The following is a 72089-nucleotide window of genomic DNA, read 5'->3' as shown; positions in this document are numbered from 1 at the left end:
TCACCATCCTTTATAAGATCACTCTAGCAGACCAAATAGAGTTAGAGATAGTGGATTCTAATATTATTTTAGGTATGGATTGGCTTCATTCATGCTATGTAGAAATAGATTGTCGCACCCTATGGTGAAGTTTCAGTTTCCTAGTGAGGCAGTTTTTAAGTGGGAGGGTAGTTCTGTGTCTCGTTAAGGTTGTTTCATCTCTTATCTTAAGGCCAGAAAGTTGATATCAAAATAATGCATCTACCATTTAGTTCGAGTCAAAGATACTAAGTTTGAAGCCCCAATAATTTAATTAGTCTGTGTAGTCAATGCGTTCCTGAAGGTTTTTCCCAAAGATCTACAAGGGGTACCTCCAGAAAGAGATATAGAAGTCGGTATTGATATTCTTCCTGATATTCAACACATCTCTCTTTCTCCATATCGTATGGCTCCAACCAAACTTAAAGAGTTAAAAGAGAAACTTAAGGACCTCTTAGATAAAGGTTTCATCATACCCAGTGTCTCTTTATGGGGCACCCCCGGTCCTTTTTGTGCATAAGAAAGATGGAACTCTCAGAATGTGTATAGACTACAGATAGCTAAACAAGGTTACCATCAAGAACAAATATCTTATTCCTAGAATCAATGATTTTTTCAATCAGCTTTAGGGTTCTTGATAGTTTTCCAAGATTGTCCTTAGGTCTATATATCATCAGTTAAATGTTAGGGAGCATGACGTTCTAAAACTAGCTTTTTGAACAAGGTACGACCATTTTGAGTTTGTGGTTAAGTCGTTTGGACTAACAAATACCTGGAAGCCTTTATGGATTTGATGAATAGGGTCTTCAAGCAGTACTTGGATATGTTTGTCATTGTCTTTATAGATGACATACTGGTGTATTCCAGGGGTGAGGAGGAGCATGCAATCCATTTGATAATAGTGTTACAAACCCTCAAGGACCGTCAATATATGCGAAGTTTGGTAAATCTGAATTATGGTTGGAATTTGTTACCTTCTTAGGGCATGTCTTTTCAGAGGCTGGTATTCATGTAGATCCTCAGAAGACTAATGCAGTGAAGCACTGTACTAGACCCATCAATCCATTCGATATCAGGAGCTTTATAGGTTTGGATAAGTATTATAAAAGATTTGTCGAAGGGTTCTCCTCGATAGCCGCACCATTAACTAAGTTAACCCAAAAGAATGTGAAGTTTATATGGTTAGATAAGTATGAGAAGAGTTTTCAAGAGTTGAAGGATAGGTTTACTTCAGCACTAGTGTTAGCTGTGTCGGAGGGGTTAGATAGATTTGTAGTGTATTATCATACTACTAGAGTTGGGTTAGGTTGCATGTTGATGCAGAATAGAAGAGTGATAGCTTATGCCTCTAGGCAACTTATGGATCACAAATAATATTACCCAACTCAAGATTTTGAGTTAGATGCCATGGTTTTTGACTTGAAAATTTAGAGGCACTACCTATACGACGTGTATGTTGATGTATTTACTGACCATAACAGTCTTCAATATGTATTTTCTTAGTGGGAGCTGAATCTTTGTCAGGGAAGGAGGTTAGAGTTGTTGAAAGATTACGACATGTGTATTCTCTATCATTTGGGTAAGGCAACGTAGTTACTGATGCACTGAGTAGGTTGTCCATAGGTAGTATGGCTCATATGAAAAAGGAAAGGCGAGAATTGGCCAAAGAGGTACATAGATTAGCGTGTTTGGGAGTACGTTTGCTCGACACTGATGATGGTGGAGTAGTAGCTCAAAATGGTTCAAAATCATCTTTAGTAGTAGAAGTAAAGGAGAAATAGTGTAATGATCCCATACTTAGCAAAATATTGGAAGAAGTCCAGCAATAGAAGGTTGAGATTTTCTCCCAAAGGGGAGATGGTGTACTTTGCTATCAAGGAAGACCTTGTGTTCCAAATGTAGATGGGTTGAAGGAAAGCATATTAGATGAAGCTCATAGTTTGAGGTATTCTATTTATCTGAGTTCTACCAAGATATACTGCGACTTATGAGAAATTTATTGGTCGAATGGTATTAAAAGGGACATAGTCGAGTTTGTAGCCAAGTGTCCAAATTGTTAGAAAGTTAAGGTTGAACACCAAAGACCAGGAGGTATGGCCAAAGAGGTGTATAAATTAGCCCATTTGGGAGTACGTTTGCTTGACACTGATGATGGGGGAGTAGTAGTTTAGAACAGTTTGAAATCATCTTTAGTAGTAGAAGTGAAGGAGAAATAGTGCAATGATCCCATACTTAGCCAAATATTGGAAGAAGTCCAGCAATAGAAGGTTGAAATTTTCTCCTAAGGGGGAGATGGTGTACTTTTCTATCAAAAAAGACTTTGTGTTCCAAATGTACATGGGTTGAAGGAAAGGATATTAGATGAAGCTCATGGTTTGAGGCATTCCATTTATCCGAGTGCTACCAAGATGTATTGAGACTTACGAGAAATTTATTGGTCAAATGATATTAAGAGGGACATAGTCGAGTTTGTAGCCAACTGTCCAAATTGTTAGAAAGTTAAGGTTGAACACCAAAGACCAGGAGGTATATTGTAGGAGATTAGTATCCCTACTTGGAAGTGGGAAGTAGTAAATATGGATTTCATCATATAGTTTCCTCATACAAGACGTCGGCATAATTAAATTTGTGTTATAGTTGATCAATGACTAAATCAACACATTTTCTACCTATCAAGACTTCAGATACCGCGGAGGATTTTGCCAAAATGTATTTCTGTTAGTTAGTAAGACTTTATAGATAACCTTGTCCATCATTTTAGACAGAGGCACACAGTTCACTTTCTAGTTGTGTCAATCTTTTTAGAAGGTCCTTGGTAAAAAGTTTAAGCTTAGTACTGCCTTTCATCCGTCAACTGATGGTCAGGTTGAGCGTATAATTCAGACATTAGAATACATGATGAGGGTGTGTGTTTTAGATTTTAAAGGAAGTTGGTATGACCACCTACCTTTGATTGAGTTCACTTACAATAATAGTTATCATTCTTGCATTCAGATGGCTTCTTTTGAAGTGTTATATGGGCATAGGTACAGATCACTAGTAGGATGGTTTGAGGTTGGTGAAATGACTTTGATTGGGCTAGACTCTATTCTTGAAGCTATGGCAAAGGTTCAGTTGATTCTTAATAGATTGTAAACTGCTCAGAGCCATTAGAAGTCGTATTTGATGTAATAAGAAAAAGAGCTCAAGTTTGAAATAGGTGATTGGGAATTCTTGAAGGTGTCACCTATGAAGGGAATAATGAGATTTGGAAAAGGGGAAAGTTGAGTCCATGATTTTTTATTCCCTTTGAGATAGTGAAGCGTATAGAAGAGGTGGCTTATAAATTGAACCTTTCATCGGAGTCTATTGCAGTTCATCCAGTGTTTCATATTTTGATGCTCAAGAAGTGCATTGAAATTCCGTCCTTAGTAGTTCCCCTAGAGAGTATTATGGTCAAACATAACTTGACGCATGAGGAGAATCCTATGGAGATACTTGATAGGTAGGTTCGAAGGCTAAGGAATAAGGAAGTAGCATCAGTAAAAGTTCTTTTGAGAAACCAACTAGTTAAAGGGGCCACTTGGAAAGCTGTGGCAGACATGATGACCAAGTTAAAATAACCTAGGTTTCTGGCCTTAAGAATTTCCTGGATTTCTGGTCTCTGGACAGGATATGACAAGGGAAATAACAAATATACTGGGATACGAGTGGTATGGGTTTGTCATATGCTGATCAGTGATGGTTGGTAGATTGGATTTGGTTTTTGGAATAGATATGACTTGGGTGGTATGTGTTGTATTGGTGGATACGGGTTGTTTGGTTACTTCACTTAATCTTAAACTTTGTAGAGTAAGTTGGATCTGAGTACAAGTGGCTCACTATGAGCCATAAGATAGGATACGAGTCGTACCATGGACTCATATGATGGGCAGTGTTCAATCTTCTTTATATTCTATTTTTCCAGGTGTATGGAACATGGGTGCCAGTCTTATGCATGGATACGATCTAGGTGAGGGTGAGTTGTACCTTGGATAGTGTTGGCTCAAGGGAAATGGCCTTGGGTACAAGTGGTGGGTACCACTCATATTGGAGGGTATGACTGGTATGGATAGTCGTATCCCACTAACGGGATTTTGGTGCAGTTTAAGTAAGGGTAATCTAGACATTTCCCCACTCAACCTAATAAGGCCTTATGACTTTTAACTCACTTGGGAGGTTATTTTTCCTATTATTCTATTCATTAACACTTAGAAAAACACTATAAATTTTTTACTAACTTTAAAAAGGAAAGTTGGTTTTTTAAAAGAAATCGATTAAGGAAAAAAATTAAAGATTTGTGCAAAACAAATTTTAACAACTTAGCAGGAATTTTAACTAAGTCTAAAAAGTAATAACAACTAACATATAAAGGGAAAAAAGGGGGAAACTAAAAGACTATGATCAATAGGCCAAAATTTATAAATCCTATCCTAAACTAATTTGGGCTTTTCACCCTCCTGCACCTATCCTAATCTAATCATTTGGGCTTTTGACCCACATGCACCTATCCTAAACTAATTCTTTTGGGCTTTTGGGCCATCTTCACATGTCCTAAACTAGTTTTCGGACCTCGAAGGCAAAAAATCTGCATACCTATATTAAAATTACAACATTGGCTTTGAGGACCAAATGAATGAATGAATAAATAAATAAATAAAAATAAAGCAATAACAAAAATCAAAACTTTCAAGTATCTTTGTGACTTCATCAATGGGGTTACGACCCATTTATTCTTTTTCCATCTTCTTGCACCCATACACCATATGATCGCCTTTGGACTTAAACTTTGAAGAGATGGGCCTTATTGGCCCATTCAAAAATGCAATGGGAGGGAGTCTATTGTGGACTCCAAAACAGTTTACATGTAAAAAAGAATAAAGAAGGATAAGAGTGTAATTGATACTCAGATCACTACTTTATACAAATCAAACAAAAGAAGACAACTTTTATTCTATCTATGATTAATAAAAAGCAAATCAAGTTAGGACTCTATCTAAACGATAACACGACTAAAACATAATATCTAATTATCTTTGGGAAAAACTTTGATTCATTAAACTAAATGGCATACAACCGGTTAGAGAAAATTTTTAATGCACATAAAAATCACTAATGATAATCCAATCATGGAATGTAAACGAAAGGAAAAAACTTCACATTTTTAAAGGTAACATATTGTTCACAATCATCGTATACGAAACTAAATGAATTCACCTAGATATAAAGATTTGATATTGAACAAAATACGCATGGGTTTTTGTTGATGTTAATCACCCTACTCCTCTCCCCGAATAGTTCAAAAGGAACTCTATGTATAAAAGGGTCATAGATGGATTCTCAATAAAATATTGCTCATTTTGAACTTACTCCAGTAGTCTCAATGATATTGCCAAACCATAGAAATCCAAGAGAAGTTCTAATATATTAAAAGCAAGCAAGAGCATCCAAATAACTATCAAGACGACAATAAAAGGGATGGAATCAAGATTGTGAATCTAAAAATTTGATGAATAGAATCTTAACTAGAATAATAGGATTGAAGAGATAGAAACTAAGGGGAGCTTTTAATCAGACAGCAAGTTCAGCGATAAGCTAAGGCCAACATATATCCAATTGATACAAAAACTGTAAATCAAATACCATTCAAATCAAAGAAAACTACAGGAAGCATAACAAGTTAACATGAAAGATTTTGAACTCAAAATAAATGACGATAATGCTAAAATTAAACACACGGAGAGAATTGTTTGATAACAGACATAACAACTCTCTTATAAGAAAAATAAAATCAAAGTCATAAATTCTTAAGCATGCGGCCAAAATAGTGAACTACACATGGCCAGAATATTATAACAAATGACAAACATAATCATCGTCAATCTATGACAAACAACCCCCAGTATACAACACTATCAAAAGAGTAAAACACTACTATGACTATACAACGATGAAAAAAAGAAACAAAACTGAAACTAAAAATGATGGAGTATTACCTACTTTGGAGTAGCAAATCGGGACTTGAGCTATCGTCAGAATCCTTACCAACAACAAAAATCTTCATTGTCACTCCGAGGATTTCGAGTAGTTGATGACTTTTCAAAAATTTTTCTTTCACTAAAAATTTGAACTTTTTGCTCAACGCTTTTCTCAAACTTTTATAACTTGGCATTTTCAGAACGCAATAAGCTTTATAAAGAAAGAATTTGAGGAATTAAAATCCACTCCTATCGATGTGAGAGAAAAGGGAAACTGAGGGTAATTTGGGGATTTTCAAAGGTGAATTTTTCAAATAGGGATAAGGAGGGGAGTTGTAAATCATACTATATAGTACAAATTTCTTGAAATTCAAATTTGAAAAGAGGATAAGGTTAGGTATTAGAGGGAAATCATACTAATTGTGTAAAATTAGAACTTTGAACAATTTGGAACATTGGCTGAGCTAGACGCGATTTGCTGTTGGATTTGGAATCAAGTTCGGGTTGTTAAACAAGTTTCCTATGTTGAAATTGTTGTTGTTCCTTGATAATGTTGAGTTGTTTAGATTACTTTTGTTGTCATTTGGTTGCTGTCGTTGTTTCACTTGTGTTGTACACATACTGCTCGTGTTTTGAAAGCCGGGATTGTTCGTTGCAGTGGGTTGGGTCGGTGGTGAAAAATTGGGTAGGTATGGTTGTTATGTTTGGCTATGTTGCTAGGTCAGGCAGTTGGCTATGGGATGGGTACAAGGGTTTTGGGGTTATTTAAAAATTAACCCCAATCAATTTAGGATTTAGCCATCTAATTTAAATTTTAACCAAATCGATAACAAATTAGCCAATTGTATTGCAATTATGGCCAATTTAATTTCAATTATGACTAAATTGAATAAGTTGGCTAAATTAAATTGTAATTAGACATGAATTAATACCCAAATTATTTTTGAGTTTCTTGATTTAATAAAATCAAATAAATATTTCTCCAAATAAATTATTTTGGAACAAATCATGTTTAAATCAAGACTTTGCTTATTTGAATTAACTTTCGAGATAATACTTGATTTAAATTCAATTTTACTTACAAAATAATTATATAATTAATGAAATTATACAATCTCGTATACACGAACATCAGAATGTAGAGTCTTTACTTAAAATGACAAGTTGTGGAGGGCAAAAATTAGGTGTTCCTCTTCCCTTTGGATAGGGTGAATACAAGTAACCCTAGACAAAGGGAGCTTGACGTTCCTAATTTTTTTCGACCACAAATTTATTTTCCTGAAAAAGGTTGGTTTTCTCACAAGTTTCATGGATTTATGGCTGGACCCTGGTATTTAGATTCATTCATATTTCAGGTTACATGAAAATTCAAGCGACTTATATTTCATAAGTTATTCTGATTTTTGAATTTTAGTGAAATTAGAAAGCTGGGGAATAAGTGGATTGGGGGGAGGTTGGAATGCAATCGATTTTTAAACATATATCCCAGCCTATATATCCTAAAGACTTAGGGAATCAGACTGCTTGTAGTTCGACTCAATCGGTAGAAAAGATAGTTTTTAATTTTAAACTATCTTTGGCTCGAGATGAGTGACAAGTTGATTGAGTTTTGGAAAAGAGACTTGTAACCTCTTAACAATGAATGTGGGATCCTTTACATCCATAGAAAAAAACTCACCTGGACATAATTTCCAAAGCTCTAAGTACGCTGTCACTTGGATTTGAAGAAAAGAGAAGGTGACCCTCGGTATTAGTTTAGAAATATCCCAAAAGTAAAGCTGAAACTGAAATTTCCCAATGTACCCACATGTCTTCTAATAAGGGTGTGGTTTGATGGTGGTGACAACCATCCTTTAGCTCATGTCCAAAGAGTATGACGTTCCTCTCTAGACTATGTCCCGATTTGCTGCTAAGAAAAAGTTTCATGTTGTGCTGCGTCTTTTTTAGAGTCATCCACACCTGTGGTTTTGATTCAAGATTTTCATACTCTTAGATTCTGTTAAATTTATCTCAAATAAAAATTATTAGTAATAACTTTAATTTATGAAAGAAGTATATAGTCTATTTACCATATCTCCACGTGAGTTGTTTATTTGAAAAGTGAAGTCATCCTCTCATGTACCTGTTTGGAGGAAAATATCTTCAAATAACAAACGCAACAACCCTATTGGTTATTGAATAAAATATATTTTTTTTATTTAATATGTTTAAAGTGGGGTGGCCTTCTTGGACACTGACGACACTTTGTGTAGAATGGTCCTTGTGACCGCTTAATCTTACGTTGATGCAGTAACCCTTTTGGCCACCTATAATGCTTATTGTACATGCAATAATAACCTCTATTGAAAAGGATCTTTTTCATGTGACCTCGGGTAAGTCTTGTGCATCTTTCATATCGATACGACTTATAGATTTCCCTTGAGTTGTCAATCTTTCGGTAATCTTTCATATTATTTGATGTTGGATATGAGGCGACTTATAGATACTCTTTGAGTTGGTAGATTTTGGGTAATTCTGCACATTACTAAACCTTGGATAAGATATGACTTACAGATATGCCTCAAATTGCTTGATCTTAGGTATTCCTTCATATCACCTTGGATACAATATGACTTATAAATATTTCTTAAAATTCTAGTCTTTAGGTAATCCTGTGCATAATCGATCTTGGATAAGGCATGGCTTATAGAAAACCCTCAGATATATCAATTTGGTTATCTCACATATTCTCTGATAAGGATTTAGTTGTGACTCATGGATAAGCTTCGGACTATCGATTCTTGGGTAACCTTGCACACTATCCAGTTAGGATGTTGCTGCTTCTTGTATGAAAAATGGGCTATCAACTCATAGGTAATCTCTCACACTATCCTATTTTAAATGATGTGACTTATAGATGACCCTTAGATTGTCAATTTCTAGGAAATCTCATATGTCATACGCTTTCAGATAGTAACTTAAAGACGTCTCTTTAAATTATGTTTTTCAACTTGATATGTTAATGCATGCTAATCCATAAATGCTGAAATATCCTCAACGCAGGGCTACATCTCCTTTTGTGTGGTCAACACGTACAAAATGATGAGATATCCTTGATGCTATAGTCATGTGGTCAACGAATATTAGTGCTCTAAAGCATCTTGTAGGTACAGACCTTATTTTCTTGCATGGCGAGCAATTATGGAGACTTAGTTGAATGGCATGATGGCCCTTTTAGTGGTGAAATAAAATGGACCTCTTGGCATTCGCATAAAATGAAATGGCCCTCTTATCAATGGAATAGGATAAAATATCCCTCTCGACATGACCCTCTTGGTAATGGAATGAAATAGCCCTCTCGACAATAGCATGGAATGGCCTTCTTTGTGATGAAATGATATGAAATGGCTCTTTTGGAGATTTGAAAACATTTTCACCTGAGTTCATCTATCTATATTTTTGCTTTCTACATGTACCTGTATTCAAGGTAGAGAGTTAGTATACACAATGTTGCTCTCACCAATGACCACATCAAAGCTTTATGATAGTTTAATGAAAAATACTCAGAATCATAAGATGAATGACTTAGTCTACTATTAATATTCTTTTTTTAAAAATGTCTAAATAGCAGATCCATCGGATGCAAGTCAATGTGGTAAAATTCTTATATGGGGATTACTCAAATACCGTTTGTTTCACTTCAAGGAAAATTTTGAGGATGACTTTCTGTTCTTCCTCCTATTGAGTGATTCTTTTGATTGTTGTACTTGTTATGCCAACTCCTTTGAATACACCTGCGCTCAAAGTAAGTATTTAGTAGACACAAAGTTGCTTTTGCTAGCGACTATTTTTTAGAAAATTTCTAAATAAAATATTCATAAAGAGGATTATATGCCTTTGTTCATCATCCATGGTCTCATTAAATGAGATAGACAATTCAAAAGGTCCTTGATAAAAGGGTGTTAAACCCGTCTTTTGGCGCTATACAAAAATACCATTCTTAAGCATTACATGCTTTGGTGCAGTTCCCAATTTGCTTGGGGGTTTATTTTGAAGAGGATCCTTATTTTTTGACACTGATCCCTGCATCCATAGAAACATTGTTAGTTTTAAGTGAAATTACATTGTGTTGACCTCCTCCGATCTTTGATTTTTGCTTTACGATCTTTCGGGTGCACTGTTATATTTGGACTTCCTCCCTAACTCCCCATTTTAATAGATTTTTAGGCAAAACCTAAGTAAGAATATGTGTATTGATTTTCAAAATAGTCCAGACTTTGGAAAGTTAGTTTCAAAAACTTGTGTAAAAGCTTTTAGAAAATCTTTGTCAATTATGTCATGTACTAGCTCAACGAACATATTCCTCATGAGGCTCGTATATGTTTGACCTTCTAATGGAGGATTTCTAGGAGCTTATCATAGTTGCTAGGGGGAGTGGGGGTTCTACCAGAAGTACTGTCATAGCTTGCTATTTGGTCTATCCAGACTTTGTCACAGCTAGTGATTGACTTTGACTTTCTAGTGCTGGGGAATTTATTCATCCTAGTGTTTAGGGGAAATTTTGAAAACCTCCTCAAAAAATTTTCCCCAGTTTAATATTTCTTAAGATGATCTTGGCTTAAGAGGACCTCGATACCTTCTCCCAAAGTCTTTGTTGGTCTTCAATCTCTTTAAATAATGAGTTTCTTATTTTGAATTTTTGAGGTTCCTTCTCAAAAATTCTACCTCAATTTCCATTTCCTGGGTAATATGACCAAGTCGTTAAGGCACCTACATATCCCTTGAATCAAGAATTAGGTTAAAAATAGTTTAAGACTATGCTAGGGATATATATATAAGAATCTAATGGGTTGACTGAAGTCAGCATAGGCCGCCTACATATCTCATTTTTAGAATGCAGGTCAAATGTAGTTTGTACATACAAAAAAGGGTTTTAAGGCAACTACACATTATAAAAATAAATACTTTCATAAAGTGTGATTGCAAACAAATAAAGGAAACAGAAATGAAAAACAACCTTCAAACATAGTATCTTTTTACTGCACCAAAATTGATTGGTTTGGTCTACTCTTGACCACCCATCTCAGGTAGGATCAGAGATCCTCCATATATTAGCTTTCTAACTACATATGAACCTTGCCAATTAAGAGAAAACTTGCCTTTGTACTCTTCTACATGAGGAAATGTGTGCTTAAGAACTAATTTCCCAACTTTAAATGTTCAAACTCTTACTTTCCTTTTGAAGGCACGGATAATTCTGTGTTGGTACAACTGTCCATGAAATAGGGAAAATATCCTCTTCTTATCAATGAACATGAGTTGTTCATAGCAAGCACAAACCCATTCTTCATTACTTAATCTGATTTCTTGAATAATTTTTAAGGAAGGCATTTCAACCTCAGCAAGTATTATGGATTTATTTCATAAACCAGTAGAGAAAGAGTTGCCCTAGTTAAGGTTTGAACTGTTGTGCATACCCTAGTAGAGTGTAAGGCAACATCTCATGCCATGATCTATCATTTTGGACCATTTTCCTCAAGATCTTTTTTATATTTATATTGGCAGTTTAAACAGCTCCATTCATCTGTGGACGATATTCAATCGAGTCGCAATGAACAATCTTGAATTGATTACAAATATCATTCATCAAGTGATAATTCAAGTTAGCTCCATTTTCAGTAATAATTGATTTTGGCACTCCAAATCGAAAAATTAGGTTAGTCTTGACAAAATTTGAAACTACCTTCTTGGTTACGGCTCTATATGAGGCATCTTCCCCCCACTTGGTGAAGAATTAATAGCAACTAAAAGGAATCTATGTCCATTTGATGTTGGTGTCTCTATTGGTCCATTTTTGGACTTTTCAAGATATGTTCCAGATTCTAAATACCTCTTAGTATCAAAGTACCACGGCTTTCCATCAGCTTTCTCTTCGATATGTGCATAATGTGCGGGTTGTTCCTTCAAGTTTATTTTTAAAGGATCTATGTAACTGTGATATGGGTGTTGGATCTTAGATTTTATAGTATCCAAATCATCAGCAAACTCATTTAGAATCCTTGGGATATGACTGAAGTCAACTTCCTTGAATCTTCCACACAAAGCTGGTACCAGTTTCTCATAAGGGGTAATATTAGAGTTCTTTATGGACCATTCTCCCCTTACCTAGTGAATTAGCAAATTAGAGTCTCTAATGACTCACAATTCTCAAATACACATGTCAAGTGCTAAATTGAATCCTAGGATGCAAGCCTATTATTCAGCCATGTTATCGGTTTATGGGAAGTGTAATTTAGTGATTCTGGATAATCTTGTCCTATTTCTGACACCAAAACTACTCTAATTCCTGAACCCTTGAAGTTAACCGCTCTATCAAAGAAAGCATTCTCCATCTGTGGTATGTTTCTACAATGTCTTCTTCCACGAATAAAATTTACTCATCTGGAAAGTAAGTTTGAAGTGGCTCATATTCAATATCGAGTGGATTCTCAACTAAATGATTCGCTAATTCAAGTTTTAATTTCTCAATTGATTGAAGAACTTTTCCAGGTGTGTTAAATGATCTGAACTCTTGCAAGATTTTATGATTACATCATCCACGTACACGTCAATTTCTTTATGAATTATATCATGAAAGATCATTGTCATAGCCCTCATAATTGTCGAACCAACATTCTTGAGACCAAACTACATTTCCCTATAGTGATAAATACCCTAGGGCATAATAAAATCCATTTTTTCTGCATCTTCTTCATCCATTAATATCTGATGATGCCTAGAGAAACAATCCACGAAAGACTACATTTTATGCTTTGCACAAATATCGATGAGGAAGTGGATGTTGGGTAGTAGAGAATTATCTTTAGGACTAAACCTATTCAAATTCATGTAGTCAACACAAATTCGGATCTTGCCATCCTTTTCAGCACAGAAACAATATTGGTTAGCCATGTTGGGTATTTTGTGACCTCTATAATTCTAGATTGAATTTGCTTCGTAACTTCTTCCTTGATATTCAAACTTAAGTTTGGATTGAATTTCCATATTTTATGCTTAGCTAGATAAAACTCGGGATTGATTGGTAACTTATGCAACATGATGTTGGTGCTTAAACTGGCGTATCATTGTAGGACCAAGAGAATATGTCAATGTATTCCCATAGCAAGTGGATGAATTCTCTTTTCTATGATTCTATTAAGTGAACACTAACCCTTGTCTCCTTAACTTAATTGTGGTCTCCCAGGTTGGCTATTTCTGATTCCTCTAGGTTGGGCTTTTCCCGATTTTCAAATTCTTCTATATGTTCTACTTACCACTCCTCATCATAGTCTTTCCATTCATCATCTTTCACCTTGCTTTGTTTGTTTAGCACTTGATATGACATGGCATTGGTAGGTTTTAAATTACTGTTAGAGATTTTGACCGGGTGAAGTAAAGATGTTCAACCAACTTATTCCAACAAGAAGTAGTTTTCTATTATCTGCAAAGTAAATAACTTAAAGGACGACATGTTAGATCCCGTACATAACAAATAACACAAGATATTCAACAAGAAGTAAACATATAGAGTTATTTTCATCATAGGCAAGTTGATCCACATGAGTATGGTGGATGAATTTGCCTTTGATTCGAACAAATGCACATAGAGTATGGTGGATGAATTTGCCTTTGATTTGAACAAATGCACATAGACACATAAGAAAGCTATATCACACAACAACATTATAGTAAGTGCATATCCTAATTGAGTGACCCTTTTTAGCCAAGGGTTTGCCTAATGTATTTTAAGAAAGTACATGCTTTTTAAAATCAATCCATTATCCCACAAAATTCTCTCTCTGTCTTTCTCTCTCTCTCTCTCTATATATATATATATACATATATAAAAAGGGCAAAAATTCCTACAAAAGTTGCAATAAAAGGGATACAATCTTTAGGAAGAAAAAATAACATGAAAAAAAAGAACAAGGTCACATTCAGGGGATAGAAAAATTAGCTCCTAAATGTTCTTTCATCAGCCTTTACCTTTTTAGCTTTATTCACCTCTTGCCATATAAGATATCTACTGGTGATCAGGTGACTCCCACATAACTTTGCTTTACTCTCGTAGGTCATTTTTACTATGGTATCAATATAGGAAACCATGCAACCATCCAAATCAATCAAACACCGCCTAACATCGTCAACCTCTTGCCCAGCTCACTTTAATTCTTCTCTCAATCGGTATATGGTTGAGGCATCCTTACAAGAAAGCAAACCTTCCCTCGACCCCAAAAGATAATGGATTAGATTAAATAATATATATTTCTTCAACACATAAATATGATTCATCTGTAATTTGGTCGTGGCCAATAGATACAAGGCGGGTTTTCTAGTGGACCCAATACCCCCTCAGGTATTGGATCATCCTAGGCTCATACCTAAAAGAGGGTTTTAGATTTTCTCTATACTAGGTGTCTAGAGTGGGTTTGAACCAGGTTTCCAAGCGAAAAACATGAGTTTGAAAATAAAAACAGTCATCGAACGCCTCATGTGCCAATAAACAGTCGTATTTCCAATACTTAATATGAAATTGAACAATATGGACCGAGACATCCAAGAAACCCCAAACAATTTATATATTTCAAATGGGGAAGTATTCCATGAAATGAAACAATATAATTTCGAAAAAATTTAAACACATAAGCATATAAACAGTTTAAATATTGCAAACCCAAAGAGTTAGTCAAAGAAGCTAATTTAAAATTTTGGTTAGAACCTAGTTAAAGTCCCCAGCAGAGTCATCAATTCGGTTTTGGGAAGAAAAAAAATGACTTTTACATTTTTTACGAATTCAAATACTTTCGAAAAAGTTTTCAAACTCAACTTTTCAAAAGCACAGTCCCCACTTAATTTATTTAGGAAAATCAAGAAAATCTTTAAAAACACTTATATGATTCAAAACAGAAAAAATCCTTCAAGTTTGAAAATTAGAAGTAAGGGATTCTTATTAATACTCTAGGAAAATTGTTAAGGCACCAAGAGTATTTTCTAGCTTGCAGTTATTCGGACTATTTGAAAATAACTTTTTAACTAACTTTAAAAAGGAAAGTAGGTTTTTGAAAAAAAATCGATTAAGGAAAAAAATTGTTTTCAAGATTGTGTAAAACAAGTTTTATAACTTAGCTGAAATTTTAGCTAAGTTTAAGAAAATTAATAACAACTAGCATATAAAGGGGAAAGGGAAAAACTAAAAGACTTAGACCATTAGACCCGAATCCATAAATCCTGTCCTAAACTGATTTGGGTTTTTTGACCCGCCTACACCTGTCCTAATCTAATCATTTGCGCTTTTGACCCATTTGTACCTATCCTAAACTACTTCTTTTGGATTTTTGGGTTATTTTCACTTGTCTTACACTAGGTTTTGGACCTTGAAGTCCCAAATATTTTCTTCACCTATATTAAATTACACCTTTGTCTTAGAGGCCCAAATGAATGAATGAATGAATAAACAGATAAATAAATAAAGAAAAATAAAGCAATAACAAATATTGAAACTTTTCAAGTCTCTTAGAGACTTCATCAATAGGTTTTCGACCCATTTCTTTTTCTTCCATATTTTTGCACCCGTACGCCATATGATCACCTTTGGACTTAAACTTCGAGGAGATGGGCCTTATTGGCCCCTTCAAAAATACAATGGGAGGGAGTCCATAGTGGACGCCAAAATAGTTTACATTCAAAAAGAAGAAAGAAGGATTAGAGTGTAATTAAAATTCAGATCACTGGCTTTACACAAATCAAACAAAAGAAGACAAATTTTATTCTATCCATGATTAATCTAAAGCAAACCAAGTTAGGCCTCTATCCAAAGAGTAACAAAGCTAAAACATAAAATCAAGTTTTATCTTTGGGGAAAACTTGATTCATTAAACTAATTGGGATACGACCAGTTAGAGATAAAAAAAATTTAATGGTCATGAAAATCATTAACCATAAGCCAATCATGATTGTAAATCAGAGGAAAAAACTGAGCATTCGTAAAGGTAACATAGTGCTCACAATCATAGCATACGAAACTAAATGAATTCACCTAGAGATAAAGATTTGATCTTGAACAAAATATGCATGGGTTTGTGTCGACGTTAATCACCCTACTGCACTCCCCAACTATTTCACGAAGAACTTTATGCATAAAAGGGTTATAGAGGGATCCTTGAATAACATACTGCTTGTTTACAAACTTACTCCACTATTCTCATTGATATTGCTAACTCAGAGAAATCGAGAGAAGTTCAAACATATTGAAAGCAAGAAAGATAGATCAAATAGCTATCAAGATGAAAATAAAAGGAATGGAATCAAGATTGTGAATCTAAAAATTTGGTGAACGGAATCTTAATTAAAACAATTGGATCGAAGAGACGGTAACTAAGGGGAGCCTTTAATTAGATAAAGAGTTCAGCAATAAGCTAAGGCTAAAATATATTCAATTGATAGGAAGATATTAAATCAAATAACATTCAAATCAAAGAAAACTAAAGGCAGCATAACAGGTTAACATGGAAGATTTTGTAATTGAAAGAAACGATGATAATGCTAAAATTAATCACATGACCATAATTTTTTGTGATAAAAAATGTAATAACTTTCTTATAAGCAAGATAAAATTAAATTCACAAATTCTTGAGCATGTAGCCATAATAGTGAGCTAAACACGGCCTAAATATTATAACAAACAACAAACACAATCATCATTAAAAAAATCCTAAGGCCTTCAAGGCTTCTACTGTAAACAATCTCAGTATATAACACTATCAAATGAGTAAAACGCTACTATGACTATAGAATAATGATGATGAGAAGAGGAAGAAGAAGAAGAAGAAGAAGAAGAAGAAGAAGAAGAACAAAAATCGAAATAAAAAGGGATGGAGTATTACCTATTTTGGAGCAGCAAATTGAAACTCAATTGCTGTCGGAATTGTGACTACAACCGAAAAGCTTCGCTACCAATCCAAGGATTTTGCATAGTTAACGACTTTTCACAAATTTTTCTTTCACTATAAATTTGAAATTTTTTGCTCAAAAGCTTTTCTCAAACGTTTGATACTTGGTATTTTCATCTCACAATGAGCTTTATATAGAAGGAATTTGGGGGATCAAAATCTTCTCCTGTTAATGTGGAGAAGAGGGAAACCAAGGGTCATTTGTGTATTTATAAAAGATAATTTTTCAAATAGGGATAAGGAGATAAGGTGTAAATCATACTATGTAGTAAAAATTTGTTGAAATTCAAATTTGAAAAGAGGATAAGGTTGGGTTTAAAGAAAAATCGTACAATTGTGTATGAAATTGGAATTTTGAACAATTTTGAATGGCTGAGCTGGACGCAATTTGTTGTTGAATTTAGAGTTGGGTTTGGGTTGCCGGATAGGTTTGCTGGGTTAAAATTATTGTTGTGTGTTGATATTGCTGAGTTATTTGGATTACTGGTGTTGTCGTTTTGCTGTTGTCGTTGTTTCACTTGTGTTGTACATGTGTTGCTCGTGTTTTGTTAGTTTGGTTTGTTCATTGCCAAAGAAGGCAACAAATGGGCAGAGTCGGTGGAGAAAAATTGGGTTAGGTGCGTCTATTATGTTGGGTCATGTTGCTAGGTAAGCCGACTGGGCAATGGGTTTGGTAGAAAGATTTTGGCATTATTTAAAAAATAACCCCAATCAATTTAGGAGTTAGCCATCTCATTTAAATTTTGATCAAATCGAGAATAAATTGGCCAATTGTATTGATATTATGGACAATTTACTTTCAATTATGACCAAATTTAATAAGTTGGATAAATTAAATTGTAATTCAACACAAATTAATACCCAATTTAATTCAAATATGCCCCTAAACTTTGCAAAAATATTCAGATATACCCTCTGTTAAAATTTTAGCTCATCAATGCCCTTGTCGTCCAAGTATTGGGCCATATATACCCCTGTTGTCAAGTTTTGGGTCATATATACCCCTGTTGTCAAGTTTTAGGTCAGATATACCCATGTTGCCATTAATTGCTTTGCTAAAAATTTTCAACCCCTTTTTCACATTTTGGTAAGAAATCATATTTTCAGATCCACTTTTTAATTTTTGTATCGCGTATAATTAAATTCACTCCTTCTTATACATATTAACCATGTCAGATGCTCTCATCTACCTCGCAATTTATTTGAATTTTCTCTAATTTGCTAAAATTTCTTTGTTGTGTTTTTCGATGCTTGCATGACCCCAAGAATAATCAAGTAAAAATGAAAAAGGTCAAGAAAACCCCATAAAAACTCAAATGCATAATTGCGAAAAAATCAAGAATTAAAGTGCATACCAACTGCAAATTATTTTAGTGTCAAATCAACGTACTTCAACTTTTAGACCACCATCAATTCCAACATCAAGAATAAGAAGAATAAGGAAAACCCAAGTGAGAAATTGGGATGTACAAGTGTAAAAGAGGCAGCCCATATAGAGACAGCAAAGACAAGTTGTCAATTAAGAGGATATCTTTTGTACTTATGTATGTATGTATGAGAGAAACAATTATGCAAGAATCTGAAAATACAACAAAAGGGTTTCGACAAATTAGACAAAATCCAAAGAGATTGTGAGGTATATGAGAGCATTTGACGAACGTTTAATGTGTAGAAGCAGGGGTGGATTTAATTATATGTGATGTTGCAATAAAAAAATAATGTGGCAAATATAATTTTTTAAGAAAAAAAAGAAAATGTGGGTTGAAAAATTTCAGCAGAGCAATTAACAGCGACAGGGTATATATAGCCCAAAACTTGGTAACAGGGGTATATATGATCCAAAACTTAACAACAGGGGTATATATGAACCAAAAATTGGACGGTAAGGGTATTGATGAGCTAAACTTTAAACGGAAGGTATATCTGAACATATTTTGCTAAGTTTAGGGGTGTATTTGACCCTTTTCCCTAAAATAAAATAAATATTTCTCCAAATAAATTATTTTGGGAACAAATCATGTTTAAATCAAGACGTTGCCTATTTGAATTAACTTTTGAGATAATACTTGATTAAAATTTAATTTTCCATACAAAATAATTATTTAAGTGACGAAATTATACGATCTCATATATACGGACATGAGAATGTATAATCGCTACCTAAAATGACAAAGTTATCTAGATAAATACTTTGAAAAGTTTTTAATCCCGAATTAAATAAATGTTGTAATTTTATTTAAAAACAAATGGTAAAAATTAGGTGTCAACACCTATAATTAATGAGCATCCTTCAGCTACCATCATTCATCTTAACAAACAAGGCCGGAGCTCCCTAAGTTTAAGAACTTGGATGAATAAAACCTTTTTCAAGAAGTTCCTGCAGTTACGTTTTGAGCTCCCTCAACTTTGCTAGATCTATTCGATAAGGTGGAATAGAAATAGGGTAAGTGTTCGTGTCTAAGTCAATGCGGAAATTGAGATCCCTATCTGGAGGCATATCGATAGGTCTAAAGAAAACACAACTTGAAAAGCTGTCGAAACTAACTATATAGAAGGGGACCCCATATCTACTCCCAAAAATGAGCTAAAAATAAAGAATACCTCTACCCCACTAGCCTCCTAGCATAGACATGCGATATAATTTTCACTGGTTTGGCCATATACACTCCCTCCCACTCTAGTTCCTTCATCCTAGGCATAGCTAGAGTCGTTATTTTAGCATTACAATTTAAAAGAAAATGATATGGAGAACCAGGTCTACCTAGAATTACATCAAAGTCCATATCAAGAATAACCATGTTTACCCAAGTCTAAAAACCCACAAATAATACAGGATAAGAACGATAAATATAGATTACTATCACAGACTCACTCACTGGAGTAGATGCATAACTAAGATAATTAAGTACATCATAAAATAGATTCAGACCCACCACAAATTGGACAGATACACAGGAATAAGTAGACCCTGAATCAAATAGAATATAAGCTATCTAGTCACAGATAGAAATAGTACTTGTGATCACCGCGTTAGAAGCCTCAACATCATTCTTTCCTCGAAATGCATAACAGTGAGCCTAGTCATAAATTTGAGCTAATTCTTTTCGCGACTGCTCTCTTCTCCGATGCTAATATTTTCTCAACCACCAATCTAATTTTCCCATCTTCCCTATGGATAACCCATGTTGCTACCTCCCTCTTCCTTATAAGTTGATATTATAGCACGAGCCTGCTTCTGTATTTGGGCATTCACCGACCACATAAAACACTTCCTCTTAAAGTGACCAGTAGTACCACAATCATAACATATCTTTCGTAGAGAAAGCCTACTAGTACAAGAGTAAGAAATCCCTTGTCCCCAACAACTTGTTCCTGATAAGAACCCTTATCTGTAACCACAATAGAAGTTGGTAAGGCTGACTGAATAGGAAGGGCTAAATAAACTTGTTGATCATGGCCTTTAGAGTAAGATCCACTAAAATTCCCAATATTCCAAGATTTCTTAGCTAACATCTTATCCTAACCTACTTAAATATCCCCCTCAAACTTTTTCACATAGTTAAAAACTTTATTGAAACCTTTTCCTACTAAAGTCATAAGCACAGACAATACCTGAAGGTCATAATTCAAACCTTTAAAGTAGAGGTGAATCCTCTCCTCCTCAGAAGTCAAAAACTATATAGCAAAGAAAGACAAGGAATGGAACTCAGCATCATCAGTTGTAGCCAACATATCACCCTACCCAAAAATGCTAAAAACGTATCCTTCTTGCAGTCACAAGAGTGGGGTGGCACATATTTCTCTATGAACAAAGTGTGGAACTTCTCCCAAGTCAATGAAGTCAAAATTGGTGATCGACATTCAATATACGCTCTCCACCATTGCTTAGTATCCTTCTCCAGCAGAAAAAAACCTCTCATTGCAATTATAATAAACTCAAAAGGCATTTTTAGACTCAGTACCCTAGAATATTGGATATTTCATGTCACTAATTCATGTTCTGCACCAGTCATCACCAAACCCAACATCGTATGAGTAAAAAGCATCATCCCTGGAGCTTTATCCATTCAAGAAGCCATGGCAACAGTAGGATGAATAATTGGAGCCTGATAAATCGATGCCATAGATGTGGCTCGAGTCCTAGCCAACCCACTTAAAATAGATAATACCTATTAATAAACCTCAACGAACATACGATGTAGTCCTATAACCCAAACTTGAGGTCCTACCTTAGGCTCCGCACCCTATTTCTCTACTACTTCCATCTTCTCCAAATAATCATAAGGTGGAGAAGTGATGTTAACCTCTCACAATTCTAGCCAGTTTTCGCTATACCTCCACCCCTGGAGGGTGTGTCTTATCCTATCCTTTCCCTTCCTTTTCCTCTCACTCATCTTCTTCCCCTCCTAGTTGACTCCACAGCTAGAGCGATAGGTATGGGAGCTACTAGTTGGTTTCATTTGACTTAGTGTTCAACATCTGTGAAAAAAATAAAAATAATTAGATATAAATTTGAATTCCTGGTTACTATTTGAAATCAATTTATATCATAAAAGAAACAAGAACAGATTTTCTAAAGTCACATAGCCTCCCAAATAAAAGTACAAAGGTCTTCGTACCCTTTGCGAGACTCTACTGCACCCAATTTGGTACAACAAGATTGATGAACCTAGGATCTCTGATACTAACTTTATCATGACCTAAACCCATCGTGAGTGGCAACCACGTACGTTACTCATCCAGTGGGAGAACTAACAATTTCAAACGACAATCCCACAATCCACACTTAGAAGAAATAAGAGAAACTAATTCATCAATATATCATCCAATCTAAGACCAAATCATAAGTACAACAAAAGCCAAAAAAGTACTTATGCAAAAACTATCCCTAGAACTCAAAATTCATCTATACAAAAACGCCAAAGAATGTCAAGAAATAAAACATGAGTCAAGAACTAGAGAACTTTGCCAATAAGGAAAGATTTCATGATAGCCTAGGTATGTTGATCACCCTGAAATCTAGAGTCAACAACTGAAATTAGAAGTGATGTTTTGTAGGAGTCGTTGGAATTTGTGTTGCACTTATAAAAGTAAATGCATGTATACTATCAGCATACAAGAACAATAGTATACTGGTAGGGACATTTGGTCAACTCGAGATGAGAATATGAACATAGAACTAAGCTATACTACAATAAGTTAATCCATTCTTAACAAATATACACATAGCATAACAAGTAATGATGAACAATTAGTAAACAAATCAGTAAGTCAACATATTATCACCAAATTTAGTCAAGCCAAGCCAAGCCAAAATTAAGTCAGGATAATTTATTAAGTGTAAGAATATATTTTTCCTATTCACTCATGGAACTGTCAAACTCATATAACCTTCGTAATTACAAGCTAAAGGATATAAAACCACCTTTTAGCCATGACTCGTAGGGGACAATTATCGTTCATGTACTAAACCCCAAACACAAGTGTTTGCCAACCTTGTTCCACTAAAACCCCATGAGAATGTTATAAATTCCGAACATTCCACATTTAGCAAGTAAGGTAGATCAAAATCATATAACAACCGCAAATCATTTACAAAGACCACACAAAAAAAAGAACTAACAAGTCATACTACAAGGCAGTTAACATGCACATATAGCACAATTGGATTAAACTACAATACCATTACCTACCTAACACCAAGTATACACAACTCCTCTTTGTTGGAGCTTTCCCCTTCTATGTAGTCTTTTTCTTTCTTGTGGTCTAAAACCTGCATAAAAATACCTAGTTAAAAAAATAACCTAAAATTTCAGGATTTATAACTCAGACTTAACTCCTAAGATCAAATTCATGATCATTCTCTTCTTGTTCGAGAGCTTTTCCACCATAATTCACCTAAAATTATCAATTTCATGGATAAATTAGTGAATTAACAAAATCTAAGGGTAAATTAAATGTAAATAATCAAAACCCATTAACTTATTCCATAATTTTTCGCTTTGCAACAATAATTAACAAAAATATACTCTAAAACCCTTCCCAAACTTCGTGAATTAACAATTCTAAACTTAATAATTAAATATAAGTTAACAGGGATGAATTTTGTAACTTAACGAAGCCAAATGAAGAAATTCTAGTGTGTTTCACCCTGAATCGCCCTTCCTTTCCCCCAAAATAGAGTTTTAGAAAAATAAACTATTTTGAGAAAATATTATAATTGACAATGCTCAAGCGCACACACAAGTGTACGTAGTCTACCAAGTAATATAGTGGCCTTAAAAAAAGTTGAATATCAATCCCACAGGGATTTGTGTTAAACAACTATCCAATTCTAGTTTAACAATTGAGATAAAGTAACCAAGAAAGTTGTAGAATTCTAAACTAAAATTAAACTAAACTAATGCTGTAAAATAATGACTTTTGAAAATTAATGAATAGAGATCCAAGGTTAAGGCTTACGAACAATCATACTACGCCATTGAACTTCATTCATTAGATTACTTATCTTGGCTATTAATTTGTAGGGTTTAACGCATGATCATGGTCTCCCGACCTCTAATCGCCTACCTAACTTGGACATTATAACTACATCGTTGAGCAAGGATGTAATAATCCAATTTAGTGCATGAAGCTATCATCCTACATGTGAACCAAACAAGGTTTCTAGGTACATCCCTGTCCTAGATGCTAATTCAAATTCCTTATTTTATAAAAGAATAAGAACCTTATTCTATTTATCCCCATGTTCTATCTTCCTATTCCCCCTCTTGAGATCACAAGATCGATAATAAATGTATTATAAGGGTCATAAATAGTTAAAATAGTTATAAAAATGGTAAATAAACAGCCAAATATGATAAGAAATTAAAACAAACTCAATTCAAATCAATAATAAACATGTTCTTGGCCTTAACCTGAAAAGGGGAATTTAGCCGCAAATTGACATAACTATAATCAACATAATTGAATGCATGTTATAATCCATTATAAAGATAAAATAAAGAGATAAAAACCCTAACATAAGTGTTGAGCAGCCCTTCTCCAAAGCCAAAGACGTCCAAAAATCCCTTTTGCCAAAATGTACACATGAATTTATAGTGGAGGAAAGTTTGCCTTAGGTGGAATTGAGTGTGCATTGCGGGCATCAATGCACTAGACTACAGCACGCATCGTGGGAATCATTGAACTAAAATGGAGGTTGATGCACAAGCTTCATTGCACTACATTAGAGGGGGCGATGCACCCATATACCGGGCAGTCACTATTTTGTGCCAATTCATCCAATATTTGGCTAAGTGTTCCATCGCTTCTCCTCTTACCTTGTGGTTTTGTTTGGCCTTGGTTTTCAACTTTTATATCATCAAAATATCATACATGTCAACTAATAACAAATACTACATGATAAAACACCAAGCATTAGAGTTCAAAACATCAAAAAGACAAGAACGGCAAACTAAAAACTCAATCAAAGCACTAGTCTCAACCACTTTATGCTATAATGTATTGTTGACTCTTGACTCATTTTAATTAAAGTTCCACACTTTAAACAAATTGTTCCCCATATATTTACAAATTCAAACCATAAGGAACTTATTAAACATATTAGAATCCATCACGATAGACTTGAACAACACCTAGCTCAAGCTAGTAACACTGGTTTTCTCGTCTAAACTCTACATGATTGTTTTGAACCCAAACTTGTTTGAAAATACTTTTAAACATTGTAATCACATCCTTGAACACTTATATTCTTATTTATATCATCATCAACACATAAAGCACACTAATTATTTTCGAAACAAGGCTAAATAAGCTAGTATAACAACGCTAAAGTGTATAAATACACCCAACATCAGTAATAAATCTATTGTTTTTACCATTATAACAATACTGAACCACTAAATATAGTTGTACATGACTGTTATAGTGGCATTGCTATAGCGGTATTGATTGTTATGGCGGTTGTTGACTGCCTTTGACCAATTTTATTTCTGTGACACTTGTCACTATAGAGGTGTTCCGACCACTATAGCATCATCAATGGTACATAATATCCATCTTCGCCTCAAAATATTACTTTTTTTAATACACCTTAAACCTGGAATATTTTAAATAGTGCCCTTTACGCTAAGACCAATTTCGGAAGTTCTACTTATCCAAATTCGATTCCATAAATGTGTATTCTTAGATAACTAAAAATTAAGATAAATACTACTACTCCAATCCAAATCATTCTCAGATTTTCCTAACCACACCTTGTTCTGAAATCTATCGAAACTCACCCAGCCTGAAATTTATAACTTTTAATCTGGAATAAATTTAGACATGGGATTTTAAATGAAGGACTCATACATAATGACTAAGAGGGTCTTTACAATATCCGTTAGAGTGTGACATTGTACGTCAACTTCATTAATGTTTTAAGAAAGAGTTTATCGGCAAAAGTACAACATTTCTTTTGGGGAGGAAATACACTTGCTAATTATTTTGGTAACCTAGTTTTCATTTTTGTAGGTGATTATCATTTTAATTCAATTTTGGAGATTCCTACTGAGGAAATAGTTATTTTCAATATGAATAGAATCGATGCAGTCCATATCCGATCAAAAGAGGCATATCAAGTTAGCAGATGCTTATTAGATAATTTCAACTTGATGCAGATGTCTTTTATTTTAAGAAGTAGTAAGGAATTGAACTAAACATTACTTCTCTAGCACATACTAATGTTTGAAGAAGTTTTATTTGACTTAAGTATTCACAACTGGTGAGAGTTTTGGGGTGTTCACAAATACCTAATTAGGACTTATGCATTGCTAGAAGGTATATTTGTTTAACTCTATGTATACTTCCTTGTCAAGAATCTGCAATAGAACAAATTATGATTAGTTCAAGAATTGAGGTTGATTTTCTTAGTTTAGGTTTCGTATGGTGGTATTAATTTCAACTAAGGTTCTACCCATTGAAGTCTAGATAAGGGAAAGAGATCGATACTTAATAAATTGATTTCTGAATACTTAGCTCCTGAGTAAATGAGAAGAGTTTCCATTTATTCACTTAGCATCACTGGAGAACAAAGGGACTATTAAAGTAGCTAAATTAATCGACTCCTGAACATCAACCCTTCAAAATAAGCTCAGTAGCTAAATTAATCGACTCCTAAATTCTGAAAAATATAAAAGGTGAATAAGGGCCCATTTACCCATCATTTGCTATGATACATCCATAAGATGATTACATGTACGTTTATTGTCAACCTGCAGTTTGACATTCATAAAATTGTCTTCTCAATTAAATTGAGTCAAGAACATAATTTTCAGATGGTGTAGTCAAGACAATTGATCTTGATAATGTTGGTATATTCAAGTTGGTTTAGCATTGAATGCCTCATATAAATAGCTAAATCATTTCTCATGAGAACAAAGATAAAAAGTATTGGTCTGAAATATATATTGCATACAATAGCACTTGTGTGTATTAAACCAATAAATTATGATCAATAGCATTTGTGTGCATTAAATATATGGTCAGGAACCATATATTTTCCATCTAATAGCTTTTCGACATGTGATATGTAATTAATAGATATACGATGATTCACAAATATGGATTCTCCAAAGTACATTAGAATATATGTTAGTTTTCCTAACATAAGGGGGAGATAATAAGTAACTAAAAAATATGTTGAGAATTATCGTTAGTACGATCCTCATTTAAAAGATAATTCTAGTCAAATGTTAGAAGCATTTGCTGATCCAAAATTGATTTTATATTTAGTTGCAGATGCTCCTACTATATGTCCCTGAAGGACAGTCTATAGTATGCATGAAGCATGGTAGATCAATCGGTTCTAAATAAGGCAATCCTTGAAAAGGAAATGGAGCAAATGATCATAATAAAGAAGCAATATGCTCTTGAAGAGCAACGACATAACGCTTTGTGAAACCTCAAGAAAAGGTTCAGGTGCCTGAAAATAATGATGTGATGAGATCCCAATAAGTTATGTCGTAATGTGAATCGATACAAATGATTTCTCATTGATTATATCTTTAGTACAATAGCGCACAATATTGTATAATATTATAAGGTTTGAAATTCTACGTTTATTTAGGCACGCTGACATAAAAATAATTATCAAGTGAAATATGCTTCTTGGTAAGCATAAGGTTTATTTGGACTGCAGTCCTAACACTTGAAGATGTCATGTATTTAATATTGAATAGTTCACTTGATAATGAAATTTAGATGGGAATCCCCGAAGGATTAAAGATGCCTGAACCATATAATTCAAAGTCTCAGGAATTATATTCAATCAAGATTAAAAAGATCGTTATACAATCTAAAACAATCAGGGTATATACGTTATAATCGTCTTAGCGAATACTTGAACGAAGGTTACATAAATGATTCCATTTGTCCATATATTTTTATTAAGAAAACGTCATTACAGTTTGTTATACTCGTTTATGTAGATGGCATAAATCTCAATGGAACTCCAGAAGAGGTCCAAAAAGGCAATTGAATATCTAAAGAACAAATTTAAAATAAAATATCTTAGAAAGATGAAACTTTGTCTTAGTCTACAGATTGAACATTTAGCAGACAAGATCTTCATCTACCAATCTGCCTATATTGAGAATGTCTTGAAATAATTTTACACAGACAAAGCACATTTATACTCTAATAATTGTTCGATCACTTGAAGTGAGTAAAGATTCATTCCGACCTCCAAAAGAAGGTGAAGAGATTTTTGGTCCTGAAGTACTATATCTCAATTCTATCGGTACACCTATGTATCTTGCTAACAGCCCAACTCTTCATATAGCCCATTTTGTTAATTTGCTAGCCAGGTACAGTTCACTTTCACATAGACATTGAAATGAAGGTAAGCATATATTGCGATATCTAAAGGGGCCTATTGATATGAGTCTATTTTATACTGACAAAGATAGTTTAGATCTTGTTAATCATGTAGTTGAAGATTATTTATCTGACCCACAGAAAACTCGATCTCAAACAGACTATGTGTTTGCATACGGAGGCACCATGATATCATGAAGATCTACAAAGCAGTCTATCATTGCTACTTCTTCAAATCATGCTGAGATAATAGATATTCATAAGGCAAGTAGAGAATGTATATGACTAATATCAGTGACATATTCCATCAAAGAGAGATGAGGTTTGAAGCTCGATATCAAGGTTCCACAAGTCATATTTGAAGATAATGCAGCATGCATAGCTCGATTAAAAGGAGGATTTATAAGGAGAGATAGAACAAAGCACATTTCGCCAAAGTTATTCTTCACACATGATCTCCAGTAGAATGACAATATTGATGTACAACAAATAAGTCAAAATGAAAATCCAACAGATTTGTTCACTAAGTTTTTACCAACTTCAACTTTTAAAAAGATGGTACACAAGATTGGAGTGCGAAGACTGAACCAGTTGAATTGGGGTCTTCATCAGGGGAAGTAAGAATATGCGTTGTACTCTTTTTTCCTTAACGAAGGTTTTTACCCCACTAAATTTTTCCTGATAAGGTTTTTAATAAGGCAGCACTCAAAAGCGTATTCAGTAAACTTCTCTTTACATGTACATCCAAGGGGGAGTGTTGTGAAATAGATGTCATGCCATGTGTCAAATTAAGGGGTCATTTGGCTTCATTTTAAGTTGGCAAAAATGCTTACTAATTCCACACCTCTTGACAATATTGAATTGGATAAAAATTTCTATCTTGAGCTATAAATAGCCCATACTTAAAGAAAAGTATAGGTGTGAAATATTAATACATCAAAATTCTCCCCTTTTTCTTTACACTTTTGATTACTTTTAGTTAAATTTATATCATCAAAAATATTAAAGTTAGTTTCTATTTTAGGTTTAGAGTACACGTATCAAATTTGATCCGTTATATTTCCAGTTTTTTCCTTACGTTATTCTTTTTTATTTTTTCCATTTCTTATTTCTTAATCCCATCCCCTCTTTCCAAGTTATATCAAATTTTTCTTTTTGCCCCTTAGTAAAATCATAAATATTAGAAAGAATATTTTATCGTTTAATTTTTTTATACACTTTATATTTATGTGTCTCCTCCATTAACACCAAAACTAACAATGAAGGAATTTTTTGAAACTTTACAATATTTATACTTTCAAAATAATTAATTAAGTTAACTATAAAATTTAAAAAATTAAATTTATTTTATCTTTATTTTATAAATTAATAAGCTATTTGAATCAAATATTTTTGATAATGTAGATAATTAATCTGGGACTAAAGGAGCAGCAATTCTCCATCCTCTAAATAATCTCTTATTCGAAAACCCACTACTTCTCTTTAACCTTTTATCCTACTACTTTTTTCTTTGCGGAAATTATACAAAATGTCCCTTGAATTAAATTTCACACACCCAAAATAACCTCACTTTTCATTTCCTATCTAAATGGCTTTTTGGCCAAATTAATTACGACTAATATGGTCAGTCATCCTTTTATCTTTGATTTGTTGGGAGCTTTGCTGGAGTTCTCTAGTTTGTTGTGATGGAGACGACGTAGGGTGGACGGGACCATTTGATTGATATTTGGGTGGTTGTGTAGTGGAACTTTGTCGTTTGTTCGTCGAAAAAGAGAGGTGGATAGGTTGAGAAAGGGAGAACGGTTGTTGTTAGTTTACCCAAAAAAATGGCGAAATAGGGAAAGTGGAGGTTGGCAGTGGTGGTGGATTCCCACCAGATTTCGGCAAGAGTGGTGGTGAGTAGAGATAGAGAGTAATTTGTATTTTTAGAAAACATGAGAGAAAAGCTTTTCTTTCTTCCTTCTTTTTTTTTTCGTGCTTGTGTTTTCTTATAAAATGGATACTGATACATTATATATACATTAAATAATTATTTATACAATATTGATATATATTTATATAATATTGATACATTTTTATTTATCATTTATACAGTATTGATACCTTACATAACTTTTATACATTACAGATACATGCAACTGTTTTTTTGTGGCTATTTTATTTTTGGACTTTTATTTTTTTGTAAAGAAAACTCAACAATATTTGTTGTAAACTAATTACTTTATTATACATATTTAAAACTATCCCCTTTCCTTTTTCTTTTGTACCTCTTTCATATGGTTACATAATTGTTCTTCTAAAAGATGTTTTTCTTTTCTTACTTATGATAGACTTGAACTCCATTTGTCTCAATTTATATGACATTATTTGATTGGCATAGAGTTCAAAAAATATGGGAAATCTCATATATGTACCAAATTACATTTGTTAAAGTTACTTTAATGCTTACTTATAGTTGCTTCATAAATGATCCAAATAGAGATGATGCCCCGTAGAACTGTCAAATAAAGCAACATGATATGGTTTTTGGAACCAATTAAACAAGAAAGAGTATTTATATTGTTGTTTTCGGGTACACAAAATCTGTATTTAGGCACAACAACTTCAACACAAGTATGAGGTTATTTAAAACCCTCAACACAAGATCAAAAAGACCTTTCAAAGAAGTGTGTTGTTCAGAAAAAATTAGATGAGACAGAAAAAGGCCAAGTTCTTCGACTTTACGAAGTGTCCTTGAGGAAATAATTCCCCTCAAGTGCCCGAGGTTGCGAAATTTTCCTCCCAGGATAAAATGGCCTAACAATCCAACTGTAGTGGTACCTCAAACGATCAGATTCTTTTCGAACTCACTCAATGATTAGATGATCACACAGAGTTTTTAGAAGCAAGAAAATATTTTCCTTATGCAAAAATTTTTTTCATACTAAACCTATGGAAAAAATGCAGGTTTATATAGCCATAAAGTGCTCTTTCCAAAAGGTAGCAACGGTTCATCCAAAAAGGTGTATTCTTTGAAGAGTCATGTCTGTTCATTCAAAATATTGTATCTTTTTCTGGAAAGACACAACTATCCGAACAGTCACTTCTTTTTCGAAACAGTATGTCTTTTCCTTAAAGGGTTGTGTCCCTCTATTTTCCATTCACACCAATTGAACCAAATAATCTCCCACATGAATGGAATGGCTATTCTTTGTAAAAATTTACGGACAAGCATGTGATCATCAAGCAAAGACTGATTGTATCTAGATAAGTGGTTTTCCCTTTGAACTTTTCATAGTGAACAGACATCAGATGCACTCGATCAATTGGTAGATTTTATATCTTTGAACCGTCGAGCTTTAATGTACACCTAGACAACACATGTCACACAACCATCCTTTTACCATTTATAGTTCTCATGGTTTTGTTTGTTTAAGCCATGAACACGTCCCGGTCTCATGAGAGCTTAGAGAATACACTTTTACTAACATTCTCCTTGAAGAGGCTTCGACTTTGCTCTCACATAGTTAATTTCTAAATGTTCAATCCTGCAGATTAAACTATTTGGTTAAATCTGCCAAATTTAGATAATCATTAAAAGACTTCACACTGTAAGTATTGTCCTTGTTTACTAAATATTAGCTACATCATGAGAATGGGTTGGGTATATTGACAATATTGAACCTGTCAGACACAACTTTGTTTGATCTCCTTGAACCTATCTCTTGGGATCTCCAGTCTGCTAGGTGGAGTTACCGTCGTAAACCCATTCCCTTGGATGTCCTCTCAACTCCTTCCAAAACAGGCCTTTTGTAAGTGGATCTAACACATTATCCTTTGACTTTACATAGTCAATAGTGATAATTCCACTAGAGAGAAGTTCTCTAATGGTATTATGTCTTTGTCTTATGTGACGAGATTTACCGTTGTACATCATGTTCCTTGCCCTACCTATTGCCGCTTGGCTATCGTAGTGTATACAGACTGGTGTCACTGGTTTGGCCAATAAGGAATATCTTCTAAGAAATTTTAGAGTTATTCTGCTTCTTCACCGGCTTTATCTAATGCGATAAATTCTGATTTCATTGTAGAGCGAGGAATACATGTCTGTTTGGATAATTTCCAAGAGATCGCTCCTCCACCGATAGTAAATACATATCCACTCATGGATTTTACTTCATTCAATCTGGTGATCCAATTTGCATCACTGTATCCTTCAAGTACCACGGGAAATTTATTATAATGCAAAGCATAGTCTTGAGTGTATTTAAGATATCCCAAAACTCTTTTCATTGCAATCCTATGAGTTATTAGGATTACTTGTGTACCGACTTAACTTACTAATAGCACATGCTATATTTGGTTATGTACAATTCATAATATACATTAAACATCCCAACACGCTTATGTATTCCAACTGTGAGTCACTTTCACGTCCAATGGAGTCTTAGCAATACCAAATTCCAGATACTTGAATTTGTCATGTACCTTTTCGATGTAATAAGACTGTGACAATGCCAACCTTCGTGGAGTTCTATGGATTCTTATTCCCAAGATCACATCCGAAACTCCAAGGTTTTTCATATCAAACTTGCTCTCAAACATTTATTTCGTAGCATTTATGTCTGAAATGTCTCTACTGATTATCAACATATCATCCATATTCAAACAAATAACGACTTGGTGATTTAGAATGTCTTTAATGTAAAAAGATTTATCACATTCATTTATCTCGAACCCGTTTGCCAACATGGTTTGGTCAAACTTTGCATGACATTGTTTAGGTGCTTGTTTTAGTTCATAAAGTGACTTAACAAGTTTACACACCTTATTTTCTTTTCTTGCTTAGGAATGTTGTTTTCACATCTATTTGATGGATTTCAAGACCATATACTGCTTCCAAGACAATTAACATCCGAATTAACGTTATCCTTATTACTGGTGAGTATGTATCAAAGTAATCAAGGTCTTTCTTTGTTTAAAGCCTTTTTCGACAAGTCTTACTTTGTATTTGTCAATAGTACCATCAGCTTTCATTTTCCTATTGAAGATCCATTTAGAACCTAAAGGTTTATTTCCTAGAGGAAGATCAACCAACTCTCGCGTATGGTTGCTTAAGATTGAATCAATCTCAGTATTGACTGCCTCTTTCCAAAAGGATAAGTCTGATGACGACATTGCTTCTTTAAATGTTTGAGGCTCATTTTTTAAAAGAAACATTACTAAATCCGATCCAAACGAAGTTGACATTCTTTGACGTGTACTATATCTTAGATTCTCATCATTATGTACATCCTCACTTGGTTCATTTCAAGGTCGTTTAGACCCCCCACTAGATTATTTATGTCTAGTTTTATACGGATAAATGTGTTCAAAGAATTTAACATTATCTGATTCAATTATCGTATTTTCATTAATATCCGGATGTTCAGATTTATGAACCAAAAATCGACATGCTTTACTAGTTTTACAATATTCTATGAAGACGCAGTCCACCGTCTTAGGTCTTATCCTTACTCTTTTAGGCATAAAAACTTGGACCTTCACTAGACACTTCCACACTTTAAAATATTTCAAGTTGAGTTTTCTTTCTTTCCATTTTTCATATGGAATTGATTGTGTCTTACTATGGGGCACTCTATTGAGTATTTCGTTAGATGTAATGATAGTTTCTCCCCACAAGTTTTGCAATAAACCTAAACTTATTAGTAAGGAATTCATCATTTCCTTCAAGGTTTGGTTTTTCCTTTCTAAAACTCCATTAGATTGAGGTGAATATGGGACCGTAGTTTGATGAACAATTTCGTTCTCTACACATATTTGTGCAAAGGGAGATTCATATTTTTCGCCCCTATCACTTCTTATCGTTTTGACTTTTTACTCTAATTAATTTTCAACTTCTGTTTTATATTGCCTAAATGTATCTAGTACTTCATCCTTACTGTTTAGCAAATAGACATAACAATATCTAGTGCAATCATCAATAAAAGTTATAAAACACTTTTTTCCACCACGCGATGGTGTCGACTTCATATCACAAATGTTTGTGTGAATTAAGTCTAAGGGATTTGAATTCCTTTCAACGGACTTATATAGATGGTTAGCATACTTTGATTCCACACACATTTGACATTTTGATTTGCTTCTCTCAATGTTTGGCAAAACTTTTAAGTTAATCAGTTTTTGCAAGATTTTGTAGTAGACATGTCCTAAACGACTATGCCAAAAATCGTTTGACTCTAGCAAGTAAGATGAAGCCTCAACTTTCTTCATTTCAACAACCATTACATAAAGTTTGAAAAGGCCCTCATTGAGGTAGCCCTTTCCTACATATGTTTCATTCTTGCTTTTTACAACTTTCTCCAAAACAAACACACACTTAAACCTATTTTTAATGAGAAGTATTGTCGATACTAAGTTTTCCTAATAGTAGGAACACGAAGAACATTGTTGAGAGTCAACACTTTGTCGGAAGTCACTTTTGGGAACATCTTCCCACTTCCTTCAACCTTTGTTATTGTATTATTTCCCATGAAAATCACTTTTTTGGGACCAACAGAATCATAAGTAGCAAAAGTTTCTTTGTCCGCTCAAACATGTTTACTGGCTCCTAAATTAAACCACCATTCATTTGGATATCCAACTAGATTGCTTTCAGTGATCATATCACATAGATTTTCAATCTTTCTACTTATTTCCAACAAGTTTATCTAATCTTTTTTCTTGTCCAGAACACTTCTTCATATTCTTATTATTTGGAGCATCATCCTTAACAGGATTTGCAACCATCATTGATGATTTTTTCATTCAACTCATTATCCTCGTTTATCTTGAAATGACTCATAAGATCTTTCAAATCAGACAATTGATTTTCAATCATCATTTTTATTATTTTTGTAAGAATATAAGGATCTATACTTGTGAATATTTGCATTGCAAGTTTGTCCAGTCAAAATGACATTATTTGCTGCCATTCTTTGAAGTTCGCACCAAAATATTTTCTATTTTTCTGTCATTTTCATTGCTAGAGCAATACCTGAACGACTTAATGACGCAACATTGGTAGTCACTGGGACAACACCATTTACAACCAAATCAATTTATTGTTCAGTTTAATTCATCATTTTCTTGTCAATCTTTGACATACTCTTTAGTATTTCAGAAAACTAACAATAAAGAATTTAATCTTTAGCCAACTTGTTTCTAATCGATGATGGAGTTTTATCTATCTTCAAATCATCAACTGAATGAACTATGAAACATGACGAAGTTTTTATGACTTCAAATCATAATCAAATTCAAATAGAGTAAAATCCCATTGATTTTAAACTCCAGAAACCAATATAGAGATCTTAATGAGTCGGTGAAGCTTTAATATTCTTTGAACTGAATTCTCAGACTGATTCGAGATGAACTTTTTATATTCTTCTAATCGATGGAATTGAAATCCAAAGATTTTAGTCTCCACAAAATCAGACCCAATATAAATTAACCAAATACTTGATTTATAAATGACGATAATTTTTTTTTCCTTCACCAAACAAGCACAAGAGAAAATATTTTTATACTTTCCTTAAAGTTGTTTTTCTCAATTTTGAAAAAATTCGTATTTATCAATAATAACTTCAAAAACATGTTCAAATTAACATATGAACAATCAAATGAAGTTTTAACTTTGTATTTACAACTTTGAACTTTTAACAATAAGTTCAACCCAACTTATGAACAACAACAAAATGAAGTTCAAACTATTTTCTGGAAAATAGAAAAACCAAATGTTAGAACTTCAACACAAGTTCAACCAATTTATGAACTATCAAAATGAAGTTTCAAGAACTCCAAACGTAAGTTCAAAAAGTTGAATAACTATCAATATGAAGTTCAACTATTTACTAAAAAAACAGTAAACAAAACAATACAAATTAGTAAATTATTTCCTTAAGATTGTTGTTTTCGGGTACACAAAATTTGTATTTAGGCACAACAACTTCAACACAAGTTCAAGTATAAAATAAGAACACTTATGAAGTTATTTAACACCCTCAATATAAGATCAAAAAAACCTATCAAAGAATTTTTATTTTTTTAGAAAAAATTAGATGAAACAGAAAAAGGTCAAGTCCTTCGACTTTACGAAGTTTTCTTAAGGAAATAATTCCCCTCAACTACCCGAGATTGCAAAATTTTTCTCCCAAGATAAAATGTCCTAAAAATCCAACTGTAAAGGTACCTCAAACAATCAGATTCTCTTCGAACTCACTCAACGGTTAGTTGATCACACAGAGTTTTAGAAGCAAGAGAATATTTTCCTTATGCAGAAATTTTTTTCATACTAAACCTATGGAAAAAATACAGGTTTATATAGCCATAAAGTTCCCCTTACGAAAGGTGGCAATGGTTCATCCAAAAAGGTGTATTCTTTGAAGAGTCATGTCTGTTCATTCGAAATATTGTGTCTTTTCTTAACAAACACAACTATCCGAACAATCACTCCTTTTCGAAATAGTGTGTTTTCATTAAAGGGGTGTATCCCTCAATTTTCCATTCATATCAATTAAACCCAACACAAATAAATTGGACAGAGGAGAAACTATAAAGGAAAGTTGGCAATTGATTTTTTGAGCATGTCTTTTTGTTTCCTTATTATTGAAAGAGGGCCTTCCTCACCAGACTAGCAATGCGGTGCCATCATTTAGGTTGAAATAAACCAATCTTTAATAATGTTCTTGTAAGAATACTCAACATTATATAAACCTCCAATGACCATCAAGATTTCACAAAGCAAAAATTTCCAGTACTCAAAGTTCACTCAACAATAAAGATATCAGAGTTAGTATTCATTCCTGGTCCTGGGATGGGTTACCTTGTATCCACTGTGGAGGTGTCAAAGCAACTAGTAGATAGAGAAGAGCAACTTTCCATTACAATTCTTATTATGACACTTCCCATGGAGACAGAGATTCCATCATATATTAAATCACTCTCCTCAGACTACACTTCTCATATAAGATTGCTCCAACTTCGTCAACCTGATCGACCATGTTTTAATATGACAAGTGCGGGTACTAGTCCCATCTATTTCATATTTGAGTACATCACCACCTACAAGTGTCGGGTCAAGGATGTTGTTGCTGGAATCCTTAGCTCGTCAAGCTCTGTGATGCTCGCGGGATTTCTAGAAGACATGTTCTGCATTGTGATGATTGATGTGGCGAACGAGTTTGGAGTCCCAAGTTATGTGTTCTACACTTCTGGTGCAGCTTCGCTTGGACTCCAACTCTATCTTCAAAGCCTAGTTATCCTTGAAGGCGTACATAATTACCTTGACTCTGAATCAGAAGTACTCATCCCAATTTATGTCAATCCTGTTCCAGTCAAATGCTTGCCTTCCATAATCCTAGATAATGATGTAAGTAGCATCATGTTCCTCAATCATGCACAAATATTCAGGAAGACGAAAGGGATTATCGTGAACACTTTTTTTGAGCTTGAATCGCATGCTTTGAAATCTCTCTCTGATGATGAGAAAATCCCACTAATCTATCCAGTCGGGCCTATACTAAACCTTGCAGGTGGGAATGATGATCGCGAAATAGATTATGATGCTATAATGAAGTGGCTTGATGAGCAGCCTAATTCATCAGTGGTGTTCCTATGCTTCGGAAGCATAGGATATTTCGAAGAAGATCAGGTGAAGGAAATAACAAATGCTATAGAGAGTAGTTGCTACCAATTCTTGTGGTCACTAAGAAAACCGCCACCAAAAGACAAGCTACAATTCCCAAGAGAATTCGAGAATCCAAAGGAGGTCTTGCCAGACGGATTCTTGCAAAGGACTAAAGAAAGGGGAAAGGTGATAGGATGGGCACCCTATGTGGCTATTTTGTCTCATCTTACAGTGGGAGGACTCACATCACATTGTGGTTGGAATTCAATTTTGGGAAGTGTTCATAATGGAGTGTCGATGGCAACATGGCCATTACATGTAGAGCAACAAAGCAATGCATTTCAAATGGTGAAGGCTTTGGAGATGGCAGTGGATATTAAGATAGATTACAGGAAAGGTTTTAACAAAAAAAAAAGCCGCCAGTACTTGTGAAAGCAGAGGAGATAGAAAATGGAATTAGGCAGCTGATGGATCCAGAAAATATAATCAGAGCCAAGGTGACGGAGATGAAGAAGAATAGCAAAACAACAATCATGGAAAATGGTTCATCATATGTAGCTCTAGGGCAATTTGTTGAGACTGTCATGAAGAGCTAATTTAGCAATAAGAAGCTGGAACTGATGCCTACACCAATACTTTCATCTGTTTTGCATCATTTCGTTAAATAAAGTAGAGATACATTTATGTAACATCAGTTTGTTCAATGTGTGATCCACTGTAAGAACTGCAAAATATTTGCACTTTTTTTTAAAAAATGTTATTATTATTATTATTATTGTTCGTCGTTTTTTATTATTATTATTATTATTATTATGGAAAAGGATCAGAAATACCTTTAAGTGTTGAAATTGATTCAAAAATATCCTCTGTTAATCTATTGGGTAAAAAATACCCTTTAAGTACTGAAATTGATTAAAAAATATCCCTCCATCCACCTTTATAGATCAAAAATACCCTTGCAACTAACGATTTTTTAAAATCATAATTGAAAATTCAGAAAAGGGTTAGAAATACTGTTCAAGTATTGAAATTGATTCAAAAATATCCTTCGTTAAGCTATTGGGCCAAAAATACCCCATACATCTACATTTATGGCTCAAAAATACCCTTGTAACTAACTATATTTTTAAATCATAATTAAAGATATTATGCATATGTGGCAGATTTCTATTGGTTGAAAATAAATTAATTAAAATATTAAATTCAATTCGGACCCAACTCAAACTATCCGAACAAAACCGCATAAAATTTTCCCCAACTGGAACTACCCGGTAGTATGAGTTATTTTTGCTATCAAATGCAGGAACTTTGTTGACTTAGAATCTTCTAGTCTAATGTAACGTTGTGAAGAATTCTGTCCCCTAGTTATAATATTAGTTCGATATTTCTTTGTGATGTATATTTATCTGTATTAACTAGCAAAACTAATTGAGATGTCTTGGTTATGCCACGTCTTATGCAACACTATCTTGTTACTTACTCCAATTCATTTTACGTGGCACATTTAATTTGTATCAAAGAAATTTTACATTCTTTCTTAAATAGCTATCATTATTTTTGTTTATATACATCAAATTGTCGTGCCACCACTGGCAAGTGCATTTACCGTACGAGACGACTTCACGCCACACACCTCACACCATTCACTGATCAAAATTATGATTAATTTTGTAGAATTTGAATCGGGTAGTTTTAGTCTAGTCCGGATTGGACTTAACATTTTAATTAATTTAGTTTCATCAATAGAAAATTGCCACACATTTAATAAATTTTTTAATCATGATTTAAAAAATCGTTAGTTGCAGGAATATCTTTGAGCCATAGAGGTGGATTTAGAGGTATTTTCGGCCCAATAGGTTAACGTAGTGTATTTGTGAACCAATTTCAATAATTGAAGAGTATTTCAGACCCTTTTTCGAATTTGTAATTATGATTTAAAAAATGTTAGTTGTAAGGATATTTTTGAGCCATAAAGGTGGATGTAGGGGTGCTTTTAAATCAATTTCAATACTTGAAGGATATTTATGGCCCAATAAATTAACGAAGAGTATTTTTGAACCAATTTCAATACTTAAAGAATATTTTTGATCCTTTTCCCTTATTATTAATCCTGGCATTTAAAGATAAAAAGCTGTAGTATGTCATATTTTATTTGCAGTTAAAATATTCAGTCATATATATGGCCATATTGTGACGTAGGAGTCAAAAGTTTTTCACGTAAGTACACGTTCAATTTAAAACGTGTGAAATGGTCCTTCATTTTAAAGATTAGTGTCAACTCCATTTCTTTCTGAAATGGCCAAACCCATTGATAGCCTCTCAAACTTGTCTCGAAAATTTACTTCGACCCCTCAACTAAAGCTTGTAACTATCAAGCCTCTCAAGTGCTAAAATTGATATTTACACTCTACTTGAGCGCGTGAATAGTAGAATAAATAATAATTTCTTTTTTTAAATTAAAAATTTTATATTTAAATTATTTTATTAATATATTTTTTTAATAATAACAATTTTTTAATTATTTGTTTTTTAAAAAGAGCCCCCACCTCCCTCCCCCCCCCCTCCCCACTTGCCCCTATCTTCTTATTTATCTGAAGCAACAAGAAACCATTGAAGATGTATAAATTAATTTTAAGCAACAAAATGGAGAAACTCTATTACCAATAAAATCAACAACTCTATTAACAACGACAAAAATATTAATCAATCTTCACCATTCTTCACCATTGTCAGCAACATCAAAGATGTGAAAAAAGATCTTTTTTATTTGACAAAATTAGTTAACTGATTAAGAAATCTTTTTTTTTTCATTTATTCATGGAGTTTTTAGTTTAACAATAATTATGTGTATGTATCGCTGACTCTGTGTGTGTGTTGCTGACTCTATATGTGTGTGTGTGAAGATGACGGGAGAGGGGGTGTGAAGAAGACGACGGGGGAGGGCGGTGTGAAGAAGAAAACTGTGTGTGTGTGTTTCTGACTGTTGTTAATGGAGCTGTTGACTGTGTGTGTGTGTGAAGACGAAGGGAATGAGGGGTGGGGTAGTGAAGAAGACGATTGGTGGGTGGGGGGTGTTTTTTTCTTTTGTTTTTAATCAAGAAATTATTATTAAATAATAATTAAATAGAAAATGGACAAATCAACATTTCCACAATATACTTTTTTTTTGCCACGTATTTTTTTTTTGTAATTGGTCAGTTTTGTCACATCATCGTGTGTGTGTTGCACACATTTGATCCTTTTGTTGATTGGTAAAAAAATGCCCAATTGGATCAAAATTCGTGGGGTTTAGGGGCCTGATAGGTATAGTCCTCAGTTAAGGGGTCTAAGTGAATTTTCGAAACAAGTTTGAGGGTCTGTCGATGGATTTGACCTTCTGAAATTGCTGCCCAAAGAAAGAAATTGCTGACCATCCTATAGCTGTTATTGATGGTAGAACAATATAAAACAGAATCATGCGTTCCGATATCTATATCTATATCTATAATCTATATTTATAATCTATAATCTATATCTATATTTATATTTATAATTTATAATATATTAAAAGTGTGAAGAATTTTAGAAATATTGTTTAAATTTTTTGTCCTTCATTAAAAGTCTTTGCTTTAAGCAAAATCTTCTTTTCACTATTTTTTTCTAATATTTAAGAATTAAAAATTAATTAAATATATTTATGATAAAATCTTTCCTTGTTAGAAGTCATCAGAATTATTAACACTTTTTTCATTAGTTTAAGAATTCTAAATCAACTAAATTTGATTTTAACAAGATTTGAAAAATATAGAAATAAATATAAAAGTGGTAGAATAAGGAAACAAAACAATATGTCAATGAGAACTAAACAAAGATATGCAAAATGTCTGTTTTTTTTGGTATTTGTTAAAGTTACTTAAAATAAAATTATAACTTAAGTAAACAATTATATATGATAGTATTTTAATCTATAATATATTAAAAGTGTGAATACCTATAGAAAAGTGATTTGAACTTTTTACTATTCATTAAAAATTCTTGTAATAGACAAAACTGTCTTTTTACTATTTTATTTCATTTATTGTTTAGTTATTCATATAATATTTAAAATTAAAGAGTCCTAAAATACATTATGAAAGAAAAATATATTTTATAAATTAAGGAGTCCTAAAATAAAAAATCTAAGATACTTTTGAAAAAAAAATTGCTTTTGGTAAAATAAAAATTAACATACTTTTGGCAAAACAAAAAAAAAATCTCACAAAAATATTTGTTACACCTAAAAATTGTTGTAAATACTACCATTTATGCTAAACCTTGAAAATCGATAACCAAATGCATATTACCATAAATAATTTGATAATTTTTTTTTTTTACTTTTCTCAAAAGAATAATTAAAAAAAATCATATTTGGGTAATCTTTTTTTGGAGAAAAAATTTTTGGGCTTCTATAAATTGAGTTTTCCCCTACAACAATGTAATAACATCAGGTATATTTTTATAACTTATTTTTCAATGAGCTCTAAAGATGTCGTTTATATCATATTGTTCTAATATCTCAATTATCAAATTATTTTGTTTTAGTTTCTCTTCTATTCAAGCTTATATTGTTGATAATGAATGTTCGATCGGACTTTAAGAATTTTTTTTTGTTATGATTAGATTTAATAATATTGTTCTAATTTATCAATTATTGTACTTTTTGTTTTGTTACTATTTGTAGTTTTTCTGCTTAATACAGGTGGTAGATGAACGTTTAGTCAAGCTTTGATGAATTTTTTGTAAAGATAAGAATTTAATAATATTGTTCTGTTATCTCGATTATTGTATTATTTTGTTGTATAGTATACAAGTGGTAGATAAATAGTCGGTCAGGCTTTGAAGAATTTTTATGTTAAGATTTAGGATTAATCATATTGTTTTGTTGTAGATTCCGATCTATTATAATCTACTAATTTTGTTATTATTTATTTTGTGATGATTCACATCGCAGGAGACAATCAAGCTACTAGCACTTCAAGCATGACTGGATGCATAAAACTGTTTATATTCGATCTTTAAAGTTAATTGCTATTTTTCAATAAATTATTTTTCTTTTATATATCTTATATTGATTGATGGCTTGACGTGAAGAACACGTACAATGCACGTACACTTGACTAGTTAATTTAGAAACATACTAAGTAAAGGACTTTTACATGGTTTAAAAAAAAAAAAAGGAAAGACTTAATAGTGATATAATTCAATAATTACCATGCGGGTTCTTTCTTTCTTTCTTTTTGTCGCCACTTTCAATTTCTTTTAATTAAATTTGTTAATTATAGTTTTCTATATTTATGTATTATTTAAGAAATTTTTTTTTATTTCCTCCCATATATTTTAGGATCCAATATTATATATAATTAACTGTTAAATAATAATCATAGAAGAAAATATGAAAAGACGATTTTATCTATAGCGAAGTATTTTAATGAAGGTTAAAAAGTTCAAATAACATTATTAAGACTCATGTTAAAAGTGTTAACCACCTTATAATATTGTTTAAAATTTTTGCGCTTCATTAAAAGTCTTTGTTTTATATAAAATAGTCTTTTCAGTATTTTTTCTAATATTTAAGAGTTGAAAAATAATTAAATATATTTGTGGTAAAACCTTTCCTTATAATCATCAGAATTAATGACAACTAATACTTTTTTCATTAGTTCGAGAATTGTATATCAATTAAATTTGATTTTAAGAATTTTATATCAATTAAATTTGATTTTAAGAAGATTTAAAAAATCTAGAAATAAATATAAAAATGTTAGAATAAGAAAAATTTAAGAAGTATCAATTTTTAAAATTTTTTAATACGTAATAAGAGTATAATCAATGATTCTGTACAGATTTAACTTTTAAATAAAAAAATACAGAAAAACATAATCATACTATAAATATGATTCAAATTGATGCATCTTTCTTAGCCTCTATCAGTAATGAAAAGAGGTAGTGCATGGTAAGCAAGAGAAAGAGGTATTGCATGGTAAATGTAAATGATTTATCAACTACTTGAAACTTCTTGTGATAATATATATATGTGCTTATACTAAAATAAATGTTTTTGTTTACATTATAATATTAAAGTGTGAAAGATTTTTAAAAAGTAATTAAACTTTTTACACTCCATTAAAAATCTCCGCAATAGATAAAGTCATATAATTTTAAATAATCAAACGTTACACGTGCGAGACATGTACAGTTAAACTAAGAAATATTGTTTGAACTTTTTGTGCTTCATTAAAAAGGTTCTAGATAAAATTATCTTTTCACTAATATTTAATTATTTTATAATACTCAATATATGAAAGATAAATACAAGACTCTTAAATAAATGCGAAGAATCCTAAATATATCAGCTTTTGACTCCTAATTATATTAGTTCTCTATGAGCTCTTTTTGCTTGTGTATATATGCTAAGAGGAGAAGAGGAAAACATTGTAGGTTTTAACATAATGAATTATGGCACCCCAAATTATGATTTTTGTAGATTTGATTTATTATTGTTGATGGATAGAATTTTCTTTTTATGAGAATTGAGTGAAAAGTAGGCATAGTAAAGTCAAAAAGGGACAAGAAGATAAAAGGGATATTCTTAACTTTTCTTCCAATTTCATATTTTTGTTCTTCAATTTCGTGTTTCCCCACTTTCTTTTCTGTCTTTCTTTATTTCTTTCAGTTAATAGATTTAAAGTTTCATTTGAATTATACAAAATATTTAATTGATAATAAATTCTCGTGTTTCTTATTCAGTTGGAAAAAAATGGCAGCGGCTCTGTTTTAGTTCATCAACAACAAAGAAGACTTCTTCAACAGTCCTATATGGAGAAAGTACATGTCACCAAAGGTATACATACAATCTCAAAACTTCTTACATTGGCTCAAAAGTGAAACATATAGTACCATCTCTTATTTGTGACTTCATATGACCGTGTATACATCATATTCATCAATTTTGTATTAATTTGATTTGATTTCAGGTTATATACATGCAATGTCAATAGTATGCAGATGTTAACTGTTGCGCTAGCAGAAGAAAGCAAAGAACGCAACTATTCCTCATAAAAGTATGTTTTATTGTTTTATCCTCTTTTTTATTTGCCTTTACGTCCCGTCTATGCTGCTAATGTAGTTAAGATCACAAATATTTAAATTGAGAAGTATTAGTACTAGCCCTGCAGCAGCACACTTCTAATATTGTAAGATTAAATTCTGTCATTGGGAATGATGGCGGTGTACTTTGATGACTAAGATTTGTTGGGAGTAAAGTATATTGGAATTTGGTACTTTATAATACTAATTATGAATGCCGAAGAAATAAGAAAAAGCAGAGTTGTGGAATAGATTTTCTGCAGATGAAGAATTTGTTCAATACTTCAGCTTCAGGTATTGCTACTTGATCAAGGCTTGCATACCATAAATTTATGTTGATCTACGGTAGTACATTCACCAACAACATACACATGGAGACAAGCTGTTAGAGTACGAGCCCTACTAATTTTAATATTATACTCTACTGATTGCCTATCTGTGGAACAAGTAGGTAAATGTGGTTCACAGAATTAAAAGCTGAACACAGTGTTTTTACGTGAAAAACACCTGCCTCAATAAAGGTGTAAAAAACCACGACTTGTACCTCTACAGGATTTAACCCAACTTCACTATAACTCTTGAGCCTCAACAACCAACAAAATTACAAGACTTCTTGTAAATTAGGAATTAAAACTTCTAACTCCTATAACTACAAAAACACAAATCTTCCCAAGATAAGTGTTCCCAAGTCTTCGAGTTTCCCAACTTAAAGAACAACTCCCAACTGAGTTTACAGATCACTGAGACTAGAATGACTCATTACAACTCAAAGAACCTACCTACTACAAACTATCTAAGACTTGCTAAATGAGAGACCAGGTTCTTCTTCAAGTAAGTGAACTTTTTTGCTGATTGTTGATTATCTTCTCAGTGCATGAGTGAAACACTTGAATGTCGTTTGATCTATTTAAGCTTACATCAGATGAAGTCCTTTAGTTTTTGTAATCTTCTATTGTCCATAGGACTCCCAAGTAGTTTCACTCTTTTGTTGCTGCCGCCTCTCACTCTCCTAGATTGAGTAGAACTTTTCTCCTTTATCTTGTAGAACTCCTAAGTCAACTAAACTTCTGAATGCTGCAATTTTCTTCTCCTTTGCCTCTGCTTTCACTGATGTGATAACACTTGAATGTTGATAATTATCCACTCCTATTTTTGCGTAATGTCATCTTATCAACAACCTTGCCTGCAGCTATGCTTTGAGCACTTGGAACGAACCAGCTTTCTCAACATGTTTCATTCACATGTCTATCATCAAAACTCCTCACGCCCTAACAAATTTCCCCTTTTTGATGATGACAAACTCAGCAACTCAGCATCATTTTGCAATTCCTGACATACTCAGTAAAGAGTTCAAAATAGAAGATCACAGAAATGAAACAGGTTTAGTCAATTGGGTTATAAGCACTTGTATAATCTATTCTTCCCCCTTTTGATATCATCGAAAAGCTAGACCAAAAAGTGAAAATAGTCTAATAATTCATGGCCACTGGGCTATCACTAAAACAAGCAAGACTTAGGGCAAAAAAACTCAACAATGCATTAAGAACACAGAAACAGAACACATAAAGCAAAAGTTCATTTCATTCATAGAACAGGATACAAATACCACAACCCATTAATATCAGTAAAAGTGAAACAACTTGGACCAAAATAAGTAAGGAAAGATGCTTAAGACATGAAGAGGGGCTTAAGTGGATGAGGAAGAAGGGATAAGGGAGGTCTGTTTCTTAATGATATCAACATTCTCAGCTCTTTCTTTTTCCAAGATGGCTGAGAGGAAAGAAATTTAAGATTGAAGGACCTGTTTCACTTCCTCATGAGTAGCCTGGGCAACCCCTAGTACAGCTTGTGCCACTTCAACTTCACCTTGTTTGGCAGCAAAAGCATTCCTCAACCTTTGCATAGGGTTGTCAGCACTCCTCATAGAAACAGGTAACAAAGCATGGTTCACTGACCCAATGACATCCTTAGTGGTCTGCAGTGACCATACCTTGACAGGGACATAAAAATCCTCAAAGACAGATGCAAGCCAGAACTCATATGGAAATGCATAGCTATTTGGATATTGGACTAAGACTCTTTGCATATGTTTGATGATGAGTCTAGGAAGATCTATTAGAATTTTAAAATCTAGCAGTTCCATCAAAGTAAGATTAAGAAAATTGGCAATTGTTGTTCTTTTCTATCTAGGAAGGATCATTTTGTGAACCATATCAAAATAAAACTGATAGAGAGGTGATATCTCATTCTTGAGGACCCTTCGATGAGTAAGGAGAAGAGGATTTCTAGAGAATTTTCTAGATATAGTAAGAGTTGATGGGAGGTTATATAGAGGAGGACAAACACCCTTTACATAATGACCCCAACCCCCAGTAGGAACATTCAAAATTCAACTCAAATCAGCGGGATAGAGATTAATGGTTTTCCCACGAACATTAGTTGAAAACATCTCCCTAATTGCAACCCCGTTAGTGTAAAACTCATAAAACTTATCTTTGCCAAACATTGTTTGATGATTACCTTGTATAAAGAAGTATGTCCACCCCAGAGCTCTCAATTTGGTGACCAAAATATCCATATCTGGTCCCCCAAATCTAGTGACAACTCTACCCCTAGCCAACTTGCGCTTTTGAAAGTAGAGAACATGAGCTGACTGAGAAGCCTTGACAACAGGCATATCAAGATTAATATTATAGTCAAGATCTGGATTAGTGTGAGTAGAAGGTACAGGAGAAGTATCAGGAAGAAATTCATAGTCTGAATAAGATAACTCAAAAGGAACTGGTTGGGATACTTGTTTCTTCAGATGGGAAGTGGTCTTTGAAGTACTTTTGGTGGAAGTAGAAGCTTTGACAGTGAAGGCTTTTATAGTAGATGCTTTCTCAGTAGATTTTGAGGATGAAGAAGCTTTGGAAGTGGGTTCGGATGAAGATATATGAGTGACGGAGGATTTTAGGGTTTTAGAAATGATGTGCTTCAGTTTTCATTTGGAACGAAGGAGAATATCAGGAGAGGAAGCACTAGGGGGTCGAGAAGCAGAAGGAGCGACCCATTTTCTTTTATTTGCATGAAGTGCTTTTTCCAAAGAAGCATATTTCTGTTGTTTCTTTCCCCGAGTAAGTGGAATCCGAGGAGAAGATACTGCAGGGGAAGGGTTAACTAAATCATCATCATCGATATCAATGATAACAAAAGAGGGTTTTCATTTAAGGGTAGATATTGACCTTCGAGGGATGATATTAGCAATAGGTTCATCATCAGGATCAACAATTTGAAGTGGGATAGGTGATGGAAGTGAGGGGTTGGACTGGAATGAGCCAGTTGAAGAGAATTTAGTGAAAGGGTTTGGGAAGTTTCTGAATACAACAAAATCAAAGAAATTTCTAAATATTTGAGGAGGGATTAAAAAAGGTAAGGTGATATTTGGATGAACTACAATGGTGGTGAAGGGATTTCTGACAGACTCAGTTGAGAAGGATGAAAAGGATGGGGATGAAGCTATGTGGATAGTGAAACAAAAAATTATGATTATTTATAGAGATGTTGGTTGTGTTCCCATTTTTTGTGATAACACAAGTGCTATTAATATTGCCAAAAATTATGTTCAACATGAAAGAACCAAGCATATTGATATCCGACATCACTTTCTTAGAGATAATGTTGAAAAAAGTTATATATCAATTATGTTTTGTTCTACTGAGGAACAAATTGCTGACATATTCACTAAAGCTTTGAGTAGAGAACACTTTGAAAAAAATAGGTTGGCCTTAGTGATGATTAAAATTATTTAAATCATCCTCAATGATTGACTAGAAAAGATTGTGCTTAAGTGACTATTGATTAATTCAGTCTTACATATTTAGTTGTGTATCCTAATTCCAATGTTTTAGAGTAAGTTAACTCAGCTATGTGTTGTTTTTGCAGAAAGGCTAAAACATCAAGGAAATTTTGTCCATTTCTCTTCAGAATTCAGGTATGATTATCACTTTCTCATGATAGCATAAAAAAGAAACAGGCTGTTTACTTGGTTCTTTCTATTATACTTAAATCGCCAAAAAATCAAAATCCATCGCCTTCAAAAAGGCTACCAGACCTTTACCATCATTACAGACTCCTTCATCATTACGTCTCTTCCAATTACACTTCATTCACGGTTAATCTTTCTTCATTCCCTCCTAAATACGCATCCTCGTTCTCCTTCTTTTCCATTTTCTCTTACTCTCTATACCAAATTCCATAAGCTGTTGCTTAATTTATAACAATTGAGCACAACAAGAACCTGCAATAACATATTCAGCTTCAGCAGTAAACAAGGCTACTGAATTTTGCTTCTTGGTAGGCCAGGTAATCAAACATGATCCAAGGAAGTATGCCATGCCAGTAGTGCTTTTACTATATACCAAATACCCTGTATAATCAGCATCAGAGTATCCTACCAAATTAAAGTTGCTACCTTTGGTATACTATAGGCTAAGATCACTGGTTTCCTTCGAGTATCTGAAGATTCTTTTTACTGATTTTAGGTGTGATTTTTTGGGCTTTGCTTGAAACCTATCAAATAGCCCTATACTGAAAGCAATGTCAGGACTACTTCCTGTGAGGTACAATAATGATCCTATCATACCTCTGTACAATTTTGGTTCCACATCGAAACTTGTTTCATCTAAATCTAGCTTTGTGGTAGTGACAATGGAAGTACTGATCTTTTTTGCCTCTTCCATGGAGAACTTTTTGAGAAGTTCTTTGACATACTTCTATTGATGGATCAATGTCCCTATTGATGACTATTTTATTTGCAATCTCAAGAAGTAATTCAGTTCCCCCATCATACTCATCTCAAACTCACAACTCATAAGTTTGGCAAACTCATGAGTCATATTCATGTTGGTTGATCCAAATATAATGTCATCAACATATACCTGCACAACTAACAAGTCATTTCTATTAATTTTTAAGAAAAGGGTATTGTCAATATTACCTCTGGTATGACTATGCTCCAGTAGAAATTTTGACAATCTCTCATACAAAGCCCTTGGAGCTTGTTTCAACCCATATAAATCCATATCCAGTTTATAAACATGATCAGAAAATTATTTTCTCTCAAATCCTGGAGGTTGCTTGACATCAACCTCCTCTTTGAGAATGCCATTCAGGAATGCACACTTCATATCCATCTAATAGAGAATAAACTCTATGTAGGCAGCAAAATCAACAATTAATCTTATAGCTTCAAGTCTTGATACAGGAGCAAAGGTCTCATCAAAGTCTATTTTTTATTTTTGGTTGTATCTTTGGACCACCAATCTTGACTTGTTTCTTGTAACTGTACCATGATCATCAACTTTATTTTTGTACACCCACTTAGTCCCAATCACTGATCTATCTTTTGAGAGAGGACTAAGTACCATACTTTTCTTCTCTCAAACTGATTCAACTCTTCTTGAATGGCTATAATCCAATCAGTATTAAGAAAAGCTTCAATTACCTTCCTTGGCTCAATCTCTGAGAGGAATATCTTGAAAGCACACATACTTCTCAATCCAGCCCTTGTAGTAATCCAAGAGATGAGATCAGTGAGAACATTATCAATAGGATGTGATCCTTGATACGTGTATCCTCTTGGAATCAAGCTTAGTGAGCTACTAGGTTTATTGCTGATGTTTTGAGCTGGGTAGTTGGTGGTTCAGTTCCTCCTGTCACTGTGTCTTTAGCTTCAGTTCCCCCTGTTGATGTGCCTCCATGTGTGGTATCACCAGTCAATGAACTGGGTTGTGTAACCTATTGCTTAGTATCACTTCCTTCCTACAGGTTAGTCTTAGCACAGGATTCATCAAAGATCAAATGAATGCTTTCTTCAACACAGTTAGATCTGTTGTTTATAACCCTATAAGCCTTACTATGAAGAAAATAACCTAGGAAAATTCCCTCATCACTTTTAGCATCAAATTTTCCCAGATTATCCTTTCCATTATGGTGTATGAAACATTTACAACCAAAGGTTCTAAAGTTAGAAATGCTAGGCTTCCTTTGTTTTAGTAATTCATAGGGAGTCTTCTCTAACATAGGTATGATCATGCATCTATTTATGATATATGTTGCAGTACTTATTGCCTCAGCCTAATGGTTTTTAGCAACATTTGCTGCAAGCATCATTGTTCTAGCCATATCTTCCAAGGTTCTATTTTTCCTTTCCACCACTCCATTTTGTTGTGGTGTTCTAGGAGCTGAGAAGTTATGATCTATACCATTTGCTGAATAGAATTCCAAGAACTTTACATTCTCAAATTTTGTACCATGGTTAGACCTTATAGAAACTAATGAAGTGCTTAGTTTCTTTTCAATTTTCTTAATGAAGATTTCAAAGACATCAAAGACATATTCTTTAGTGGCTAGAAACAAAGTCCATGTGAATCTGGAATAATCATCAACAGTTACAAAAACATACCTTTTTCCACCTCTGCTTTAAAGTCTCATGGGTCTACATAAGTTCATATGAACCAGGTCAAGGCACTTGGTAGTGCTCACATGGTAATTTGACATAAAAAAAGATCTTACCTGCTCCCTCCTTACACATGCACTACATAACTTTTATTCCTTGAACTTAGTCTTGGATATTCCCAATACCATGTCTTTGGAGGAAAGTATGTTTAGTTGTTTCAGACTTGCATGACCAAGTCTTCTGTGTCAAAGGAGGGAAGCATTTTCTATAGCATTTAGACAAGTTAACTCAGGTCCTAGTAGTGTCATAATGGAAACTTTGTATACATTTTTATATCTCCTTGCAGTGAGAGCAATCTCTTTGGCGTCCATTCTTTTGACTTTGACTCCCGCAGTAGTAAAAATAACTTTATTACCTTTGTTTCACAGTTATGAGATGCTCAGCAGGTTATGGTTTAATCCTTCTATAAGATAGACATCCTCAAATGCTTTTAACTCAGAGGAGCCAATCTTTCCAACTCTAGTAATGATTCCCTTTTTTCCATCACCAAAAGAAACTCCTCATCCATCTATTTTGGAAAGTGAAGGGAACTTTTTCTTATCACTCATCATGTGTCTTGAGCAAGCACTATCTAAGTTTCAGTGCCTTTTCCTTCCTTTGCGCCTTCTTCTACACAAGAAATCAATAGTTGACTTAGGAACCCAGACAAGCTTGGGTCCTATTTTATGAGTAAAAGGATAAATTAAATTTCTTCTAGTCCATGCAGGTATCATGTAGTGCTACTTGTTTCTCTGACCAGAACTGGTTTTGTTCTTTTTGGTCTGAGAAAATTTGTAAGCCAGGTTTTGACTGTTTGATCTGCTTTTTGCAGCCACTGGACATTCAGTGGTGGGATGGCTAAGGTTGCCACAAATATAACATAAATCTTCAAGGTCATCAACACCTTTGTGGAATCCCAAACCTGCCATTTCATTGTAATTTCTTTCACTCAATTTGTGAACAATTCTTGAGGAGTTAGTCCATCTGTTTGCCCTTTCAAGATCAAGTTTTAGTTTAGAAGCTTCTTAACTCAACTTATTCATCTTTTCATTTAAATCATGACATTTTTGTTTGTATTTAACTAGCTCAAGTTCAACGTTTTCTTGTTCTTTACTCATGGCCTTTTTCTCCTTTTTAGTGAGAGTTAATTTGAGAACTTTAGACTTAAGATCATTGTTTGAGATCTCAAGTTTTGCAACCTATTTCTTGAGAGTGTAATTATCCTTGTCAACTGTTCCTGTGAAAGCCTTCAAATCAATGAGATCAAATTTGAGGCTAGCAAGACTGTTGAACAATTCATCCCTATCAGAGGTTAACTCTTGGAAATCATCAATCAATGCATTCATCAAGGAAACAAGTTTTGATTTTGAAAAAAAATACGGTTTTTCTTTAAGTTCAAGTATACTTGCCTCAGAATCATCATCTTCTTCATCTAAGTCTAAATCTCCAAGAGCCATGAATGAAGTTTCAACAACTTCATCTTCATCTGAATTAGATCCCTAGACTGCTATCATTGCATGTTCCTCCTTCCTTTTTGCCCTTTTTTTAGTTCCTTTTCAGCCCTTTCATTCTTTCATTCTATTTCTCAAACTGGAAAGTCTCTGATCTGATGATCAGTGTTTCCACACTTGTAACACCCATTTGGATTGTCATTGGAATGTCTCTTAATACCTGTTCCCTTTTTCTTCTTAAAGAATTTGTTAAAGTTCTTAGTTATGAAGGCAACTTGCTCCTTATCAAGTTCAAATTCCTCATTACTATCAGAAGCTTTCAATGCCAAGATTTTCTCAGGAGGTGTTTGTTCTTTGGTTCCATCAACTTCTATTTCATAAGTCCTTAAGTTCCCTACTAATTTATCCAGGTTCATACCTGCAAGATCCTTATTCGCTTCCCTAATTGTAGTCATTTTAACATTCAATTTTGATTTAGGTAATACCCTCGGTACTTTTTTAACTTATTCCTCCTCCGAGATGACTTTTCCTAAGGAAGTCAGCTCATTTGTCAAGGTAGTAAGCCTTGTCATCATCTCATGCAGGGTTTCATTTTCCTTCATTTTGAATGCCTCATACTCAGTGAAAAGGAGAGAGATCCTGAATTTTCTTACTTGAGAGGTACCTTCATGAGCATTCACCAGTGCGTCCCAAATTTTCTTAGCAGTAGTTCAGGTTGATACCCTGTTATATTCAGCTGGTCCTAATCCACAGACCAAGATGTTCTTGGCCTTCGCATTTTTTTCAAAACCAACAAGTCATCAAGAGTAAATTCACTCCCTACTTTCTTGACTTGTTCACCATCAACCAACTTTATTAGAATAGTGGGACCATCAGTAATCATATCCCATAATTCATAGTATTCACCTTGGATGAACATCTCCATCCTTTCTTTCCACCAGATAAAGTGAGAGCCATCAAAAAGTGGAGATCTAGTAGTTGACTGACCTTTACTGTGACCAGTAGGAGGTACGAAATTCATCATGTTCATCTTTTCTTAGGTGCTAGCCTTCTTTAAGGCAACCTCTCTCTGAAACCACTTGTTAGAGTATGAGCCCTACTCATTTTAATAGTATACTCTACTGATTGCCTATCTGTGGAACAAGTAGGTAAATGTGGTTCATAGAAGTAAAAGCTGAACACAGTATTTTTACTTGAAAAACACCTGGCTCAAGAAAGATATAAAAAACCATGACCCGTACCTCTTCAGGATTTAACCCAACTTCACTATAACTCTCGAGCCTCAACAACCAACAAAATTACAAGACTTCTTGTAAATTAGGAATTAAAACTTTTAACTCCTATAACTACAAAAACACAAATCTTTCCAAGATAAGTGTTCCCAAGTCTTAGTGTTTCCCAACTTGAAGACATAACTCCTAACTCAGTTTATAATCACTGAGACTAGAATGACTCATTACAACTCAAAGAACCTACCTACTATAAACAGTCTAAGACTTGCTAGATAAGGGACCAAGTTCTTCTTCAAGTAAGTGAACTATTTTGCTAATTGTTGATTATCTTCTCAGTACATGAGTAAAACACTTAAATGTCGTTTGATCTATTTAAGCTAACATCAGATGAAGTTCTTTAGTTTTTGTAATCTTCTATTGTCCATAGGAACTCCCAGGTAGTTTTACTCTTTTGTTGCTGCTGCCTCTAACTCTCCTAGATTGAGTAGAACTTTTATCCTTTATCTTGTAGAACTCCTAAGTCAACTAAACTTCTGAATGCTACAATTTTCTTCTTCTTTGCCTCCGTTTTCACTGATGTGATAAAACTTGAATGCTGATAATTATCCACTTCTATTTTTGCGTAATATCATCTTATCAACAACCTTGCCTGCAGCTATGCTCTGAGCACTTGGAATGGACCAACTTTCTCAACATGTTTCATTCACATGTCTATCATCAAAACTCCTCATGCCTTAACACAAGCCTACTCTTAACCATTCATTAGTGGCTAAAATCCATTTTTCCCTGGTTATGATAATTGAATTACCACTTTTACCTATTGGAGACTTCAAGTCTTTGAATATATGATAGCAGAAAGGAAAGAATATCACTAGAGACAAATTCAAGATTTAGAGTAAGTACGTTTGGAATGAGTTTACCCTTATTACATGTTCTCGATTTTATTGAAGCATATGTATATATAGTTCAAGTTGAAAACAATGTGTTCAGTTGAACACACAGAGTCCTTAATTTTATTAAAAGATATACATGTATAGTTCAGTAAAAAATAATGTGTTCAGCTGAACACAGGGTTCTTAATTTTATTGAAGATATGCATGTATATTATAGTTTTGCCTAAAAATTAATAAGTCTCTTTCGCTAATTATATGTGTTTTTCAGTTCCTCTTTTTGTGAGACAGAGGTCATGGGCGATGAGGCACACGCTTTAGTGTCCTGCCTACACTTGAAACCATAACTTAAGTCAGCGAAGAACCTCCTTGAGCTTTGGCGCTTAAGTGCACCTTAAATGAGCCTTTGATAACACAGACAGAGTGAATATTATCTAATAATCTTTCAAGATGCATGTAGTTGCCTACTGTGAGCACAAACTTTGTTATGAATTAACTATCTAAATTGATCAGGAAAGGGAATAGAGACAGAAGTTTACCTTTAGAAAGTGATAGTGTTCTACAATACCTGGAGTGTTAAAAGCATTCACTCTAGCACCTACTGCTACAACCAATTGGTCATTTTCTAGAAAAAAATCACTCTCTCTAACAAAATTCTTTATGAGAGGACATCAAATGACAATGATTCTCAGGATCAATCTTGAGATATCATGCTTCCCAAAAATGAATTTTAAGGAAAGAAAAAAAAAATTGAAATTTGTTGTCTAAAATAATCATTAAATATTTGTGCTTTATTTAGGGTAGAAAGAAAATTTTAAAATCAAAGTGTTGGTTAGAGGAGACTACCAAAGCAAAAGTTACATGGAATTAGAACTTTTTATCCTATTAATACCATGTTTAAATTCTTTTGATACACAATCAAAGATAATTTTAGTGCATCTAGAATATGTGTGCTATCTAATGGCGGCTAGACTCGATATATAGACTATTGTCATGAATTATAAATTAATATGTTGGAGAACAATGGTAAAATAATAATAACAATATTATTTAGCGGTTAACAATAATAATGTAATAATAATATTAACAGTACAATAGTGTATAATAATAATACTAAAATAATAATATTATAACCGATATAATAACTATAACAGTAATATAATTAATTCTTATCAAGTTAATAATAGTCATGAGTCGTACTAGGCACTGTCCTAGGAAACTATTACAACAGTATGAAATATTTTTCCAGGATTAAACAAGCACTTCCCTGATTAATTAGAGGATGTTTTGAGTTAAATAAGTCTTCCCTAATTAACTAGAGGATACAAGAATCAACAAAATTATTAATATAAATACCAACAAGTTAATTTAGAAAATTATATAACTAATAAAGACCTTTTAATTAAGCATATAATAATTAAAAAAAAAAAGTGAAAGAGATAAAAAAATGGAGTAAGAAAACTAATGGAAATATGGAAGTTTTTGTTACTGCATTATGGCAAAGAATGTAGCCTATTTATAGGCTAAAGTGAAGCCTATCCTCTTGCCAAGTATATTAAAACTTGTCCTTTAGCTATTTGATAAGACTCACTTCTCAATGTATTCTTGACAAGTGTGTAGGCCAAGTGTCAAATGAAGGTATGCATGCATTTGAAATTACCCTCCTTTCAAGTAAAATAATATGACTCTTTTTTTTTTCTTTTTTCTTTTTATAAAATTCATGACTTTCTAAATACTCTTTTATAATTAATTTTCACATACACAATAAATTGTTTTGAAATAAATAGATAATTTTTCTAAAATCCCCACATTATTTCAAAGTAATTTATTGAAAAAAGCATTGTAACTTGTTGGAGTTGCATGGACAAAATGCAGTAGGTTTGGTGTCTTTGGAACTATGAACCAAACTTAGCCCAATAAAATTTAACTTACAGAATTATCGGTGAAATATAATATTTCTATGAACTGAATAATTCTTGTTGTAAGAGAGAGATTTTATCAATCACATTTTGACCATAATTTTATTGTTCAACGCGGTTTTGCGCCAATAGTCCATTCTCGTGCCTGGTATTAATGAGAGATCTAGAGACTAAGGCCAAAAGTCTCAGAGGAACGACCTCATTCCACTTTTCATATAGGTGAATTCATCAAGTGTACACTGCTTTAAATACACCATCTGTAAGGACTATGAATTCATTAAGAGTTAGTAACTCACCCCTCCATGTTTTTAGCAGTGCAAGCACTCTCCGTTATTGCACAGATTTAATATTGACTTGTTATTACCCATATGAACCTATTTAATGGGATCTCCAATCACATAAGTTGGCTTACCATCTCTATTGACAATCATAATGGCTTTAACTCCATCTCTTTTGAGGTTTGAAGAATTAATTTTCTTCCTACATGTTTAGTCAGTGAATCAGTCGAATTCAATTCTGACTTCACATAATTTATGAAAATTATTCCATCTCTCAGCAATTGCTTAATAACATTATGCCTTAATTTCATATGTTTACTCTTATAATTATAAGATTTATTCTTCGCAATATCAATTGAAGCTTGACAATCATAGTGTACATATACAGGAGGCACCAGATCATCCTTTTTAAAAGGGATATTAGGCAACAGGTAATCCTTTTTAAAAGGAATATTCGCTAAGAAATTTCTTAGCCATTCAGCCTCAGTACCAGCTAACTCTAGAGCCATAAAATCTGATTCCATAGTTGATCTAGCAATGGCCGTTTACTTAGCTAATCTCTATGATATTGCACTACCACCAAGGGTGAACACATAACCACTAGTGGATTTTGTCTTATCTGAATCAGAGATCTAATTTGCATCACAATACCCTTCTAAAGTAGAAGGAAATCCACTATATGAGATACCATAATTTACGATTCCTCTCAAATATTTCATCAGTCATATTAATGCATACCAATGCTCATTATTACAATTATGAGTATATCTACTCAGTCTACGCACAACATAGGCTATATCAGGCCTAGTAAAATTCATTAAATACATCAAACTCCCAATAATCTGTGCTTATTCAGACTGAGCTACTGGGTCATCATTATTCTTTTTAAATGTAGAATCAGCATCATAAGGAGTGGCTACAGGAGTTACTCTCAACATTCAAACATTCTTAAGAAGTCTTTCCATATAATGTCCTTGTGACAACATTATAACATCTTCACTCCTTGTAACTTTAATTTCCAATATCATATTCACTTCACCCAGATCTTTTATATAAAAGTTAGTAGACAAAAATATTTTGGTATGTTCTATAATATTTAAACATGTACCAAATATAAGCATATCTTCAACATATAATCAAATTATTACATAATCATCGTCTACCACTTTTGTATAAACATATTTATCCACCTCAATAGAAGAAAAGCCATCTTTTATTAAGAGTTGATCAAATTTTTCATGCCACTCTTTAGGAGCTTTTTTAAGGCCATAAAGAGATTTAATTAATTTACAAACTTTATTTCTTATCCAAAAATTACACATCCTTCAAATTGAATTATATAAATTTCTTCTTCTAAATCGCCATTTAAGAAAGCTATTTTTACATCCATTTAATGGATATAAAACTTAAGAATTGATACCAAAGCAATTAATATTCAAATAGAAGAAATTCTTGTTACTGGTGCAAATGTATCAAAATAATCAATATTTTGCTTTTGAGAGAATCCTTTAGCTACTAACCGAGCTTTATATTTATCTATAGATCCATTCGGATTAAGTTTTTTTCTTAAAGTCCATTTACAACCAATCGGTTTTGCACCAGAAGGTAAATCAGTTAAAACCCATGTATTATTTTTTATAATTGAATCAAGTTTACATTTTATTGCCTCTTTCCAAAATTTAGTATTAGAAGAAGATACATCTTCAAAATAATTTGATAGTTCATTAACAACAAGAAATGTTTGAAAATTATTTTCATAAGAAAAATATTCTGTTCTAGTATTTTTACTCCTTCTCAATTCCTCAATATTAGAGATAGATTCATTTTCTTTTTCAATAGGTGCATGAGAGATTTTATCACATAGTGGGAAAATATGGTCAAAGAATTCAACATTCTTTGTCTCAATTATAGTATTAATATCAAGTACATCACTTTTCAATACAAGAAATTTATATGCAGCACTATGTTTAGTATATCCAATCAGAATGCAATCAGCAGTTTTGGAACTTATTTTTCTCTTTTTAGGTTTAGGAAGAAGAACTTTAGCAAGACTACCCCACACTTTTAAATATTTCAAATTAGTTTTATAACCTTTCCACAATTCATAAGGAGTTTTACCAGTTATTTTATGAGGAATTCTATTTTCTAAATTTCATACAAAAAAATAGCTCCACCCCATAAATTATTAGGTGCATTAGAGCTAATTAACATAGAGTTCATCATTTCTTTCAATGTCGCATTTTATCTTTCAGCTACACCATTAGACTCAGGAGAATAAGGTGGAGTTACTTCATGAATAATGCCTTCTTTTTCACAAAAAAGCATTTAAAAATGCATATCCTCTACCTCTATCAGATCTAATTTTTTTTATTTTTTTGCTAAGCTGATTTTCAACTTCTGATTTATAAGACACAAAAGCATCAACGCATCATCCTTCTTTATAAGAAAATACAACTTAGTAAATCTAGAGAAATCATTAATAAAAGTCATATAATATTTGTTACCACATTTTGTCATAGTTTGTTTTAAATCACCCAAATCATTATGAATCGAAGATAACAGTTCAGTTTCTCTATTAACTGAAAAACATGACTTTTTTTTTTTAGTAATTTTAGCTTCAGCACATATTTCACATTTATTGAAATTACTTAAATCTAAACTAGATATTAAACCAAGTGATTGCATATCATTTATATAAGAGAAATTAACATGTCCTAATCTAGCATGCCATAAAGAAATAGACTCAATCAAATATGTAGAAGTAGATATATTTTTAGAAATATCATTATGAGTATTAAACATATATAATCCATGGTTACAACGTCCATTTCCAATAAGAATATTACTTTTAGTTTGTATTGCTTCACTGTTTTCAAATATAACCTTTATTCCAATCTTTCCTAATAATGCCATAGAAATCAAATTAATTCTGATATCAGGAACATGGAGCATACTACTCAATGCTAAAGTTTTACCAGCTATGAGTTTGGGAAGAAAATTTCCTTTTCCAAGAACTTGAATAGTTCTTGAGGTCCCAAGATAAACAATTTCTTCTTCTTTCTCAACTTGGGTGTATGATACAAAATTATTTTTATTTATACAAATGTTCCTAGTAATACTAGAGTCTACCACCCAACTTCTCACGCTGGTCTCAATATTCATTTTTGAAATGACCACAACAATTATATCATTTATTTCAGTCAAAGTTAATTTGAATTAACAAATTATCATTTCTTTAGCATATTCTCTTGTATTGAGATGTATTTTCTATAAAGATTTTATTATCAGCATTAGGTATGTAAATAAGTTCATTTTCATACCTGTATTCTGCAGTACCATAATTTTCTGACAAACTGACTAGAATGTAAGCAGCCAGAGCAACACCAGCATTAGTACTATCAACGGTCTTAGGACCAATATTATATGCCATAGTTTCTTAGATTGCTGGGGAACAATGGTAAAATAACAATAAATATATTATTTAACTGTTAACAATAATAATGCAATAATAATATTAGCAGTACAATAATGTATAATAATAATACTAAAATAATAATATTATAACCAATATAATAACTGTAACAGTAATATAATTACTACTTATCAAGTTAATAATACTAAATATTAATAAATATTATAACAATATGATTTTAAGTAATGTATTAATTATACTTGAGTCGTGCTAGGCATTGTCCTAAGAAACTATTACAGCAGTATGAAATATTTCTCCAAGATTAAACAAGAACTTTCCTAATTAATTAGAGGATGTTTCGAACTAAATAAGTCTTCCCTAATTAACCAGAGGATACAGAAATCAACAAAATTATTAATACAAATACCAACAAGTTAATTTAGAAAATACTATAACTAATAGAGCCCTTTTAGTTAAACATATAGTAATAAAAAAGAGAAGTGAAAGAGATTGGAAAATGGAGTAAGAAAACTAAAGGAAATATGGAATTTTTTGTTACTGCATTATGGCAAAGAATTTAGCCTATTTATAGTCTGAAGTGAAGCCTCTCCTCTTGCCAAGTGTATTAACACTTATCCTTTAGCTATTTGATAAAACTCACTTCTCAATGTATTCTTGACAAGTGTGTAGGACAAGTGTAGATGAAGGCATGCTTGCTTTAGTAACTACCCTCCTTTCCAAGTAAAATGATATGGATCCTTTTTTTTTATATAAAATTCACGACTTCCCAAATATTGTTTTATAATTAATTTTCAAATATATAATAAATTATTTTGAAATAAATAAATAAGTTTCCTACATAATATTGATACATAATCAAAGACATTTTGAGTGCATCTAAAATATACTTACTAACTAATGGCGTCTAAACTCAATATATAAACCATTGCCATAAACTATTAATTAATTTTTATTCTGCTCATCCTGATGAACTTGATGAGAAATTTGATGCTTTCCCTACTTCACGTCCTCCTAATATTGTTTGGATGAGGTATACCCATTTGAGAAGTATTACTGGAAGGATGGAGGTTATAGTAGGTGACTTAGCTAATCAAGGGGAGAGGCTGCCATTTTTACTAAGCTGGAGAGGTCCTAGAGCGAATTAGCCGAGAGGGTTCAACATCTATGACACATACATAAAATATAATTTTAACTATGTATAAATAGTATAATCTAATATTGTTAGATCAGTGAAGTTTTGATGATTGACACATATGAATGAAATATTTTACTTAAGCTTGTCCAAAAATATAAAGACAGGTTCAATCTTTCACGGAGAGATGAAGAAAAGATCGCGTAAAGTCAGTAATGGATAAGTCAGGTTAATTCTGATATACTACATACTGTTAATTTTGATCATATATGGAAAAGATTTGAGGATGAGTAAACACAGAAGTTTAGTTCTACCTAGACAAGGAGATTGACTTGAAGTGGGACTTTGAATAAAGAACAAACTCTATTGAGTTGAAGAATCCAATAGAATATAAAAGACTGATGACATTGAATGAATCTTTGTAGAGTCGTTTTTATATCGAGGGAGTGACTTACATAGTCACCTATGCACTTACAAAGAAAGAAACACATCGACAAATTATCTGAGCAGTTCACCATTTTGTAGGTGTCATCATTAGACCTATTTCTATTACTTAGAGTTAAGGAGTCTTAGACTTTATGTATTAGGATTGGTTTTGAGTTGTATTGTCATGCTAATTCTAGTCTCAGTGGAGTATAAACTAAGGCAACTTGAAGACTTGGGAACACTCACTTTGAGAAGGTTTGTGTTTTGTAGAAATATGAGTTAGATTTTAAGTCCTAGTTTATAAGAGTCTTGCAATTTGTTGATTATTGAGGCTCAGTTGATTTAGTGAAGATGGGGATAAATCCTGTAGAGGTATAGGTCGTAGTTTTTACTCCTCTTTGAGCAGAGTGTTTTCTATGTAAAAATCACTATGATATTTACTTACTGTTTTAGCCAGATTAAAACATGTTAGTCAACCTGTTCTATGAATAGACAACTGTTAGGATAAAATAAGGTAATCAGTAGGGCACATACTATAACAAGTGGTATCAGAGCGATGTTGTCTTAAAAAAGATTAACACCCAAGACAAAGATCACTTTGATGAATTTTGCATCACCTACTAGTCACAGTGAAGGTTAATCCACTACTAGACCCCTACTCTTTGATGGATCTTACTTCATTTAGTGGAAAGCTAGGATGGAAATATTCATTCAAGGAGAAGACTACGAGTTATGGGACAGAATTACTGATGGTCCAACTATCCCAATGAAGTTGGTTGATGGAGAACTAGTCAAGAAAGTGAGAAGTAAATTTACTGCTGATGAATTGGCTGCACTATGGAAAAATGCAAAGGCTAAGAACATCTTAGTGTGTGGACTAGGTCCAGCTTAGTACAACAGAGTGTCAACATGCACCACTGCCAAACAAATTTAAGATGCCTTGGTTAATGCTCATGAGGGCACCACTCAAGTGAGAAAATTTAGAATTGCTCTCGTCTTTACTGAATATGAGGCTTTTAAAATGAAGGATAATGAATATCTTCATCAGATGATATCAAGACTCACTAATTTAACCAATGAATTGACTTCTTTGGGAAAGGTCATTACTACCGAGGAACAAGTTGAGAAAGTGTTGAGGGTCTTGCCTAAATCTAAATGGGATGTCAAGGTTACTGCAATTAGGGCGACAAAGGATCTAGCTAGGATAACTCTAGATAAATTAGTGGGAAATCTGAAAACCTATGAGATGCAGATTGATAAAGTCAAGAAGGAAATGACAGCTCCTGCAAAAACCTTAGCCCTAAAGGCTTCAGACAGTGATGAAGAAACTGAACCGACTGAAGAACAGGTGGTATTTATAACTAAAATTTCAGAAAAGTCTTCAAAAAGAAGAATGGAACAAGTAGCAAAAAGCAGTCGAATGACAATCCTACTGGGTTCTATAAATGTGGTAAAACTGATCATCAAATCTGAGATTGTCCAATTTCGGAAATTGAATGGAGAAAAGAAAGAGGCGAGAAAAAAATTAAAAGAAAAGGCCAAGAAAAGAAGAAGAGAGAATATACTATGGTGGCTATTTGGGGATTTGACTCAGAAGAATCAGATGAGGAAGAAGTAGATGAAATTGCTCTCATAGAAATTGGAGATTTAAACATTGAAGAAGAAGATGATAGCTCTGAGGTAAGTGTTCTTGAACTTAAAAACAAATACATTTATTTTATAAAGAAAAGCTTGTTTCTCTGATGAGTATTTTAATAGATGACTTTTAAGAATTAACTTCTGATAGGGACGGGTTATTCAACAGTCTTGCAAGTCTTAAGTTTGACCTTATTAATTTGGAAACTTGTAAAAACATTATTGAAAAGGAAAATAACACTCTCAAGGAACAAGTTAGTCAACTTGATTCTTCTATCTTAAAACCAACTCTTTCTGAAAAAAGAAAAAAAGGTGAGAAGTGATGAACAGGAAGAATTTGAGCTCGAGTTGACCAAGGTAAAACAAGAATGCAGTAATGAAAATGAAAAGGTAGACAAGTTAAGCCAAAAAGTCTCTAAGCTGAAACTTGATCTTGAAAGGTCTAATAGATGGACAAATTCCTCAATAATTATTCATCAATTAGGTGAAAGGAATCAAAGTGAAAAATATGGATTAGGTTTTACAAGAGCTACAGTGTTACGAAGGATTTGTGCTATATTTGTCGCAATCTTGGACATCAAACTACTAAATATACAATTTCTAATAAAAACAGGTCCAGGAGTACATGTTTGGGTAAAGAAAGCGCAGATAAATAAAATAAATAACGAAACTATGTAGAGAAACATGTCACATAACTTGTTGCCTCATTGCGCTAGAAGAAACCTAATTCATCATTTTCTCATAAGAAAGGATACAAGCTTGTATGGGTGCCTAAAGTTAACCCCTAATTTGTTTTGCAGGTGAGAGTGGAAGGAGGCAAGCAAAATTATTACATGGATAGCACTTTCTCAAGGCATAAGACTGGAAGAAAAGAAAGTTTCTTTCACTCACCACATTTAAAAGGTGGTGAATTTTTTTTAGGGGATGGCAAAATAAAAAACCATTTTAAAGATGGTCAGATTTGTAGTGATTGTGTAAGGGGTAACTGTAATGCCTTGAGACTACACCCTGGGCGTCACACGGTACTTACGACCCCAAAGGACCACAAGCTAACCAATGACTAGTACCTGCTATGAGCAATGAAAAATAATCATGAAGTATATGCGGAAGTAAAACTGAAAATACCATAAGGTTCATAAAACTGAATAAAAACTTAATACATCTATAGAATAATTGCTAACTGATAATGTTTGAAAGCCTCTAAACATCTAAAATAAAAGAGTTGATGGGAGAGGCCCCAACTAACTCACAACTGCTATCTAAAATAATTGAAATACTGAAATAATGCAAAGACAAAATAAGTATCGCGTTCTCGATGGATAAGGACTCACTACTGTAACTGCGGCTGATCTGGCTATGACTGATCTGGCTAAGTACAGTCAAGAACCCAAACGTCTGAACCTATGATATGAGACATCATAGCGCAAAGAGAGAGTATGCATCAATACTATGAATGTACTAGTATGCTAGGTGAGGTTAGGCTAATATGCATGGGTTCTTGTCCATGAGTAATAATAACAACTAAATATCTTGAAGTGACTGGATGAGAGTATATGCAAGACTGGGACTATTGAAGATAATGAATATGTAATATCAAGTATATATCGTCTGTCTAAATTAAAAAATATTAAAGTACTGAGTTTCTAATAACTGATTGCTGAAAACTAAAAGTTATGGTCTCGTAGAACTAACTGAGTTCTATACCAAACGCTGAATACTAAATACTGAATACTGAATACTGAGCACTGGAACTGAGACTGTGGGAGCTATCATCTAATCGACATACCTCATTTATAGACTATTGTGGTCCAACTGTAACCCCAGCTGGAAGGATGTTAGCACCGTGCAGGGTCAACCTAATCTGACAAAAAGACTCATGAGATGTATATGATTACGTCAACCCTAGTCTAGCAGGAAGTTTATTTACCCTACGCTGGATATGTAGTTCTATAATTCAGGGACTGTTACTAAGTGCCAAACCCTATACTGGTAGGAATTCCCCCATCCCTGGGTTCACTCGGTGCTGAATCATACTCTCAACTGAACTGACACTAATCGTAGGCTATTTTAAGCTTGACTAAACTCACGCTGATTCTGTTAACTGGCTGAATGCTACTTTTTAGGATACTATGAAATCATTCTATTATGACTAGAAACTAAGTAAGCAGCTAATTTTAGGTATATAATATCCCCAGAACTCAATAGCATAAATAATAGAACCATATCACAAGTTTAAAAGCGTTACAATTGGGATATCATGCACAATTTATTCACATAGACATTTTGTCAAACACTTGGGGAGCATGGTTCTTGTACATTAGTAAGAACAATATGGGGATATCATGATTACAAAATTTAACTTACAATTCATAGGTTATGACATGGGGAGTACATAAATCAACACACGTGCTAGTTTATTTGCTTGAAATTCGTAATCTTCTTAATTTAGAACCCATAAAATAAACATGTACATGAACACAATTTAATTCAAGAATGTAATTCATAATTTAAATTCTCAAAAAGGATTCTTGAACTCCAAGGGTGTAAATAACCCAAGGATGAACACCAAACATACCTTGATTTATGAATTTGTGAGAATTGATGGTGAATTCTTGAGATTTGATATTGAATCTTGAAGGCTTGGGTTTGTTCTTGAAAGAGGGCTACTTTAATTTGAGTAAATTGTGAGAATAATGAGCAAATAATGCTCTTTGGGACTTAAATCTCGTGTTTGGACTTAATGGGGTGAGGGAAAAGGACTTAAATGTTGTTGGGAATTAAAAACACAAAATTTACTCAAATTCCCAATTTTGACACCCGGCATGACGCGGTGCAGTCGCATCGGGCCATTGGAAAAGGGACAATCCCAAATTCACCTAGTAGCGCGACATGCTGAAATCGCATTGAGCCACTGGAAATGGATAATTCCAAGATGGTACCTTGGCATGACACAGTGACAATTGCGGTAAAACACTATAAAGGGACGAACATGAAATTGGCCATCACCTCGACGCGGCCTTATCGCGCTAGGCTACTATTTTTTACTAAAAGATTCATAACTTCTTACCCGAGTATTGGATTTAGGCAAAATTCGCATCGTTGGAAAGCTAATTCAATTTTCTAAAGTTTGGTGGGTCTTGAGATGGAAAATTCTCAATAGAGCAAAAGATATGCTCATTTGAAATTTACTAAAGCAACATTCTTATAAAAAACTCAATCGGTAAGGATTATTTTGATTTGTCTAATAGCTAGGAGTTATTTAAGGCCTTAATATACATCAAAATCACGCATAATACTACCAAAGAACTATAATATATTGTGTATAAGCTTTAAACATGGCTTTAACATTGGTTTGGATTTTTTGGGGTATTATAATATGTTTCCCTTGGGAAGATTGGTCCTCGAAGACAGGTTAAGATGAGAACACTGAGGAACTTAGGTTACATGCTGGATATATGTGTTGAAAATGTGAATACATGACTGACTCCATAGCGTAAGACATGACTGAACTGGTTCTGTGAATGCATGACTGATATGAGGATTATATGAAGCTAAAATTGAGCATGGAAAAGAGAAATTCTAAGAAGATTGTTACCTTAAGCTGATTCTGAGTTTGTGGAGAAAATATGAGGGTACTTGGTCCGCATATCTACTTTTACTTCTCAAGTGGCTCCGTGAACAGACTGATTCCGCCAAAGAACCTTGACTAGGGGAACCTCTTTGTTCCTTAGTCTATGAATTTGTTGATCAAACATCTCGACTGAAATTTCTTCGTAAGAAAGGCTGTTCTAATTGTCCATACTTTTTAAGGGAACAACAACAGTTGGGCAACCAATACACTTCTTTATCAAGGGGACACGAAACACTGGGTGCACTGATGCTAAGTCTGCAGGCAACTCAAACTCATAAGCCACCTTTCCGAAATGGTTCAAAATTCTATAAGGGCCAATATATCGGGGACTAAACTTCCCCTTCTTTCCAAACCTCTTTACTACCTTCATGGGAAAAATCCTTAGATATACAAAATCACCAGCCTCAAATTCAAGGTCTTTTCTTCTCACATCTGCATAAGATTTCTGTCGGCTCTAGGCTGCTTTAAGCCTCTCCCTAATCAATTGTACTTTCTCTAAGGTATCAAACAGCAAGTCAGGCCCCACTACCATGGCCTCACCTACTTTAAACCAACCAATTAGAGATCTATATCTCCTTCCATACAGAGCCTCAAATAGATCCATCTGAATACTGGAATGATATCTGTTATTAAATATTATAACGCCCTAAATTTGATACCCAGAACGCTACACGATGCTCATGACCTTGAAGGACCACAATCTAATCCATGACTGATATCTGTAACTGAGCACTACATAACATACTATATAAATACAAAATAAAAGGTTAAAAGTCCATAAGGTTCAAAAATCTGATAAAACATAACATCTGGAGATATGGTATATCAATACCAAAATAACTGAAATAACTATTTGAACATGCTAGTCTGAAAGCCTCTGAACTATTTAAATAAGGAGTTGATGGGATATGTCCCCAACCAACTCCAACTGCTAAAATAAACTAAGTACTGAAAGAATGAAATAGTTAAATAATAAGATCCTCGAATGATAAGGACTCACTGCTAGTCTTTCTGCTGAACGATTGATGTACTAAGGATTCTCTGGAGCTCATGCTTCTGAACCATAGTATGAAACACCATAGAAAAAATGCATTAGTACGATTAAATATACTGATATCCAAGTAAGGTAGGATGAATGGAAGGGGTTTATATGCATGAACAAAACTAACTGACTGAATAACATAAACTTCAGAATACATGCATGAATTCATAGTAACTGTAACTAAGTTTGTGATAACATGATTACTGAGTCTAACTAAAGATAACATGAGACACTAATAGTGATTGACTATATCTGATAGTCTAGGTTTTGATGGAACTAGATGAGTTTCGTGCTATTTTGAGTTGACTCTATTTGACAGTTCTAAATTCTGTAGAACTATGTGAGTTCTATTAATGAAATTGAATGATTATATTTGACAGTCCTGATTTTGTAACTAAAAATGTGGAAAGTAGTCATCTAACTGACATGCTCCAAAATAAAGAAATATAGCTAAGGTGGGGTCCAATCTGTAACCCCAATTGGAAGGGTATCAATACCGCGCCATTGGTAAGGACAAGCTGTGGGTAACCCTCATTTGACAGTGTCCCCCAAAGAGAACGGTGGGCCCCTTATTTGACAGTGCTTATCCACCTCATCAACCCTCATCTGATAATGTTGATGTCTCAACCTATGCTGGCTATATAGTTCTGGAATGCAAGGATGACTTCAAAGAATCACACCTTCTTCTGACAATGTGTGTTCCCATCCTTGGGTTCACTCAGTGATAATTTCTACTCCCATCTGAATAGATACTGAACATGATTAACTGAACTGGACTAAACTAAATTAACTGAATTTCATTGACTGACAGAATACTACTGAGATTACTAAATTTCTAAAATTTCTGAGTTTACTGAGTTTTCCTGAGTCACATAATTGACTAAATTTCTATGAACATGGCTCAACTGAGAGTATCTTGAAAATATGACACTGGCTCTAGGCACACAGATAATTGTCGAGTACAAGTACCCCCAGGAATCGATAGCATGAAACTGACAAAGCATGACTTTCTTGAATACATGACCAACATCACAATCTATAATACAATAAGTTAGAGATTTCATGAAGTAGAAGTTCTAAAACACCACAAGGGTTATACATATATTCATAATTCATTGAATAAGACATTTCATCAAACATTGGACATGCATAAACTTGTACATAAATGGGGATTTCATATTATCATACTAGTATGACACTTTTCTTTCATATAGGCATTTAATCGAACACATGGGGAGCTTTCATTGGTTATACAATCATCAACACATCTAATAATCATAGATATATCAATCAACATGTAAATTTAAGGGTTTCTCATGATTATTATGCAAATCACTACATCCTAGGGTTAATCATTGGAATATATAATTTCAAACATGAATCAAAACCCCATAACATCATGAACATGAATTTCAATTCAATTTAAATCATGAACATTCATAAATACATAAATCTTAGATTTTGAAAAGAGATTCTTGATCTTCATGGGTGAAAGGGACCATCAATCAACACATGACATAACTGGGCTGTGAGTTTCTTGAAGTCCTTGGACTTGGAGAACTCGGAATCTCTTAGTTTCTTGAAGAATGATTTAGATTTTGTTCTTAGGGATTATCTTTGAGAGAAAACCCTAATTTGATATTGTAGATGGATAATGAACTTATGAGCCTTGGTGTGATATAATTAGCGGTTAAAACGGGTGGAAAAGACCCAAATACCCTTTTAAAAATGACTTTAAAATAACTGAATGAACTATGCGATGGTGGGTGTGATGATCTGTCGATTTGTCGATGGTGTCAGTCCTGAACGTCGCTCTTGGGTAGAATAGGGGTTCATTATCTCTGCTGCGATGGCTTGGGCGATGGTCCATCGCTAAATTAATGTTCTATCGGCCTGATCCATCACCCTTAGGCAGAAGGTGGTCTCACTACCTCCCCTGTGATGGTTTGGGCAATGGTCTATCGCTAGCTCGATGGTCCGTCGTCCCTCATCATCGCACCTGGGCGTTTTGACTGCTTTCTGTAAAACGGCCATAACTTTCTACCCCGATACCAAATTTGAATGAAATTGGTATCGTTGGAGAGATAATTCAGTTTCCCACATGACATAAAGTTAAAATCTTAAAAATTCCACATATATAACAGTGGATTCATCTTTTAAAGTAAGTTTCTAACATACTTGGGATGATTTCAAGCTAGGTAGAAGCACAGGGTATTACAAATGCGAACTCAATCAAAGGCAAGTGGTCATCCCAACTACCCGTAAATTCGACTACACATGCTCTCAATATATATTCAAGTGTCTGAATGGTCCTTTCTGCCTGACCATCTGTGTGAGGGTGAAAGGCTGTACTGAGGTAAACTTAGGTACCAATACCCTTATGAAATGCTTTCCAAAAGTTAGAGGTGATCTGCATACCTCTATCTGAAATGCTGGACAACGGGACACCGTGAAACCTAACCAACTCTCTAATATAGAGCTTGGCATAGTTCTCGGCTAAAAAGTACATATGGACTAGTAAGAAATGGGTTTATTTGTTTTTCCAATCCACAATGACCCAAATCAAATCATGCTGACAACGAGTACGAGGGAAGCCTGTCACAAAATCCATTTTTACTTACCCTTCTGCATCAAAACACACCCCAAACCAACTCTAGAAGCATCACAGTACATAACAAACCCATCTGAACCATTTGGTAACATCAAAATTGAGGCTGTCATGAGTCAAGTCTTCAACACCTGAAAACTCCTCACAAGAATCTGACCACTGAAATTTAACTTTTTTTTGAGTCAATCTATACTTGGGGGATCTAATAGACAAAAATCCTTTAACAAATTATCGATAATATCCATCCAAACCCAGTAAACTTCTGCTATCTGATGGAGAAATGGGTCTGGGCTAGTTTTTCACCGCTTTGATCTTTTGAGGATCAAATCTAATGCCATTACCAAAAATTATATGGCCAAAAAAAGCTATTGATCTTAGTAAAAATTTACACTGACTGAATTTGGCGAACAACTAATGGGCTCTGAGAGTCTGCAATATGATTCAGAGGTGGTTTGCATGATCGTTTTCACTACAGGAATAGACAAAGATGTTATCAATGAAGACTATGATAAACATGTCTAAGTAATGCTTGAACACTTTATTTATCAAGCCCATAAAGGCTACTGGGGCATTTATGAGACCAAAGGACATAACTAGAAACTTGAAGTAACCATACAGAGTTCTGAAAGCTATTTTTAGAATGTCACATTCTCTGACTCTGAGCTAATAATAGCTGGATCTGAGGTCTATCTTAGAAAAATAACTGGCACCCTGAAGTTGGTAAAACAAGTCATCGATTCTGGGAAGTGGGTATTTGTTTTTGATTTTGACTTTATTCAACTGACGGTAATTAATACATATTCTAAGAGAACCGTCTTTCTATATTTGTGCAACCCACAAGGAGATGTTGGGCCTGATAAATCCCTTATATAGGAAATATTTCAACTATTCTTTCAACTCTTTGAGTTTGGCTGGAGCCATTCTATATAGCAGAATAGAGATAGGTTGTGTATCTAGAAGAAGGTCTATTCCGCAGTCAATTTCCCTTTCTAGAGGAACTCCGAGAAGATCTTTAAGGAACACATTTGGAAATTCCCCTACTACTAAAACTGACTCAGGATTTGGGGTCTCAGAATTAGTATCTTTGACTTACAAAAGATGGTAAATACACCCCTTGGATATCCCCTTTCTCGCTATAAGTTACAAAACAAGCTGACCCTTACGCGCTATAGTACTACCACTCTATTCAAGGACTTCTTCATTTGGACACTGAAAATGAACTACTCTACTTCTACAATCGACTAAGGCGTACCATGAGTGGAGCCAATCCATGCCGTGAATGATGTCAAAATTCATCATCCCTAGCTCTACAAGGTCTGTTGAAGTAACTTACTAAGAAACCA

At 33.5% G+C, this 72089-nt stretch overlaps 1 long non-coding RNA gene and 1 pseudogene across 1 annotated transcript; both read left to right on the top strand.

The window, feature by feature from the left end:
• Window positions 1-36523: 36523 nt before the first annotated feature.
• LOC107854427 lies at window positions 36524-38319 on the top strand (annotated as a pseudogene).
• A 5618-nt stretch (window positions 38320-43937) lies between these two features.
• On the top strand, window positions 43938-66066 carry LOC124885575. The gene is made up of 4 exons (XR_007042734.1): window positions 43938-44346; window positions 44480-44566; window positions 48516-48564; window positions 64266-66066. It is a non-coding gene; the product is annotated as an uncharacterized LOC124885575 (long non-coding RNA).
• Window positions 66067-72089: the final 6023 nt, after the last annotated feature.

This window comes from Capsicum annuum, chromosome 7 (genome assembly GCF_002878395.1).
Source record: "Capsicum annuum cultivar UCD-10X-F1 chromosome 7, UCD10Xv1.1, whole genome shotgun sequence".
Classification (NCBI taxonomy): domain Eukaryota; kingdom Viridiplantae; phylum Streptophyta; class Magnoliopsida; order Solanales; family Solanaceae; genus Capsicum; species Capsicum annuum.
The sequence above is the reverse complement of the archived record's forward strand: the minus strand, read 5'-3'. Positions and strand labels throughout refer to the sequence as shown.